The sequence below is a fragment of the Sciurus carolinensis genome, chromosome 7 (assembly GCF_902686445.1).
Source record: "Sciurus carolinensis chromosome 7, mSciCar1.2, whole genome shotgun sequence".
NCBI classification, from domain to species: domain Eukaryota; kingdom Metazoa; phylum Chordata; class Mammalia; order Rodentia; family Sciuridae; genus Sciurus; species Sciurus carolinensis.
The window spans coordinates 24,638,861-24,710,949 of NC_062219.1; the positions used below are offsets into that span (position 1 = coordinate 24,638,861).

Consider the following 72,089-nt stretch of genomic DNA (forward strand, 5'->3'; position numbering starts at 1 on the left):
AAATTATAATCTATATAATATAAAATATATGCTCAATATAAAAATAAAATTAAAATTATAGCCATATGAATAAATACATTAATTTAAAACATCAAGAGGTTTTGAATAAGTATATTTTATAACTGACAATATTTGAACAATTAGCGCAGGGGTTTAATGTAACACAGACTGACTCATAGTCAGTTCTATTATTATTTTTAGTTTCCCCCCTTAAATAAGTCTTCATTATTTCCTGCAAAACCATAGAATTTCTCCAGGGTCCTGCTCCTTCATCAGTTATTTGATACTAATCAGGACAATTTGTGTCTTTATAAAGCTGTTTTAGTCAGCTTTTTCACTGCTGTAACAAAAAGACCTAGCAATAACAATTTTAGAGGAGTAAAAATTTGTTTGGCGCCCATTGTTTCAGAGGTATCAGTCCATGGAGGGTCCAGTCCATTGCTCTGGGCCAAGGTAAAGCAGAATATCATGATGGAAAGACATGAGGAAGAAAACAGCTCAGGACATGACAATTGGGAAGGAAGCAGAGAGAAAGTTCTCTACAAAATTTAAACCCCAAAGTCATGCCCCCAATGACTCATATAATCTTGCCATCCCTACCTGCCTAGAGTTAACACCCTGTTAATCCCTATCAGCAAATTAATGCATGGATTAAGTGAAGCTTCTCATAATTATTTCACCTTTAAACTTTCTTGCATTGTTTAACACATGAGTTTTTAGGGGACACCTCATATCTAAACCAAAATAAGCTATGATATGGTCTATAGTTAACTTCACTGCACTTTAGTGCAGACTAAATTTTAGTAAATAATGTTTACAATAACATTTGAATTTAAAGTAAATAAGTGAAAGTAAGTTTTATGATTTTTGGAAATTTTTAAGTTTAAAAGCATCCCCTTGTTAAAAAGTAGAAAATTCATGTTCTAAATGAGTATTATTTTTAATAAGCAAAAGCTCATTGAAATGAATGAGACCTTTGCACCATTTTACCCAAAGCAATTTTGTGTAATAAGAAAAATTCCTTTGAGGTAGGCTGTTATGGAATTTAACTTCAGTTCAGCAAATTGTTTCTCTGTTTCTTTTGAAATGAGAATTTAAAGACAGTGAATACAAATGAAGATAATAATGAATAGAAAATGTGAACCTGTTGTTAATGATGAGTCATTTTTTGAAATGTAGGAAAAATGTAGTTATATTATCATATAAAATCAGTTGCTAAGATGCTTTATCAAATTCCCTATGACTAAATTATTTGAAAGCTACTGCTAACTTTTATTTTGAATAAAATTCCAATAATTAAAAAGTACATTGTTGGAGTAAGTAACAAACGATTTTTCCATCTTCAACTTTCATGACTCCTATTATGTGCCCAGCCCTAAACTTATGTTCCATCTTCTCCAGACTCTAATATTCTCAAAGATGCTACCTCTTTGTGTTAATTCATTCCCTTTCCTGTAGCTATGCTCTTCCCTCTCATTAAGTTTACTGTTAAATTTCTACCTTCCTTTCAAAGACTACATGGAATCTTTGAATAGTCTCTTTTAAGTGGAATTCATTACTCTCGTCTCTGATAGGAAAAGCATATAGTTTCTCTTTTCACACTGCATTTTATTATTAGTATATATTAAGTATTTTGCATGGAAATAAAGATAAACTTGAAATTTAAATCTTGTCTTGGTTCTAAGTTATGCAATAACCATCCAGGTATGTTAACAGATCCATAATAGGAACTAGAACAAAATGTAAGCACCTGTGTCACCCATGAATAAGTGCTGTGCATGAGCATGGGAACTCTTTCTTCCTTGCAAAAACAAGAGTGATCATGGTATCTCCCCTGGCCAAGCCCAAAAAACCAAAGGCCAAATGTTTTCTCTGAGAAGTGCATAACAATATATAACAATAGGGGTGGTGGGGGGGAGAGAAGAATGAAGGAACTTTGAATGGTGTAGGAGAAAAGGGGGTGGGAGGGGGTAGGGATGGAAAAACAGTAGACTGAAACAGACATATTACCCTATATCTATGTATGATTACATGAATGGTGTGAATATACATTGTGTACAGCCATAGAAATGAAAAGTTGTACCCCATTTGTGTACAATGAATCAAAATGTGTCTGTAAAAATAAAAAAAAATTTAATAATTTTTTTTTTTAAAAAGTGATGATTCTGATGCAATTGTATCACAGTTTCTCTTCTGTGTAAGTTTTGATTTCATTATGCAATTTGTCAGTGTCCTGAGGGGTTCAATGTGTCTGTTGCATGATTGTGTCTGTGTGTGTGTGTGTGTGATGTTTTCATCATTGCTGTTGTTTTAGATGCAAGTGTTGCTTATCAGTCAAACAACAGTAATGGGAAAATTTATCTCTCCACATCTTTGGGGAATTTTGGAAATAAACAAGACTCCGAATATCAAAGCACACATTGGATTTGTTTAGAACAAACAACACATAGTTAAACTTATCATACAAGAAGGCCTGTTATCTCAAAGAATTTCAAGTGTGGAAGTGATGTGACATGGATCTACTGTGGGCTGTATTTGAGAAGCAAAATAAAGAGAAATTGTGAGGTGGATGACTCATGAAAACATGATAAAACTTCCATGTCCCCATCCAAAATGTGTTAGAGGAATCTGTGTCTTGGATTTGTTGAGTACGTAAAAGTTCATGTTGAACTAAGTAAAGAAGAATGAGCAGAGCAAGATAACTTCATTTTCCAGCTTTTAACACAATGTTTGACTTAGCTGGTGTTATGTGTTAGAAAAATGAGAGGAAGGAGCAAGCAGGAAGGAAGGAACAACAGAAGAAAACCATCTCAAGACCATTCAATTATTTAGGCATTATTTTGAAGTCTACTGCAGTGGGATTTAGTCTGAATTAAATGTAGAAAGTATAATCTGACTTTGTATAACTCCCTTATATAAACACAGCATGCAGTATTAATAAGGGTAGGGTCAAAGGGAACAAAGAAACACAATTCTGGTTTTTTTGACTAAAGGGCCTATTCCATTTGCTTTCCTCTGGAGTTTTTTCCACATTTCCATGTAGGTCACTAGGGATGTATACTACTTACTATCCTGTTTATATTTTGATTGAACTCAGTTAAATGGTTCTGCTTGCATTTTCTTTCTTTATTTTAACATATCATGAAAGTAGCAGATTCTAAAAAGAAATGTGTTTCTCTTTACCTTTTCATGTCATTCTACATTTTCTATCTAGATGTAGCCATTGAAATATTCCAAGTAAATTTCAGTCACTTGCCAAAAAACAAAAGAACTGTTAAGAATGGTATGGATACAGTTTATTCTCTGCACTTTAACAGATAAGCAAGTTTGGTGTTTTTATTTTTTTTTTCCATCTAAATGTTGTTTTGCTATTTTAGATTTCCCTAGTACCTGTTTTCACAACACTTACAGGTGATTGTTAATATTTCATTTTTGAAATTTGATTGACTATTGGCAGCATCGTCAATCCTTTTAAAGATGGCTAAATTTTCTCCTGATACTTGAAAGCAGATGTAGTTACAATTGGCCCTCCACATCCATGGATTCTGCATCTGTAGATTCAACCAACAACAGGTCAAAACATTTAGAAATACAAAAATTAAGTTGTTACTGATATGTTGTAAGGTCTCAAATGGAAGCATCTGTTTTTTATTTTTTCTCATAATGATTCCTTCCACAGCAGAGCATAACAACTTTTATACAGCACTTACATTTTATTATGTATTATAAGTAATCTAGAAATGATTTAAAGTATATGGGAGGATGTATATGGGTTCTGTGCAAAGATCATGCTATTTTATATCAAGGACTTTGCTATGGTTTGGATGTGAGTTGTCCCCCAAAAGCTCACAGGTGAGACAATGCAGGAAGGTTCAGAGGAGAGATGATTGGGTTGTAAGAGTCTTAACCCAATCAGTGAATTAATCCCTGGTGGGATTAATTGAAGTGGTAGGGTGTGGCTGGAGGAGATTGGAACTGGGGCGTGGCTTTGGGGTATGTATTTTTGTATCTGGAGAGTGGAGACTCTCTCTCTCTGCTTCCTGATGATGTGAGCTGCTTCCCTCTGCCATGCTCTTTCACCATAATGTTCTGCCTCAATTCCTTGAGCCCAGAGGAATGGAGCCGGCCTTCTATGGAATAAGACTTCTGAAACTCTGAGTCCTCAAAAAAAACTTTCCTCCTCTCTAGTTGTTCTTGTCAGATCATTTAGTCACAGCAGCGAAATAGCTGATTAAAACAGACTTGAAACTCTGCAGATTTTATATCTAGGGACTTTCAGGGACCAGTTCCTTATGGATAAAAACAATGATCCACATATTAAAACAGTGATGGGTTTCGTCATCTCCCACTGTTAATTATCACATTGGTTGGCTCTTCCAGCAATGCTGACTAACCCGTATCATTCTCTCTGACCCTGTTGAGTTGGACAGGGATTAGGAATCAGTCCTTTCTGTTCTTGAAGTTCAGAAAAAACACCATGACTCACATCAGAAGCTATGACTGCTCACCACTCTCTAGAAACTTCTTAGGCAATCACAGTTTGGGAAAGAGCCATAGTATCTGTTTGTCTAAGACATTTGTACTAAAAGACATTCATTTATTTACTATTAAAAATCAGTTTATATAAAGAATTTGTATTTTTCTGCAAGGTGGCACATGCCTGTAATCCCAGTGGCTCAGGAGGCTGAGGCAGGACAATCGAAGGTTCAAAGTTAGCTTCAGCATCTAAGTGAGGCCCTCAGCAACTTAGTGAGATCCTGTCTTTAAATGAAATTCACAAAAAGGGTTGGGGGTGTGACTCAGTGTTCTAATGCCTCAGAGTTCAATTCCCAGTACCAAAAAAAAAAAAAAAAAAAGTATTCATTAGAATCTGGGAGTTTTTCCTTGTATTATATTGAAATAATTAATGAGAGACTCTCTCTCTCTTTCAGAATTAGCTCTTGCTATGGTTTTGATATGGTTTAAGTGTGTCCCTAAGATTCTTTGGTTGGAAGCTTGGTCCTAACTGCAATATTGTTGGGAGGTGGTATCTTTAAGAGGTAGGACCTAGTAGAATGTACTCAGGTCAGTTGGGGTGCAACCTGGGAAGGAATTGCAGGACCCCGGTAACTCTCCAGTTCCCTTTTTTCTGTTGTAATTCCTTTCTGTTTCCTTCCCATCCACTCCTGCCATCTGCCTTGAGGTTCTTACCAGAACCCAACCATTTAGTCTCCATTTCTTTGAACATTCGGAACCATGAGTTAAGTAAAATCTTTTGCTTTATGCCCTGCTCAAGTATTTCATCATACTAATGGAAACAGACTAATACAGTTACCTTTCTTTTCATTTTATACAGAAATGGATTTTTTTTTTTAAATCTCTATATTGTCTCAATTTCCCAAATTCTAGCCATGGTATCTTCACCCAAATATTTCAGTCTTTCATATATGCTTTGGTTTCAATGGAGAATGTCATTTAAATTATATCTTCTCAGTCTATGCAGGCTAGAAATAACAATATTTGTCATGACAGTTAGTAAATTATATCCTGTAGGTATCTGTTTACTCCTCATGAAGTAGGAAGCCTGACAAGATTCAGGGAAAGAGCAATCTCTTGTCCCACACCCTTATTTTTGTTCTATAGTAGTTTATTTATATGCCAATTTAGTAGTTTGAAGACAAAAATAAGTAGTGTGTTGGCAAGAAAATAGCATTTTAAATTTTTAATTGCTACATAGAACTAGGGTTCAAAGAAATAACAAATTCAGCAATGTTGGGATGCACTAGTAAGGACAGAGGAGATAATACAAATAAATAATGATATGCCTGGATCATTTAGCAAATGTGCTTGAAAAATGTCTCCCTTCTGACAGAGGTATTGCATGCAAAAATTCTAAATCCATTTTTAAAAGTTGTTCTTTTTAATCTTCCTTTTAAATAAAAGTAGAGTTTTTAAAAAATAAGTTGAATTTCTTAGGAGACAAACTTCTATGGACATAATTATATTACTAGTGTAATGTATTTGGGTTTCTGTTTGAAAAAACTTGAATAATTTATAAGTCTGAATATGTTCTAGAATTAAAATAAAAGAGAAATCAAAAGGGTAAATTTAATTTACCTTTGTATCATTAAAAATCATGTGCTCCTTCTTCAATTCATTTCTATAATATCAGTTTCCTTTACATACTCATTAATATCCAGAGCATTCATGCAACTAATTGATCTACTGAGTTTCCCATAGAGAATCCACAGTCTCTGATGAGAAATAAGGTCAGAAATAGATTACTTATTATACAGAAAATGGTCACTTTTTAGATACTAAACTAATAAACTTGCATAATGAAATGTGGTTATTTAATGCAATTTACTGATAATTAGAAACTTCATATTATTGAAATAGTTTTCTAATTTCCTACAATTTAACCTTTTATATCTACAAATTTTTATCAACTACCAAGCAAAATCTTCATTTTAAGGAAATCATTGAAATGTTTATTCTTTTCCAAATAATTATCTAATAAATTTTAAAAAGCTTAATCTAGAAAAAGCACTAACTTTAATCTTTCTGATTAGTGTTGTGAATTTTATACAGAACATTTCACCTCAGAAAGATACCAATTCTCATCTCAGTGGATATACACACTCTGTAATTCAGATGTTAATTAAAGTCAGTTAAAAACACATAAACACAATTACCAACTACAAAGTTAGATTTAAAATGTCATGCCATTAAACAAAAACAATTGAGCACAATTTTTGTATACATAAGTTACATGTCTAGACATTACCATTTTTAAAGAATTTTGTTAGGATAAAAGTGTTATAATTTTCTACTTTGTGGCTTTAATTACAATTTCCAAATAATAAAAATACGCATCAATAAATATTCTGAAATTTTAAGAGCTTCTATTATTTTTTGAATATTAATTTCTTGTGTTTATGTGTAACTAACTCTAATATCTACTTTAAAATAACTTAAAAGTAGCATGATAGAAAACAATGTGAAAAATTCAGAAAATTGTTGCAATTTTAAAGTATTGTCAGTAATTTTTAAAACCCTTTGTTAAATTTTATACTTATTTGGAAAATAATCACTGATATATCTTGGTACAACTATAATCAATGATATGACTGAAATCATTTTGTTTCATGTTCTGAGAGCTGATTTGCTGACACTTAACTATGCTTTAGTTTTTAGTACTATGTCTTTCTGTTATGTTAGTGTTTGTGGGTGTGGGTGTCTGTGTGTGCATTATTCTGAACCACTTTATTTGAAACCATGCGTCAAAGAAGACATTTACTATTTACATATTTTAGGGTATTTTAATGAAGTAAAGATCCACTTACCTGTCATGTTACTTGGGAAATAGAACCTACCCATTCATTTCATTCCTTGTGTGCCCCCTTCCCACCAGAAATTACCACAGTCTTAATTTTATCTTATTAATTGCTTTCCTGATGGTTTTATCTCATGAGTGTCTATTCCTAAACAATATATTTCTTAGTGTCACCTGCTTTAAACTTCATAAAAAATGTCTCTTAATATGTTTTCTTCTGAAAAAAACTTATGCTCAAAATTACTTCTTTATCAACATATGTTGATATCTGTACTTAGTTCATTTTCATTGCTTTTAATATTATATTACATAATCCCTCAAAATTCGTCAATGCATTTTATAACCGATGTACATTTAAGTTGATCGTCTCCTTCTTCTGGTTACTTCTATTCTAAGTTCACCATGAATATTTTTGCCATTTTTCCATAAGTTTTATATAGATATACACAAAGTGCTAAAGGTAGGTTCTAAGATAGTGTATCTAGTCTTCAATTTGCCACACAATGACAATTATTTTCTAATGTGACTTAACTCATTTATAGTTCTAACTGTAGTTCATGAAATGTTCTTTATTCTTCCCAACTCTTAATATTGCCAGACTTTATTTGTGCAAGTCACATAAGTTAACTTCATTGTATACTAATGAGAATGAATGATTTTTAAATTATTTACATGAGTGTAACATTTATATTTTATGTAGTACTGTTTTCTTTACTTTTTTTTCACTGAAATTTTATGTGAATATATTCTCCATTCTATTTTTTGCTGTATGAAAGGAAAATATTTGCTATATGACTATATTTTGGCTTTCCACTCTCCTCATGATATCTTTCTTAAAACGTTTTTTTAGTACTTCATGGATCTTTATTTTATTTTTTTATTTTTTTATTTATATGTGGTGCTGCGAATGGAACCCAGTGCCTCACTTATGCTAGGCAAGCACTCTTCTCCTGAGCCTGTATCTCCATCCTTTTCATGATATATTTTGATAAAAAGACATTCTTAATTTTAACTTTGTGACATTTAATCAGCCTTATTACATGCGATAGTTTTTTAATTTGCTTTAGAATAGTTTGCTGTATAGGTTTAACTCTGGCTTCTACCAGAATGACTAATATGTGTGTTAATACCTGTTCACCTACATAAAAAATATACATAAAACATAAAAGTGGAAGTGGATGAGGAATACTAAATCATTTTAAATAGAGAAATAAACCATATTTTTTAATGTTGGCTCTGGTTAAGTAAATCAATGAAGTGATCAATTTTTTCCTATTCTGAATGGAAAAACAGCTTAATTTTTCATCAGCACAAATTTATTTGACTTTCAGGATTAAAAAATGGACTTTCAAATGATAAATATAATTTTGTAGACTTGATAACAGAAAATATGTTTATATTATAATCAACATGGAAAATAATTTTTGAAGAAATAGGTAGAGTGTCATAAATATTGGAAATTCATAAGCAAATAATTACTCTATCCTTCTGTCTAGGGCTTCTAAGTTTTTCAAGTAATTTCCTCTGTGTCATCCCTGAGGTAGTTACACATCTGTATATTTACCAGATTGCCCCTTAGAATTCTTAATTACAAATGTAGATCACCCACTGGCCACAATGACAAGAGGACTAGATATTACAGCTGAAAAATGTCCAGAAATTTTTGGTTTGGTTAAAAATATAAAAATGGTGATAGACTAGAAATCAAGGTTATTTAACTTAAATTTTTATGTCCTTTCCATATCATTGTGAAACTATGTAAATTGGACTCTTGTTGACCACTGAAATTTATAATCCTGTTTCTTATAAGAAAATGACCAAAGAGTGAGCAACTTCCTTGAATAAATAGGATTCCATATGTGAACCACTGAGCTCTTGTAGAGACAGCTAATCCAGTTACTACCTTTATCAGTGCCTACCAGAAACAGAGAAACCTCATAACTAGCCAGTTGTTTGGATTACATGAATAGAACAGGTAGTGCCCTTATATGTGGCTATGGACTGTAGAATATTTCCACCAAATGCTAGGACCTGAAAACATGATGAATCCATTAAGTTAAGCTCAAGAGAAAGGGTCATTATGTTTTATTTTGGTGGTTACTAATTCTAGTTGGGATTTCAAGATAGAAAACTCTATAATTATGGAAAGAGAAGATGTCACCAGATGAAGTCATCAACTCAAAAGTGCTCTTGATAATGATTGTTCTTTTACTTATATAATCACCCTCAGCAGATATAATCTTGGAAGTAAAATATTATTTTAAAATGGTAGTGTTGTAGATGTTATAACCATATCAATATAAGCAGCAAAAATAAGTTGTCATGACAGCGTTTTGGAGAACAGAAGATTAGAACTCACTAAAAGGAAATTGTTCTTTAGTAAATATTAAAGAAGTGCTTTACATTTTTCAATACAATAAGGTTAAATGTTTCCCCTGCAATTTGATTCTGTTAACAAGCTCACTGAATATCCAAAGAAATTGGATAATAAATTAATTTGAAAAACCAATTCTAGGTACTTTCCCATTCTAGTTCCACTTATACTGAAGGATTTCATAGTGTCATTAAAAAAAAAAAAAAAACTCTATTCCAACTTAATAATCATTGTTCTATAGGAAGTTAGAATTGTGTTTTTAAAATTAGATCTTGCACAACTTCAGTATCACCAAACCCGAATTTCTTGGTAACTCATCAGAGAAAATTTCTTAGACAGACGATGACTGAGGACAATACTGGAATAGATTCTACAAGGTCTCCTTTATGACTAAGCCTGAAACCTTCTTTCTCCAAAGAAATAAAAAAAATGTCACTTAGTTTTTGCTTTGTACAAGGAGTGCTTTTACGTAAATGGAAAGTATCTCTCAAGCTCTGTCAAGCTTATAATACTAGAAACCCTCAAGAGTAGAAATTGTGGGAGTAAAATAAAGTAGGTTCAGCCAAAAAAAATGGGTTATAGAAATCAATGATGTTGAGCCATGGAGACTGACTCACTGCATGGGGTACACATGGGCAGGGAAGTTGAAGCTGAAAAGCAAGGCTTGATGCCATTAAGAAAGGCAGAGCAGACATTTTAAATCTAAGTACCTGATACAGCTGGAAGTCACTAGGTTATACAACTATTAAAGGTAACCAAATACTTGCATGAAAAATGGTTTTCTCTGGCAGAATGATGAATAGTTCTAAGAATATTTACATTTGAAGCCCTCACCTAAATCAGGATTAATACCTGAACTCTTCATTTTGCAAACATAATGTGGAGAATTATTATTTATTTTACACTTCCATTTTCTCTTCCTTTTGCTCAGAATACTTTCCCCATTGATCTCATGGGGTTTCCTTCTTGTCCTTGAGGTCAACTTGAGAACCAATTCTTTAGGAAGATCTTTAGGAATCTTTTCTATTCTCTAGCTGAAGCTGCTTTCCATTCCCTATGCTTTGCAACTCATTGTCTCATTTATATTTGTCATAGTATGCTGCATATGAAATGACCAATTGAATGGTTTCTTTGGCTTTTCAGTCTCCTTTAAATTCATTAAAGAAAAGTTTACTGTCTGCCTGATTTGTCCAAGAACAGTGCCTCCCTTGCCAATGTTGATACTTAGGGTATTGGTTAACAGTATACTGCCCTTATCTTTGCATTCAATCCAGAAAGACACATATCCTTTGAATTTAAAAAGACTTGCCAACCAGGAATATCAGCATCGTTGTCTCTGAGAATAATTCATCTTTAATGACACAATTTTGTTTTTGTTTCTTTGCTTGTATCTGAAGACAATCTCAATTTTACCTGTTTCTGAAAAAGACATTATGACAAATATGAATTATAATTGTTATTAATTTTTGACTACTAAGCAGTGCTTTTGTTAAGAAATAATCATTTCAATAGTATTTCTTTAAAACCATAACATGCTAGCATTTTGGGTATTGCTTGGTGGTACAGTACTTGTCTAGCATGTAGGAGTGTTTTTGTCAACTTTTTTGCTACTGTGACTAGAAGACCAGACAGGAACAATTTTAGAAGAGGGAAAGTTTATTTGTAGCTCATGATTTCAGAAGTCTCAGTCCATGGATGGACAATCCCATTATTCTGTGCCTGAGGTGAGATAGAAAATCATGGTAGAAGGTTGTGGAAGAGGAAAGCAGGTGAAAACATGACAATCAAGAAGCAGAGAGAGATTAAATTTAACTCACCAGGGACAAAGTACACACCCCAAAAGCATGACCCCAGTGACCCACCTCCCTCAGCCACTGTTATTGCTTGCAGTTATCACCCAGTTAATCTGTTCAAGTAGATTACTGCACTGATTGGGTTAAGGATCTCATAACCCAATAATTTCATCTCTAAACTTTCTTGCATTTTCTCTCACATGAGCTGTTGGGGGGCAACTCATATCTAAACCATAACAGGAAGGATCTGGGTTCAATGCCTATCACAAACAAAAATAACAGAAAATGTCACCAATGGACTTCTCTTTACCTCATATTCTAAGGCTACAGTACTTCGAAGCCATTGTTTTTATCTTTTAAAACTCAATTGGTATAACAACTGTTTATTGCAGAAATCAATTCTGAGATATTTGCAATAGTACTTCAATTTTCATTCTTACTTCATTCTTACTTTAAGAGGGTACAGTCATCATTATGTTATTCAATTTTATTGAATAATGCTCAAGTATACACAGTATACAGGCAGTAAACAATTTTGAACTGAAATTTATATGAGAAATATCCCTCAAGCCAAAAGCTCTGGCAAAAAATATTTATTTTGATTTATTTTGTCAATATTATAGCTGTCAACACATATATTTCTGTTTAAATAAACTGTTTGCTTACAGACATTAAATCATGAGATTTTATCTCATCTAAAAATGTTTCCTTTCCAAACTAATTTGAAGTATTTTCATGTGTGAAGACTAGTACTACACCATCACCATATTAACAATGACACTAACTAGTGGTACATGCATCCAAGGGGGAAAAATGGAGTACTCTACAGAGACTTCTCTTCCAAATCCTTTTAAGTGGTATGTGATTTTATCAATAAAATTTTATTAATTGGGCGAATTATTTTTTAAAATTTAGGGTCTGTAAAACATGCTGTTATTATTAATTATTGTGATAATAATTTTTTCATTTAAATGCATCCAGAAAAGTGCAGGGATTGAAAATAGACTCCAACTTGGACCAAATGTAGCCTAGAGCTATTGTTCCAAACCCTCTGCAAAGAAGCAATCTGTGAATTGTGCAGTGTTTTCATTTGCATTGCCATACCTGCCAATCATCCTAAACTGTTGAATGCTCCTGTGAAAACGGAACAATAATATTAAGGCTTCATTTTTAAGAAGGCAGTATGCAATATAGGGCACTCTGTGTTAATGGTGGGAGTGTCAGAGTTGAAGTAGAAGTTAAAGCTGTTTTAATTCTCTATCTTTCATTATTTCATTTTGCATAACACATTTATTATGTATAGAAAATTAGTGTTTGGGGCATCTAAATAAACATTATTTCAATTATTTTTCCTATTTTTCTTTTATATCCAAAACCATTTAGGCTGTGACCTAGATGCAAATTCAGTGGCACTAATCACCAATATTTAATAGGAAAAATTAAAATATGTAGTATGCTAATATATTAGTTCTCTGAATATTCTGCCCCTGAGGATTATTTGTTTTTCATTTTCCTCACTGTATAACAGCACTGCTAGGAGATAATCAACAAATAGTTATTAAATAAAGATAACATTTTCTAAGGAATAAGTAATGTAGGAAGATAATTTTCACATCCAAGAATTCAGTCAAATGTGTGTTCCAAAGGATATTTTATTTTTAAGCAAAAAAGATTTAATTTGAAAAAAGAATATAACAGTTATAGGCTATTACTCTAAAACAACTAAATAAAATAAAATATTGGCTGATTTAAGTACATAATGAAGGTTTTATTGTGTATATCAGAGACTCATTGACTTAAATCATTTAAAATATTTTCTTACATTTAAATATTTCTTTTAGGATGTGACTTGTAAATAATTTAATTATCAACTAGACAAAAGTATAGCACTACAAATGTAGAATAGCAAGCTTTTGATCTATTTTATCACAGCATCATATGCTTAATCTGATTATTTTAAGTAGATCAAAGTAAGTATAAATATTTTATGATAACACCCAAAAGTACTGAAGATATCACTCATAAATACAATTTATAAAATTTACATGTTTTTAATTTTTTTTTTAGTTTTAAATGGTCACAATGTCTCTTTTAAATGTATTTATTTTTATGTGGTGCTAAGGATTGAACCCAAAGTCTCACACATGAGAGGCAAGCACTCTAGCACTGAGCTACGGCTCCAACCCTATATTTTTTTTTTCTTAAACATTCTTCACACAATAAAAAGGACAAGAGTTTGCATTTGCTTCATTAATTTTGGAATAAAACATACTATTACGCATAAAAATTGAAATGAATTTATAAGATTGTCCAAATTATTTTAAAACCTGTAGTCAGTTCAGAGTAAGCATGCTAACAAAAAAAATCCCAAACTTATTTCGACTCCTGAAAGATTAACACAGACCCCTACCTACAATGAAGACTGGCAGGGAAAACAGGCATGTTTCCAGGCATAAAATCTCAGTTTCAAATGTTCCACTCGAGATATCAGGCTGTCAACTGAATATTAGGAGACTTAGGGAAAGGGAAGAACTAATACTGCGAAGAATAAAAAAAAAAAAACTGTCACAGGCTTCATATGTGACACAAATCGTGGAAGAATCAGGGAGAAAACGTAAAGTAAATGTTTCTTTGTGAAAGAGTCTAGTGCAAAAGACGAAAACTATGAACAAACAGAGGATGCTTTCTACTGTGTGGTAACTAAGAAAAAATTAAATGAAAATCCTAGAAGTCAAAACACAGGAATAGAGATGGTCACTGGCTTTTCGGAGTTCATTAATAGATTTGCTGCAACCCAGGGGAGAGGCAGTGAACTTGAAGTAATAAAGATTGCTGCAAATAAAATGAAAGAGAGAAGGAAAAAGGCCAAAAAAATTTAAAAATCAAAGAAAAAGCCATAGGACAATATCATATATCCCAACTTACACTTAGTGGACTCTCAAAATAGAAAAAAATTTGGAAAGGGTTAAATATTTTTAATATCTAATGATTATGCAAAATTAGGTTCAGATACCAAACTGCAGATACAAGACACTAAGAACACCAAGAAGAACAAAAATCAAACAGAAAAAGAAAACAAAAAAACTTTTGAAGGTTTATCTTGTTGACATTTCTGAATGTCAAGGGCAAACTGCACATCTCGTAGGCAACCCAAATGATATATCATTTAGTGAAGACCAACTGAAGAACCATAACAAATTTCTCAAAGAACCCATAAGCAAATTGTTAATGGAAGGTCCATTTTAAAGTGCTGAATGAAATACACATACACACACAGACACACACACACACACACAACTTAAATTCTGTATACCAAAAAATTTATGCTATTTTAAAAACAGGAGAAAAGTAAAGGCTTTCAGCTTCTCCACTAAGTTACTTATTAGCTACTGTGGAGGTTTTGAAATATTGACAAATTCTTTCACACTGTCCCTTCATGAGGTTAGTTTAATTCCCCCCTTTGAGTATGAGCTGGACTTACTTCCAGCACAATACAGTAAGCAACAAAAAAGATCAACTTTACAGCAGAAAAGAGAAACCTAATGAATTATACCTTAGCTAAGGGATCAAAGCCAACATCACTGTGGTAAGACAGGTGTGCCAAGTATTCCTTGAGGCAAAACAAGAAGGGAGCTCCACCCGTGTGCCATGCTTCCGCAAATGCACACCATCTATCTAATCTAAGCGAATATCAGCTGAATATCAAAATTGAAGGATATTTTAATAGGTGACTTATGGTTCTTTCCAAAAACTCAATTAATGAAAAGCAAAGATGGAGAAATGGTCACAAATTATTTTATCTTGAAACATAAAAATAGAAGCACATATGTAGGAAAACTAGGCAAAAAGAGAATAAGATTTGAATGTCAGTTTCTAAGATTTTGTTTTTTGCACCATGTGTACATAAAATGTTAGTATTATATACAATGTCACTGAGTGAAGGATATGTGGCACTGTCATTACAATCTGTGTCGTGTTCTATGAGTCGAAGTTTATTTAAGTTTAAAGAAATTATACATGAGAGATTTTCAGAATTATGCTATAGGAAAAAAATATGTGTGTGTGTGTGTGTGTGTGTGTGTGTATAACAGGAGAATTGATGCTTTAGACATACCTATTTAATTCATTAAATGAAGCATTTAATGAAAGTACATGCAAGATATATTTCACATATATTTTATTGCATTTTTTAATCCTTAGGAAATTGATTACAGTAAGCAAATTAAACAGAAAAAAAAACAATAAGGAAAGAAAATGAAATTCCAAAATGAGTGTTTTCACAATTTAATTTTTCAAATAAATCTTCTAACTATATATAAGAAATACATCATTAAACTCATTGCATTTTGAAGAAGATAAACTTATTAGCTTGCATTTTCAAAACTCAAATGACTGTGTGGGTCCCTAATTACCAAGTAGAAATAAAGCACTAACCTTTCCCAACAACATTCAGTTTCTCTGCAGTGCCTGTCCTAAAAATAGATAGATGCAACACTGTTAGTGCAAGTATGTGCAATTTTTGTTTGCCTGGTATGTAGAGTGTGAAAAGTAAGACAAATCATGAATGTATTTTTCTGGGTTTTGTGTCAATTTCTGAAGAAGTCGTGATACATTAGTTTTTAAAAAGTCTGTCCTTTTTTTCAACAATGTCAAGAAATGCAGTAGGCAGGCACATATATATTATATATCTATATTTTTAAGGTTAGAAATGTACTTAAATTTGATAGCTTAAGCCTTCATTATATTTCTGACTCTACAGTATATAGATACAGAATTTATGGAACACAGAGTATCATTTCCCCATGGCAGTCAATCATATAATTCCAAAATATTAATTGAATTGCAGTTGAATGTTACAATAAATATTTCAAATATTTATTTTATTATGCTTTAATTCATTGATCAAAATTATTGGTTACAGTTATTTGCAACCTTGAGAGAGATACTGACATCCTGTACATTTCAGTCAAATTGAAGACATGATGTGATATACATTTATACATCACAAGTCCTTGTTTCAAGACCACCTAGAGGAAAACATATCTCAGAGGAAAACCATTTCTATTGAATTCCTATAAAGCAGCACTTCTTACATTTCACTCTGAATGCAAATACAGTGGAGGATCTTGGTTTAAATGCAGTTTCTCATTTAGTAATTTTATCATGGAACTTCTGCTTTGGCATTTCAAAAAAAAAAAAAAAAAATTGGTGCCAAGGCAGGTGGTCTGCAGGGCACAGTTTGGATAGTCAAGCTATAGCATATATAAGTTTAGAAATGCCCCAGATCAGCTCCCAGAAAACTGACAAAAAATACCCTAATTTGCCATTCAATGACAACAGAAATGCATAAAGAGCATAGATATCTGTTCTAGAGTCCACAACCTACAAAGGCAGGTTTCCTCGTCTCTATTTATTCTGCTTCAATTATGGTGCAAGACAGTGACTACAATATGATAGACATTCAATAATTAATTATTCAGTCAATGGGTAACTAGTGAAATGTTTTATTAAATAGAAGTTAGAAAGTAGTTTCTTGTGTAATAATTGTATATTTTTATGCTTCATAATTACAAAAGTCAACTATTAATTAGAGTTCATAGGAAGTTGAATAAAGAATAAAGAATGTTTTAATACTATATGAAAGGAAATTAATTAGTAATCAAACAGGGCTTCTGAATTTATGAAGATTTTTAACATAAGGGTATTGGCGTGATCTTAAAGATCAAATGGAATAATTTAGTTATTCCAATGTAGTGAAATCTATGTTATGGTTTGGATCTCCAATGTTTCCTGGAAGTTATGTGCTTGGTTATGTGATGGTGCTATTGGGAGTTGGTAGAAGCATTAGCAGGTGGGTGGTGACTTGCTCAAGGGGGCATGCCTTTGAAGGGTTAATTTGTCCCCAGCCCTTGCCATGAAGTGAGCAGCTTTGTTCCACCTTACCCTCTGTATCATGATGCTTTGCTTCCCCACAGGCCCAGAAACTGTGACTATGAACTGAAACTCTGAAACTGTGAGCCAAAAGAAATCTTTCCTTCTTTGAAGTTATTTACATCAGGTATTTTGTCACAATGATGAAAAGTTAACACAAGCAATTAGTAAAATGCCTGGCACATAACATGTTCAAAAATTACTGTTATCAAGAGCTATAATATATAATAATTCACTGCATAGTTCAGTTGTTATCTATGAGGGGTGATGAAGAGTATGGGATTTGGAAAAAGAACATTGTGAGTAGGCTTCTTTGCTAATGGATTGTGTGACCTTGAGCAACCCCAAGGGTTGGTGTACTTATTAAATTAAATAAGAAGGGAAAAAGGTTTCATAAACTCTGCAGTACTGAACAGATATGAGGCTGATAGGTCTTGAAAAATAGAGAGTGTTTCTTAATCTTTTAAATTTCATGACATTCATGTCAGTCTGTAAAGATTTACTGAAAACCATAATGAGTCGAAAATGTATTATGCTAAAACCTATGTTCAGGCTTAACAGGTTCAGCATGTCACCCCAAACAGTCTTAAGGCTAGAAAAAGTCTAAAGAAAATTCACTAATAAATGTGAAACTGCACAGAGGGCACATGAAGGAGTGTAGGTTCCACTTATGTGTGTGGTTTTATTAAGGTATAAATCTTCTGTTATTTTGCCAGCTAAAGGACAGATGGCTGCCTTAAAATGGAATCTGGATGCAGCATCCACATACTGAATGTCATTATACACAGCAACAGCTGTGTTTAGCATATCCTTCATTTGAATTCTAGTTCAGGGGAAAGACAGAAAATCATAGCCTGTCTATTATCACCAGGCTCTGTGTCCAAATAATAAACACAGAAGGATTTTCTAAGGAACTGAAATTTAAGGGGAATACAGTTAGAGTACTATGAAATTCAAGGTTAGGAAAATGAATAATTCTGGACCTGTTGAATGTGCTTTGGTAAATTTTTCTTGGAAATTAATACATCCAGAGCAAGGGAATATAAGAGCAGGCATGAAAATTGAGTAGCTAAAGAAAGCTTTAGCATAAACTGAAAAAAAGACCAAAGTACTTTCTTTGTGAAATTTTTGAGTCTTTTTCATTTCCTTTTATACAAACATAGTTGATGCTTCTGAGAATGAGTGTTAAGCTTTATATTGACCAGTCCTGGCTGCCATGGGAAAATACCATAGACTGGTTGCTTTAAATAGCAGAAATGCATTTTCTCACAGTTCAGGGGACTACCAGTACCACTTGAAACTCTGGAGGGGCCTTGTTTCCAGTAGGGTGCTCCTCAGATCATTCAGATAATCTCTTTTGTAGTCACAGGGTGGGGAGGGGGTGGCATTTGTGAGAGGCAAAGAGAGAGACACAAAGCTCTCTGGTGTCTCTTGTTGCATGGACACTGATCTTACAGACTCAAAGCCCCAAATTCATGACCTCGTTTACCTTCAATACCTATTAAAAGACCTGTTTCCAAATTCAGTCACATTGGGATTTCAGCTTCAACATGTGAATTTTAAGGTGCACAATTCTCTCCATAGAAATCTCCTAAATTAAAAATATTGTTATATATGTTATAGATAGATATGGAATGACTGTGCTATGCTGTGGGCAACGTGGTGGACATGGGATCTGACCACTGCCAAGTATTGCCAAGTAATTCTAGCTAGCTCCTGCTTCCTAAACCCTGTGACCTTAGGTCAGTTACTTTACCTCCCTTAAAGTCTCTTTTATATTTGCAAAGTGAAGATACTAATAGCTATACTAAAAATTTTCTCATACAAATGTCAAATAAGCATCTTATAAAAATAAAATTAGCATTTATAAAATGACATTTCCCTTAAAATACTAAGAAGTATTTTTCTTTAAATGACAGCTTTTTGATCAGTAATTTCCCCAAATTTTTGCAAATACTGGTTTTTTTGTATGTTTGTTTGTTTTCAAATTTTCAATTTCTGGAAAACATTTAAAAATATGTCTCCTTGTTGGTAATAATGGTTAATAAATATTTATAGGAGGATGAAATTGTGTGTAACCAAAACAAGGAAAGATTTTTTTTTATGTGATGTGGCTTAAATGAATTATGAATAGTGAAACATGATGACCCTACTGCATGCAAAAAATAATAATTACTGACTTTTTAAAAATTGTTTTATTCATAAATTTGGCTTCATAAATATGCATAATAAGAGCAATATTTAAGAGTTTATCATTCAGTAAGCTATACAGGCAGGATTAGAACCCAGGAGATATGGCCCCAGTGCCTGCATAGCAAATCATTGTGATTGGTCATTTGGAAGGTTAAACAGGGGACGCTGGCATAACTTCACCGATGGAAGAGTTTTATTGAGATTTCCTTGGCAGTGTCAGAATTGTCAGTGTGGTTCCTCAAGTACACCAAGCAATCCTTTTTCTTTAAAGAACAATTTTGATTTATTCATTGTGATAAAAAGTAACTGTGAAGGGAACTTAAATTCCTATTAGCTGATCAATAAATTCTCTATTCTCTATTATAATTTGTTGGTGGATATTGAAATTTAAAATTTAGAAATATGGTTTCTATTTTAAGGCTATACCTATGCAGTAGGCATTTTCCTCACTTTGACTTTTTAGGATTCTTTCCAATCTTCTCAGTGTGGCATGAACATGGATCCATGCCCTTTTTTTAATGATTGAATACAGCTCACCTCCTCCCAGTTGGTGAGCATATGTTTCCTTCAAACATAATAACTCTATATTTTGCTAGAGTTCAGTCTTCATAATTATAATTACAATAAAATTATATGTTTTTTGTGCTCAAAATCATCTTTACTTGTCATGAGGGCTCCATAAATTTCTTAGACACTTCTTTATGGATAAATTATTGAATTTTTATCTATTATCATTCTCATCAATTATTTAAAAATTTTGTAAGTTTCTTGATCAGAAGGAAATGAAACATTGTCTGAAGACTGTTCAATTTGTCTAGGGAAGACTAAATGAGTTCTGAACAACATATATTGCCAAGGTTGTTAAAGAGTGACTATTAAAATGAATGTGCTATTAAAAAACAATAAATTTTGAGTTTTGTTAGTGATGTGATTTAAATTTTTCAAAATACATGAATATATTAGAGTGACTGTATTAGGATTCTCTAATGTAATAATAACAAAAAAGGATATTAAATAAACTCATCAAGATGTTCCTTTGAAAATAATCATGCATACTTTTTGATTCATTTTCCCTATTTAATCAAAGCACTGATTGAATAGTAAAAGTTCCAGATGTTGTGGTAAGCCTTGATGTAATAATAATAAAGATGTGGTTTCTATCCTCCTGAAGAACTCATTCTAAGTGGAACAATAGGATAATAAAGACTAAGTCCTGATCCTAGAACTTGACTTGTTCATTCACCTCTCTGCTAGATGGGTATTCTTGGAATATTTTTAGGCTTACAGAAAGACAAGTGAAGGCCAGGGAAACCTAGGAGATAAGTGTGGCTTAAGGTCTAATGAAATGAGATAAACCTTTTTAAGGTTTCAGATTTGCTAATTTTTTTAGGAGGAGGGAGCCTCAAAAATGTCAAACATACCCAAAGGAAAAAAACACAGTGCTCACACCTGCTCACACAGGAAGATTGGAGTACTTTTTGTTGGCTTCCTTATATTTTGATGTAACATTGTGTCCAAGCTCATCTTTGCTACTCTCTTACTCAGAACTGGAATCTCCTCTATCTCCAAAAAAGCATGAGATTCTACTGTTAACAGAAGTGCATTATTTCTTCTGTGCTCTTGATAGCTGCTTGTCTTTTCCCCATTTCTTGACTTTTTCAGTTGTTATAGCTAGAAAATTATGATCCATACTGATATTTAAAATTCATACATCACTGATCCATACTGATATTTAAAATTCAAATGTAACATTTTAGAATATTAGCTGAATTCATTCCTATTTCTTTTTTTTTCTTTTGTTGAAAATCATTCTTAATGACTTTACATAATTCTTTGGTTTCTCTGTTATATGCATAAAAACGTTTCCAAATAACTATACCAATATTATTACCAAAAAATGTGCTTAAGGAGCATACCTCTAGAGGTTTTTGTGCAGTTCTGAGTGTGTGTGTGTGTGTGTGTGTGTGTGTGCGTGCGCCCGCGCACACACACAAGCAAACTTGTGTGTGTGTTGTTTGTTTACATACCCCTCTGGGTTCTACAGTCAATTTACTATGTTTTTCACTTGGAATCATTTCTTTCTCTTAAAGCCATAAATTCAATGTAAACTTAAGTTCAATTACTTTTATGTCTTTTTATGCTGATTTAAATTTGCTTTATAGTTATGCAAAATATTTACAAAGAACTACTATGAAATCTAAACAATAAGGTCTAGGGAAAAGAGGGCTAGTTGCAATCCACAACTCCTTAATCCTCTACTTTCTTTCCCCAACATATATCATAATATCTTTCATTTCTTGTTTAAGATAGATTTTCCCAAAACTAAGAAAATACATATATATTTAACCACTCACCACATTCTTAGATAAATGTTAACCAAACTATACATTTTCTCTTCATTTGTCACATATTTTTCTATGCTGATAGTAGCCTATACCTATTCAGTATTCTGTATTATAGCTGCATAATTCTCCATCATGTGAGTGAGCAATAGTTTATTCATCCAGTGCCTATTGATGGACATTTGCTCTTCTTTTCTCCCCCAGTCTCAGTTAATTTCTACATGAAGAGACTGACCACTGACCACTGTGTTCATCTTGGCTTGAAGGGAATTTCATTTGGTTAATGGCAGTTCATGGCTCCAGAACATCTCGGCAACATCAACTTACTCACACTCCTTTGCCCTCTTTTCTTGCACTCAACTTCAAGGTGAATCTGCAAAATGTCATTTCAACTGATTCTAAGATTGGCTTATTAAATAATCCACTGAATACCCATGAGTGGTTCATGAGTTTACTTAAGACGCTAGAAACTCCTTTATCTTCCCTCTACTTTTTCCTGCAGAGAGGCGGATATCACAAAGGTCTTGGTGATACTGGTTTTTTGTTTGTTTGTTTGTTTCCCATTGTCTTATGCTTTATGTTTCATACTTTATTGCTGTTGTGGATATTTTGGTTTAATTACTAGGATTTTTTAGTATTATATGGGAAACTTTGTAGAGATACAAAAGTATCACCATCTCTCCAAATTTCTACATTCTATACAAAGACGATAGTACATTTTATGTCATTTGATAATTACCCCAGATATTAAATTGTATAGGAAACTTCAGAAAATAATTTTGACCTCATCTCAAGGATCAACATGATTTTTAAAATGCTCTTCATGCTAAAGTTTTGCGTAGTCTAAATTAAAATCTTCTAATTTTAGTATATCATTTATTCCTTATGAAATGAATGATTAAAATGACAAAATATGATTTTGAATAATTTGCTTTTTATTTAAATGCTGCCATGCCAAAATATGATTATGATAGAAAATTAAATAAGGTTACTCAATAAATACAAAAAAAACTGAAAAGCTTCTGTGTGTTTAAAATCTTATTTAATTTTTTTAAAATACAGTGCAGGTTTTTGCATTTTACAAACCAGACTAGAATTTAGGCATAAAATTGTACTAGACATATCAGAATTATAAAGAAAATCTGGTTAATAAGAATTCATATGCTGAGAATTTATGTTCAGGGCAAGAACATTTTCTTTTATTCCCAGGTGATAGCTCCCTTGTCATATAGATCTTAACATAAATCCATCTCTTACAGTCTGGAATTCAATTTAATTGACTGAGTGACAAATTGGTTTAGTCTGAAGTTATTAAGTAGTATTTAATAAGTCCCATTGTGTAGATGACACATATGCTAAACATTCCAAATGTGTTTTCTGTATAAGCATTTCTTACCACTTTAGTTCCTTTGAAACTCTTTATAAGAATTCCTGTACAATTTTTTTAAGGTAATATTAGGTAAAAGTGTTAGGCAAGGAAAAGAAAGAGTATAAAACCACTCTAAAAGGCTCATTTATACTCAAGACGAGCTAGCAAGATATTTGCACACTAATTATCTGCAGTATAACAAAATCTATGGTCCCCCAAATATCTCAATAAAAACATCTAGAAATCATGAGTGCAATTCAATAAATAACCTTTTGAATGCATGGGAAAATCCCTCGGGGTCTAAATCAAAGAGGAAGCACAAAATAAAAATGAGAATCGGACTTTCTTGCCAATACTGAAATCAAAAGATTTGACTATCAATAGGTCTATAGAAAGAGACCACCAACCAGGCAAACTATAGAGCTGCAACTGAGGATCCTGCATAAAATAGTCACAAAATGCTACTCCCTTAATTCTGTGGTGGAATAGGGAAAGAAGGAAGTCAAAGTAAGAGAACATGGCATTATCAGCAATGTCTGAATTCAGAGCAGGGTAAAAATAGTCATATCCTACATTTTTCACCAAAATCTGGAATTTGAATTTACATGAGTTCCTAGGAAATTCTAAACCAATTAATAAATACTTAAAAATCCACATCAAGACAAATCTTAATAACATTTCAAAAATCACAAGGTCAAAATCAATACTTGAACATAATCAGAAAATCACCACCCTGAGCAGTTTTTTTTTTTTGACATACAACATACACAAGAACAACACTATATATAAAATTTTACACTGAAAGTGATGACACATAAGTATCTGTCAACATAAAATTTTTGCATGCGTGTATAAAAGAATTTTAAAATATAGACGAAACAAAAATGTTTTTAGGCAAGCAAATAAAAATAGAGATTCATTGCTAAAAGACATCATGATTAAACTACCAAAGAATATTCTTTGAATGGAGGATATTAAATTCAAAAAGAAAGAAGAAAAATTAAGATGCAATAGCATCAGATAACTAAAAACAAAACTGGCAAACTGAGGTTAAAACTAAGCAAAGATTGACCCAGTAAAATCAAAATCAAAATCACCAGTTTTATAGATAAAAATAAGGTAGAACTAAAATATTGGCTTATACAATCATGGAAGTTCAATAAGAGTAAATGGAAGTTAAAGATTTTTAATGATCTAACATTGTTCAACAGAAAAATGGAAATATGTTAACTGTAAACTTTACTGAAATAATAAAGACTTTGTATTGACAATCAAAAGTAAATAATCAAATATGAAGTATGATGTCCAAAGCAGTAGAGAGAGAATGAACAGTCACAAAAGTGAAGAAATGTAATGAGGTAAAAAAGAAAACATTAGGAAAAAGTGCAGAGCAAATAGTAAGGATGAAACAAGGCATTAATATAAATCCAAATATATCAAGAGTTGTAGGAATTACCAATGATCTTTTAAACGAAAGAAAAAATTTAGACAGAATTCTAAAATTCTAATTATATGCTGTTTACTCAAAAATTGCATAAAGCATATGGGCACAAACATTTTAAGGTATAGAGGAAGAAAATATCCTATGAGATTTTGTAGATGATTTTCATTAAAAATATAAGAAAAAAGTCTGTTCATTTCCTTAGCCCATTTGTTGATTGGATTATTTGTATTCTTGGTGTAGTGTTTTTTGAGTTCTTTATATATTCTGAAAATTAGTGCTCAATCTGAAGTATGAGTGCCAAAGATTTTCTCCCACTCTGTAGGCTCTCTCTTCACATAACTGATAGTTTCCTTTGCTGAGAGAAAGCTTTTTAGTTTGAATCTATCCCAGTTATTGATTTTTGCTTTTATTTCTTGTGCTATGGGAGTCCTGTTAAGGAAGTCTGATCTTAAGCTGACATGTTAAAGGTTTGGACCTATTTTTTCTTCTATAAGATGAAGGGTCTCTGGTCTGATTCTGAGGTCCTTGATCCATTTTGAGTTGAGTTTTGTGCAGGATGAGAGATAGGGGTTTAGTTTCATTCTGTTGCATATGGATTTCCAGTTTTCCCAGCACCATTTGTTGAAGAGGCTATCTTTTCTCCATTGCATATTTTTGGTACCTTTGTCTAGTATGAGAAAATTGTACTTATTTGGGTTTGTGTCCGTGTCCTCTATTCTGTACCATTGATCTACCTGTCTATTTTGGTAACAATACCATGCCATTTTTGTTACTATCGCTTTGTAGTAGAGTTGAAGATCTGGTATTGTGATACCCCTGCTTCACTCTTCCTGGTAAGGATTGCTTTAGCTATTCTGGGTTTCTTATTCTTCCAGATGAATTTCATGATTGCTTGCTCTATTTCTGTAAGGTACGTCATTGGGATTTTCATTGGAATTGCATTGAATCTGTATAGCACTTTTGGTAGTATGACCATTTTGACAATATTAATTCTGCCTATCTAAGAACATGGGAGAACTTTCCATCTTCTAAGGTTTTCTTTAATTTTTTTCTTTAGTGTTTTGCAGTTCTCATTGTAAAGGTCTTTCACCTCAATAAATATATGAAAAAATGTTCAACATCTCTAGTAATAAGAGAAATGCAAATCAAACTACCCTAAGATTCCATCTCACCCCAATTAGAATGGTGATTATCAAGAACAAAAGCAACAATAGTTGTTGGTGAGGATGTGGGGGAAAAGGTACACTCATACATTGCTGGTGGGGTTGCAAATTAGTGCAGCCACTCTGGAAAGCAGTGTGGAGATTCCTCAGAAAGCTTGGAATGGAACCACCATTTGACCCAGCTATCCCACTCCTTGGCCTATACCCAAAGGACTTAAAATCAGCATACTACAGAGATATAGTCACATCAATGTTCATAGCTGCTCAATTCACAGTAGCCAGATTGTGGAACCAACCTTGATGTCCTTCAATTGATGAATGGATAGAGAAACTGTGGTATATATATATACAATGGAATATTACTCAGCCACAAAGAATGATAAAATTATGGCATTTGCAGGCAAATGGATGCAATTGGAGAATATCATGCTAAGTGAGATAAGCCAATCTCAAAAAACCAAAGGAGGAATGATCTCACTGATAAGCACATGGTGACACATAATGGGGGGTGGGAGGGGGGCAAGAATGGAGGAAGCAAGGAACTGTATAGAGGGAAAAGAGGGGTGGGGGGTGGGGGGGAAGGAAAAAAATAACAGAATGAATCAAACAACATTACCCTATGTAAATTTATGATTACACAAATGGTATGCCTTTACTCCATGTACAAACAGAGAAACAACATATATCCCATTTGTTTACAATAAAAAAAGAAACTTAAAGCAAAAAATATATATATAAGAAAAAAATGGAGCCAATTTTAAATAATTCTGAAATAGGAAGTAGGAAAATGGAAACTTGAAGGTTTATTTTGCTCATTAACATTGGATGCAATGCAGAAATTTTAAACAAAATATAGCAAAGCAAATTCAGCAAAGTGTAAACAACAGTTGTTTTAGCCAGTTTTTTTGCTGCTCTGACTGAAAGATCTGACCAGAACAATTTTAGGAGGAAAAGTATTTGAGGGCTCACAATTTCAGAGATCTTAGTCCATAGAAGGCCAACTCCATTCTTTGGGGCTTGAAGTGCAGCTGAATATCATGATGTGTGTGGAAGAGGGAAGAAGTTCACATGAGATCAGGATTAGAGAGAGAGAGAGAGACAGAAAGAGAGAGAGAGAGAGAGAGAGAGAGAGAGAGAGAGAGAGAGAGAGAGAGAGACTCCGCTCTCCAAATACAAAATATATACACCATAACCATGTCCCCTATGAACCATTCCTTCCAGCCACACCCTACCTGCATCCAGTTACCACTCAAGTAATCCCATCAGAGATCAATTCACTGATTAGGTTAAGACTCTTAAAAACCAATCATTTTTCCTGTGAATATTCTTCCATTGTCTCACACATGAGCTTTTGGGGGACACCTCACATCCAAACCATAACAAGCATAAAAAGGAAGGATTTCTACACTTAGAAATATGGACTGATATACAGATGAATTTATAAGATTGATCAATTAAGGAACAGATACACAGTTCTCTCAATAGATTCAAAAAAATATTTAATGAAATTCAAAACCAAAATAACTTTAAAAAACAGAAAACTTAACAGGCTAATAATAGATTTAAAATTCCTACCTTGGTTAAGGAAATGAGCAAGAACTTATTTTGAGCATTTTGATAAAATTGAAATGTCAAAAAAATTGTCTTAGCTTTTCATCACTGTGATCAAAATACCTGACAGTAATACTACAAAGAAAAAAAATTTTATTTTGTGGTCATGGTTCAGTTCAAGGTTGGTCAGTTTCATTGCTATGAACCCAGGATGAGGCAGAAGTACAGTGGTTGAGAAAAGTTGTTCACCTCAAAGTGGTCAGGAGGGAGTTAGAGAGAGACAGACAGAAAGAGGGAAGATACACTGGAACAATATATAATCATCAAGGGCACAACCTCTGTGACCCACATCTTCTCAGCATGTTCCACCTGCCTAGAGTGACACCCCCTGTTAAACCTTTCAAATTATTAACCCATCAAATGGATTAATCCAATGAATAATTAACAGTTATCATAATCTAATTATTTTGCCTCTGATTTTTCTGGCATCAACACAGTAACATTAGGAGAGCATCTCATATCCAAAACATTCCTACCATAGTTCCAAAAAGCTCTTATCCATCTTACAATCAAAATTCATTTAAACCATCTCCAATAGTCTCCATATTTTTAGTTTCATCATTGCCCAAAAGTCCAAGTATGAAGTTGCTGAGACTCAAACTCTTGACCAGGAGATATAGTAAAAATCAAAAGCAAATTATATTTATTCAATGTAGAATGGCATAGAGTAAATATTCTCATTCTAAAAGGGAGAATTAGGGGCTAAAAAGAAGAAATGGGACCAAAACAAGACTCAGCAAGGCAAACAAGTTCATTAGCTACGTATCCAGCATCTAGGGCACCAGATGATAAGATGTGATCTCCAAAGGGCTTGGATAGTCTTATACATTTGGCCTTGCCAGTTTTAGAACTCTGGCATCTCTTGTAGCCTGACTTTTTCCACAGTCATCAGCTTTTCTCAGCAGATAATCCATGTAACTAACATGTCTTAGTTCCTGAGGTCTCCATTCAAGCATTGAGATCACCTTCAGAACTTCAGGTATTGCCCTCTCAGAAATACTCTAGAGGGATTCTAAATCTGCTACATCTAGTACTTTTTGCCTGGCCTTTCAGGTCTTTCTTTGAATTGTATTGGAAGTCTCCATGACCCCTTAATTCTAGCATTCTGCATTCCTAAAGAACCAGCACCATATGAACAATATCAAGGACTGCTTCCATCTTTCACAGTAGTTAAAGTCCACTGGGATCCTGGATGCCATGACTTCTGAATGTGTGACTGGCATGGGTGAAACAAATTACTAAGGCTCTCTGTGTGTTGAGGATGCCCCCACAGTGTCTTCTCAAAGTCATTTTTACTTATCCTTGAGTCTGCAATGTGTACAGTCTTGTCAACTTCTGAGATGCCCTCAAAGAAACTCTCTTATTGTGTCTGTGCAAAGTACTTAGCATCTCTTTTGATTATAATCTCTTTATCGATCACACCTTCCTTGATTTGAGTATTGCATGCACTTGCTAAACTGAAAATTTTTAAAATACTTCTTTTTCTGTTGTCTGCTTCCTATTTTCACAATAAACCAGATTAAAACCTACCATAACCATCTACCCCCAAATGCCATGCTGCCTTGAAACTTCCTCTTTGAGATTAATGAGTTCATAATCTTTAAATTTAACCACACAAAGTATCAGAAAATGTGCAAAATTAAAAAAAGAAATTCTTTGCTAGACCATAGCACATGTGGCTGCTAGTTTAATTCTCAATGGAATACTCATGCCCTTTTGAAACCCTGTGAGCATAGTTTCACTTAATACATTTCATTCAGCATCCTGTCTTCTGCACTTAACACCAAAATTATCCAGTTATCTCTGCTTCCAATATTCTAAGCTTTCTCCATTCTACATATTCAAACTTTTCCAAACTTCACCCTAAATACCAGTTGCAAAGGCCTCTGAATGACATGATCAGGTTAGTCAAGCAACAATCCACTCCTTGTACCAATTTCTGTATTAGTCAGCTCTTTGTCACTGTGAAGAAAACGCCTGACAACAGTTTAGAGGAAGAAAAGTTTACTTTGGACTTAAGTTTTCACAGATTCAGTCCATAGTTGACCAACTATTGCTCTGGATCCAAGTAAGGCAGAACACCATGGCAGAAGGATGGCAGCAGAGGAAAGCTGCTCACTTCTTGCAGGCCTCAAATGGATTAACCCACTGATTAATTCAAACCTCTCAAAATCTAATAATTTCAACTTTGATTGTTTTTGCATGAACACAAGATATTTAGGGGGACCCCTCATATACAAACCATAACAAACATTTCCTTAAAAAACAAGATTCAGACAAACATAACTAATCCCAAGTGATCTATTCATTCTTATACTAGATATTCTGGTACCCTGTACAATAGGATAAATACACCACCAGTAGATTTTGTATCTTTATTTTACACACTACATCTTTCTTCATAGTTAACCAGAGATCACATATAGTTGCCAGAATCAGTGAAGGAACTAAGCAATATTTCTGTGTTAGATCACAATACTAATGTTAATTTAATTTTTCATAACTCAGCAATGAACAGATGATATATTTTATAACTTTAACATATAATAATAATTATGTATACAAGGTATCCAGAAATTCTTTATGTGAAGTATATGATGGGATTCCTTTATAATGACAATTAAAAAACTTTTGTTGAAGACTTCAGAGAAGACTGAAAAAAAGCAAAGATACACCATGTTTATGGATAAAAGAAGTCACATATTGAAGTCATTAGTATTTATCAAATTGATCACAATGTAGGAATGTGGCCAATCATGAATTTGGTGAATTTTCTAAAAGTTTTATGGGAAAGTTACAGATTTTGAATTGTCAGGAATGATTTGAAGGAAAGAAGATATGCAACATAATTACTATTAGATATCAAGATGCTAAAAATTTATGTAACCAAGACATTATGTAGTTGACTGGAGGATAGATGAAGAAGCCAGATCCTATATGAAACTATGACATGAATAAGGAGTGAGACCTAAAACAATTGACTCCATGTGAAAACCTAAAATTTAATTAAATTGGTGATTTACACATAAACACCAAAGGGTAAGTATAGGAGAAGTTTCTTAAGTCAATGAGTAGAGAAAGTTTTATTAAGAAAACAAAAATTGATTGATTGATTACATTGAAACTTAAAATGTTTATGCAAAAAAAGAAGGAAATACAACAGGAGTTTCAATGTGGGATCAGCTATTTCCGATGTAGCTAACTGTAACAAGTAGTATAGATTATATCAGAAATATTTAAAATCATTAAGAAACTATCAATCTTTTAAATAAGAATTATATTGAGACAATTCCAAATAAAACCTGAATGATCACAAAAAAATAAAATTTCACTAATAATCAAACAGTTCAAACAATAACAGTGAGGTATATTTCATGTCTCTGAAATAAACAGACTAGTTTTACTGAAAATTCATTTTTAAAATTTTTAAAAATTTTTAACTTGTTTTTATAGTTATTCATGGCAGTAGAATATATTTTCACATGCCATATATATATGGAATATAACTTACCATTTTTGTGGTTGTACATGATATGAAGTTACAGTGGTCGGGTATTCACATATGAATATAGGAAAGTTATGTCAGATTCATTCTACTATCTTTCTAATCCCCATCCCTGTTCCTTTCCCTACACTCCCTTCTGTTCAATCCTATGAACCTCCACTCTTCTACCTACCACCCTGCTTATTGTGAGTCAGCATCCACATATCAGAAACAGCATTCAGTCTTTGGTTTCTGGAGATTGACTTAAATCACTTAGCATGATAGTCTAGTTCAATCCATTTATCAGCAAATGCCAAAATTTCATTCTTCTTTATGAATTATTAATATTCCATTGTGGACCACATTTTCTTTATCCATTCATGTGTTGAAGGGCACCTAGGTTGGTTCTATAGCTTAGCTATTGGGAATTGAACTGCTATGGACATTGATGTGGCCACATCACTACAGTATGCTTATTTAAGTCTTTTGGGCATATACCAAGGACCAGAATAAATGGGTCAAATGGTGGTTCCATTCCAAGTTTTCTGAGGAACTTCCATACTGCTTTCCAGAGTGGTTGCACCAGTTTATAGTCCCACCAGCAATGTATGAGTGTACCTTTTCTCCCACATCTTCACCAACATTTATTGTTACTTGTATTCTTAATAATTGCCATTTTGACTGGAGTGAAGTTGAATGTCAATGTAGTCTTAATTCACGTCTCTAATTGCTAGAGATGTTGATAATTTTTTCAAATATTTGTTAACTAATCATATTTCTTCTTCTTTGAAATGTCCACTTCCTTTGCATATTTATTGATTGGATTTTTTTGGTATTAACTTTTTTGAGTTCCTTCCTTTTTGAGTATATACTGAAGATTATGCTCTGAGGTACAGGTGGAAAGATTTTCTCTCATTCTGTAGGCTCTTTCTTCACATTCTTTTATATATATATATATATATATATATATATATATATATATATATATTTAGATGTTGACAAACCTTTATTTTAGTTATTTCTTTATATGTGGTGCTGAGATTTAAACCCAGTGCCTCACACATGCTAGGCAGATGCTCTACCACTGAGCCACCACCCCAGCCCTTTCTTCACATTCTTGATGGTTTCCTTTGCTATGAGAAGCTTTTTAGTTTGATTCCAGCCCGCTTATTTATTCTTGATTTTACTTCTTGGGTTTTAGGGGTGTTGTTGAGGAATTCAGTTCCTAAGGGGACATTATGGAGATTTGCTTTTAGTAAGCACAGAGTCTCTGATATAATGCCTAGGTTCTTGATCCACTTTGAGTTTTGTGCAGAGTGGGAGATAGGGGTTTAATTTCACTTTGCTACAAAAGGATTTCCAGTTTTCTCAGCACCATTTGTTAAAGAGAGTATCTTTTCTCCAATGTGTGTTTATGGTGCCTCTGTTAGTATGAGATAACTGTATGCATATGGGTTTGTCTCTGTGTCTTCTATTCTGTACCATCAGTCATCTTGTCTGTTTGAATGTCAATACCATGTCATTTCTGTTACTATAGCTTTGTAGTATAATTTAAATGTCTGGTATTGTGATGCTTCTTGAGCACTTTTCTCAGCACTTTTTGCTTTGACTATTCTGGGTCTCTTATTTTTCCAAATGAATTTCATGACTGCTTTTTATATTTTATGAAACTTAATAGAAATTACATTAAATCTGAATAGTGCTTTTGATAGTATGGACATTTTGACAATACTAATTCTGCCTATACGAAAATATGGGAGATCTTTACAACTTCTAAAGTCTTCTTCAATTTCTTTCTTTAAAGTTCTGTAGTTTTCATTGTAGAGGTGTTTCACCACTTTTGTTAGGTTAATTCCCAAATACTTTATTTTATTTTATGGAGGCTATTGTGAATGGGATAGTTTTCCTAATTTCTCTTTCAGTTAATTCATCACTGATATATAGGAACATGCTTTATTTATGGGTGTTAATTTTGTATCCTGCTACATTGCTTAATTCATTTTTGAGTTCTGGAAGTTTTCTGGTGGAGGTTTTTGGGTCTTCTAAATATAAAATCATGTCATCAGCAAATAGTGATAGTTTGAGTTCTTCTTTTCTATATGTGTTCCTTTAATTTCCTTCTTCTGTGTAATTGCTCTGGCTAGAATTTCACTGACTATGTTGAATGGAAGAGGTGAAAGAGGGCATCTCTGTCTTGTTCCAGTTTTTAGATGGAATGCTTTAAGTTTTTCTCCATTTAGCATGATGTTGGTCTTGGGCTTAGTGTATATAGCTTTTACAATGTTTAGGTATGTTCCAACTAACCTTATTTTTTTTTAATTTTTTTAATTTTTTTTTTAGTGTTTGAACATGAAGGGGTACTGAATTTTGTCAAATACTTTTTCTGCATCTATTGACATAATCATGTGATTCTTAATTTCTGTATGTTGAGCTAACCTTTCATCCCTGGATGAACCCCACTTGATCATGTTACATTAACTTTTTAATATGTATTTGTATGGAATTTGCTCAGATTTTACTAAGACTTTTTGCATCTACGTTCATCAGGGATATTGGTCTGATGTTTTCTTACCTGGATGTGTCTTTGTCTGTTTTTGTGTCTAGCTTCATAGAATAAGCTTGAAAGGTTTCCCTCCTTTTCTACTTCATGAAATAATTTGAGGAGGATTGTTGTTAGTTCTTCTTTGACAGTCTGGTAGAAATAAGCTGAGAATCTGTCTGGTCCTGGGTTTTTCTTTCTTGGTAGGCTTTTGATGGAATCTTTAATTTCATTGCTTGAAACTGATCCTTTTAAATTTTCCACATCCACCCGATTGAGTTAGGGCAGATCATATGTCCCTAAATATTTGTTGAATTCTTTTAATTTTTGTTCATCATGGAAGGTTTTTATTTCATTATCTGTTCTATAGCTTAATTTTACTTGATATAGTATTCTTGGCTGGTATCTAGTTTTTTTTCAAAGCTTGGTATATATTATTTTAAGACCTCCTAGCTTTGAGTGTCTGGTGTGAGAAATCAGCTGAAATCTGGATTGGTTTCCCTCTAAATGTCCCCTGTTGTTTTTCTCTGGTAGTCTTTAAAAATTCTACCCTTTTTCTATGTTAGGCAATTTCATATAAATGTGAGTGGTCTGGGTCTGGTGTAATTTGAGGTCATGTGATCCTGCTAGATTTGATTTTCAGGTCATTCTTTAAGTTTGGGAAATTTTCTGATACTGTTTCATTGAAAAGATTGTGTAGTCCTCTTGTTTGTATCTCTGAGCCTTTATCTATCCCAATAAATCTTAAATTTGCTGTTTTCATGTTATCTCATATTTTTTGGAAATACTGTACATGGCCTCTTAACATCTTTTCTCCATGGTCAACTTTATTTTCAAGATTATATATATTGTCTTCATTGCCTGAAACTGTCTCCCAAGTGATCCAGTCTCTTGATGATATTTTCAATTGAATTTTCAACTTGGTTTACTGATTACTTCATTTTGAGGATCTCTGCTTTTTTTTTTTTTCTTCAGAATCTCTGTCTCTTTATTGATTTTTCACTTCCTGTATTTTCCCTCTCATTTCTCTCCTTATGCCATTCTTTACTTTGCAGATCAGTTTAACTATGTGCATTCTAAACTACTGCTCTGACATTTCTTCCATGGTGGTGTTGATGGATTCTGTTACTGGAGTGTCTTGGTTAGTTTGGGGCAATTTGTTCCCTTGCTTTTTCAAATTGTTTGTGTGTTTACCCATTTAACACTATGAATCTGAGGCAGTAGAGTTTCTATCCCGTGGACTTATATGGTTCCTGAAAGTTTTCATTACCTCACCATTTAGGGTTAGAAACATAACAACACCAACCAATGCAAACAATATAGAGTGCTAATCCACATAGTTATTGCTATGATGTCTAAAATGTTATCAAAAATGGAAATGATATGCTCAGTTACTGCCTACAATAAAAACAGCGAGTTTGAAAAAAAGGTTTACAATTTCAAATGGGGAACAGAAGAGGAGAGAAGATAGAAGTAAAAATTTAAAGGAAGAGTGAAAGTGAGAACAATAGAGATTGGCTGTTAGCAGAAGAAAAGTGAGAAAGAGAATCAAGGGAAACAGATAACTGAAATATATGTCAACCAAAAAGCCTCTTCTCAGGAGAAGAAACAATCGATAATGTGAAGAGAGAGCCTACAGATTGGGAGAAAATCTTTACCATATGAACCCCAGATAAAGCATTAATCTCTAGGATATATAAAGAACTCACAAAACTTAACACCAAAAAAACAAATAACCAATCAATGATTGGGCTAAGGAACTGAACAGATATTTCACAGACGAAGATAAACAATCAACAAATACATGAAAAAATGTTCAACATCTCTAGCAATCAGAGAAATGCAACTCAGAACTACTCAAAGATTTCATCTCACTCCAATCAGAATGGTAATTATCAAGAATACAAGCAACAATAAATGTTGGGAAGGATGTTGGGAAAAAGGTGCACTCCTATATTGCTGGTGGGATGCAAAATGGTGCAACCCTTATGGAAAGCAGCATGCAGATTTCTCAGAAAATTTGGAATGGAACCACCATTTGACCCAGCTACCCCATTCCTCAGTTTCTACCCAAAGGATTTAAAAGCAGCATATTAGAGTGATGCAGTCACCTCAATGTCCATAGCAGTTCAATTCACAATAGCTAAACTATGGAACCAACCTAGGTACCCTTTAACAGATGAATGAATAAATAAAATGTGGCATATATATATATATATATATATATATATATATATATATATATATGTGATGGAATATTACTCAGCTTTAAAGAACAATGAAATTATGACATTTGCAGGCAACTGGATGGAGTCAGCAAGTATCATGCTAAGCAAAGTAAGCTAAACCCCCAAAACCAAACACTGAATGTTTTCTCTGATATGCAGATGTTAATTCACAATAAGGGGAGGGAGGCTATGGAAGTTACTTTATATTAGTTAGAGGGGAGTGAAGAAAGGGGAAGGAGTATGGGAATAGGAAGGACAGTAGCATGAAGCAGACAGTATTATATCATGTATATATACAACTGCATGACCGATGTGATCCTACAATACGTATAATCAGAAAATTGAGAAATTATACTCCATTTATGTATGATTTATCAAAATGTATAAATGCATTCTACTGTTATGTAGAACTAATTAAAACAAGTAAAAAAATTATTATAACAATTAAAAATAAGAAAATAAAATTAAAATAAAAGAATACAATACAAAACTGATAAGTACTAATCAAATATCCTAATCCTCAAAAACCTAATCGATGAAAAATAACTGGCATCAAAAATGCTAGACATGAGAAAATGAAAACAAATATGAATATGTACAAATGTTCATGAACCATTAGGGTCACAATTAAACAGACAAAAGGAAAACACACACACATACACAAACACACACACACACACACACACACACACACACATCTTTCCATTGCTTTAAAAAAATCTCAACTTCCTTCCTCAACTGTTTTAGGTGGGGTCTTCTGAATTGTGATGCTTGCTCCACCCTCAGTGTGGGGTTGTTAGAACGAGAGAGGTAATCCTGTAGGCAGAACTCCCGGAGGCAGAGTTTAGGCTTAGGTATGCTACAGGTTCTTTGGTGAATGCCAATTGGTCTAGAGATTTTAAATCAGCACACCTGCAGTACCCAGCAATTGCTGGTCCATGCTGGAAGACTGCACCCTGGGGATCTACCCTGGGTTCCCCTCTGTGGTGGAGGAGTCAATCCTTAGTTCACTCTGTCTATGGCCCCATATTTCCTTGTCCTGGATTTTGTCTCCAAACTCAGTCTGTCCTGCCCTGACCCTTTGAAATTCTCAGTCAGAGTAGTATCTCCCATCTGGTCTACCAAGCAACTGGATTGAAGGGGGAGAGGGAGAGCCAGGTGGTTTTACGGACCAATAATCCCACATGTAAACCTCTCTCCACATTTGCTTTCCTCCTGGTCTCTTAGGCACACCCTATGCTGTGCTGTGTGGGGTTGCCAGGCCTGTATTTTGGGCCAAACTCAGGTTTGCCAGGGACTCAGCTTCCTCATCTGCTGGCTCCTGCAGCTGCCTGCCCCCATGCCACAGCTGCAAAAGAGTTCCTTCCCCTGTCCTCTGCATGTAGCTAGGAGCAATGGCAGCTTCTTTCCTGTATGAGGATATTGTGCAGTGAGCCTTTCAGTTTAGTCAGGAAGTGTCTTTAATCTCTAAACTCTCCCTCCGCTGACATGCCTCAGGCCTTCTAAAAACGTGGGTTCCTTTAATTGCCTTATCCCTGAACTTTGCTCACAGATGAACTGCTTTGACAGAGACCTCCGGCCACAGCAGTGGTTGTAGTGCTGGGGATTTCTCCCTTATTTTATTATATTTAACCTCATAAGTCCCCATTCTGCTTTGAATGTCCATTTTTAAATTCCAGTATAGTTCCCTCCTGCCTTTTGTGTTCACACACCTTGCTGAGTAGCTGCCTTTCTGCTTTCTTGGTTTCACTCCTTGGACCAGCCAATAAAGTGACCTCCTCCATTCTGCCATCTTGAAAACCCCATAATTCTTTCTAAAACAAGGGAAAATTAATTGCAACAATCACTTGGAAAAATAAATTTAGGAAATAGTGCATCAGAAGATGGTAATACTCCCTTCATTTCAATCATATAGATCCTAGAGCTCATGCATATTGAAATGTATAAAATATTTAAAGCAGCAATATACAGCAAAATATCAGGAGAGATAAAAATGTTCACTGAAGAAGAAAGACTTTTATATCCACAAATACTATACAACAAAGCAATGAATAAGCTGCAGTGACCTGTCTCCACATGGATAATCTCAAAAGCACACATTTGAAAAAAAGTGGAATTATATAGAGAGTATAGCGTGCTTTTCATGAAGATTAAAGTTATACAATCTGACTAAACATTACTGTGTCTTGCTTGTGCAAACAGATAACTGCAGCAAGGCAAAAATATATACATAGAAATTATAAATAGAAAATTCAATGTAGTGGTTACCTTGTGAAGGGGAACTAGGCTGATGGAGGGGCTGACATTGTGGTTTTCAGAAACATTTGTATGTTTCATTTCATTGGTTGGAGGAGATCGTTGCACAGATATTGATTTTTATTCTGTGTGACTTTGGATATATTTAATGTAGTTTATATTTTATTATATGATTAGCTTTAAATTTTCCAATTTTGGTAACAAAAGGAAAATTCTTGCCACTTTCATAAACCCTAAGCTTGTATCATTGAATTTTTTTTTTTAATGTCTTACTGTGGTTCAGCTGAATTCTCTCTGTAGTAATTAAATGTCATAACAGAAAACTCAAAGAAGTATAATAGAGTGAGACAAGGACTCATAGCAGACAACAGAAAGAAATGGCATAATATAAGATAATTGGGCTAAAAACATTTATTTTATTCTAGAACACCATAATACCTCTAAAATGTCCTTCTCTCTGTAACTGCTGCCATACTTCTGTCAGCTATGAGTATTCTCAAAGTCCAGACCTAGGACCACAAAGTTCCTAGATACAGATATTTGTCAAGCTCTGAAGGCATGCATCTTTTCAATAAATGACATCAGAAAGGCTTCTCAGGGATGCTAACCTTCACTTCAGAACATATCTAAATGGCACTTATCAAGTCTAACAACTTTGTTAGAATATATGTATGTGTGTGTGTGTGTGTGTGTGTGTGTGTGTGCGTGTGCGTGCATGTGTGTGCTTTTCCTATTATTTAGCTTCACAAGAAAGATGACATTAATAAGCAGCTTTAGCACCTGCTCAGAGGTCTCTACTGGGCACCAAAGAGAAATGTTGGGCTCTCCATTTTGTCCAAAACATTTTATTTTTTTCTGTCACAAGTCAATATTATTTGGTGTATTGGTCACATCTGGGAGATAGTTCTGATTTCACTTACTATCTGTGAAAGCTTGAAAACAACTCTGAACTATTTGACATGATTTTTGTACTTGTGAGATTAGAAGCTAATGAAGACTATTAGATTAGAGGGGAAAAAGAAAAAAGGAAGTCATGAATTGAGCCACTCCCAGTCCCTACTCAAGTAACTCCTTTTACTCTGTCAAGGAAGAAGGAATTTAGACATGATGCAGTATTTAGCACTATCTCCTTATTCTCTGCAGATTTCTTTCTTAAAATTTAATTTAGTTAAGAGTAAGCTTAAACATAATGGGAAAAGAGGCAAGAACATGTTTTTGAGATCTTGGAACACATATTAAAATTTATAAAAATCTTTCTGTGAACACCATGGGCTTATTGTTCAATAGTATATGCAAAATAACTAATTAAATAGAGAGCACAGGCAATACATCTTAAGTAAGTATGTAGTAGACTGTGAGCTAAGCCCTTTAAAAGATAATGCCTGTTAAGTTACAACTTAGCTTTGGGTTGTGTAGCAAGTGTCATCATTAACCATGATTTACAGATGAGTAAATTAAGGCATTTATATTTTGTATATGTAAGCAATTTAGTGGCTCAGTTATTATTTGAAACCAGCTCTTCCACTACTGAGCCCACAACCTTACACTTGAAACTCAGACACCTGGGCTATTTTCCACTGACGGTGAAAGGGATATAACTTTCCATTCGAAGAATATTCTGTAATGACAAACGATAGGGAGTCAGTCTGGCCCTCAGGTCTCCAAGCTGCAGCAATAGCTATCAATCACACAGCAGATAAATAGATTTCAGAAGTTTTGTGTACAATATGTTCTTGAATTTGGGCTTAAGCTCAGACTGACATATAGTATTTCATTGCTAATGTGATCTCTTTCTAGCAGAAGGAACATTCTTTTTTTAAATTGTATTGCATAACTTGTTTGCTTCCTAGCAAAACAATTTTTGAATTTCCGTGTAATTTCTGTTAAATCTATTTTTAAAGTTGAAGCTTAGGTCAAATGCAAATACGAATATAGATTTATCCAGCATGCATAATTTGTAGTCTGTGTGGAACTGACTCATCTGTCTTCAGTATCTGGCAGTCACATGACAAGCTCTCCTGCTAAGAGTGACCTATTCATCCTTCAAATAAACATCCACAAGAGGAAGAAAAACAATATGTACAGTTCCAAAGAAGGAACAACATATTGTGCATGAGCCCATATACTTGAATCAGTTCTGCCAACAATCTTTCGAATTAAGAGTTTCTCATTGAGAAAGTATTTGGAAAAGCTGAGAAATTCTGCATGTAAGCAATCTACAAACATTAGGATTATATTCCTTTTTAAAATATGAGAATGACCAAATTAGAAATCAAGTTTCTTGAACATCTGCAGGATTATTTTGGAACATGAACCACTTGAATAAATATAAAATTCAAATAAGTTTAGATTATATAGAGAGCCTTTTTTTCTTCATTTTCCCTAGTTTAATCTTGAAAAATATATTTACTTCTCTGTTGTTATTTATATCCTTGGCAACCATATTTGTAGTTGAGAAGACACATTATCTATCTATAAATTAGCAAGCTAAAATGTTTTAGTTGTTCTGCCTTTGTTTCTAAGAAAAAAATATCCTGCTATGTTCACACCAATAGATTTTTAAATGAATGTTATTTTTAGCATTTAAAAAAAGTAGAGTAAGGTTGATTATAGACTAACACTGATCCTCTGGGAGAGTTTTGCACTTTTTTTCATAGACTGATTTCAATGAGTGGGATGATCTTATCTTCAGAAATATATATTTATGTTTCAAATGACATGTTCATTATCTTCCTTTCAAATTGTATTTATGATTATTTTAGGATAGGATTTGAAGGAATAGTTCAAAAACTTTAGGGAGCATGATTATTTATGTTAAAACCTCTTCCATGTAATCTGACATGGTTTCTCATGTTTTTGTGGATTTTCATAGATAAACTGGAAGATTTCATTCCTGTTGGAAAAGTGTAAAGAAAATGCATTGGATAGAAGAATCTTAGAGTAATACATAGGACTTAAAATAATAGGACTACAACTAAATAATTTAATAGTTTGCACTGATTAAAAAATTATTCCTAAAGTTTCTTCATGGAAATTGTATGCTCTTATTTTAAGGTCATCCCAACCTGCTAATATAAAAAAAAAAAAAAACAAAAAAAACTAAAGAATTGAAAAATGGAATATCATAGCAAAATTATGATCCAGTGTTTTTGAAATAATGTCCTAGGTTTTTTCAAACTTTGACTTTTTGAAATGGCTGACACTGTTGATAATAGTTGGCTTTACAGAATTATTGACAATTTCCTAAGGGACAATGATGGAATTTTGGTTTTGGAGAAGATTGTCCTTGTTTCTTAGAGATGAATGCTGAGTGTTCATCTTGTTTGCTACTTTTATATATATAGGAAAATGGTGCATATGTGTATTTTTGGAGAAATAGAAGACAAGTAGGTAAAAATCTCCAAAATTGTTAATAGTTGAAGATATCTGGGCATTAACTCTTCTATATTTTTGGCTTCTTTATATTAATTTTTTTTTAAAACCAGTAATTGGAAGGAAAAATAAATAGAATCAGTCTCCTTTTTCTAATATTGTATTCCTATTGTCTTTTCTGCTTAATTTTCCTCATAAGAAGTTTATACTATATTTGCTATCATTGTTTCTTTAATGTTTACAGTAAATGACTTTTTTTGTTGTTCTTTCTCTAGTTGATACTTTTGCAAAATACCACAAGATGAAACAAAAATAAACAAAAAGGCATACAAAATTCAAGGGCTTCCTTTTCTTCCTTCCTATTGGAAGCTATCAGAATGATCTAAGTTCTGGAGTATGGGGTTTTAAAACCATGTTGTAGCAGTAGAAGTGGTAAGAAGTGGATTCTCTATCTATTTTATAGATAAATATGGTTGAACTTGAGGATGCATTGGTGGTAGGATTTAATATAGAAAAGAGTAAAGAATGACTTCACATTTTTTTCCTGCAATCTGATTATCTAGAAGGTTGCAGTTGTAATTAACTGAGGAATAAAAAAGTAGGAGCAGGATAAAGATAAATTAGAAGCAAGATAGGCAAGATTTATCTCTTAAATTTTACGATAGAAATATCTTTGATGAAATAAAAAGTTCCTGGAAAAAATCATATTCAGGAATTTTCATGAACTTTGCTAACAAAGCACCAACTATGCAAAATAAAATCTGTTCAAATGTATGAAGAATATGTCAGAAGTACATTGTTTAAATGTTTTAACACTCATAATTGTTTATGAAAGTGAGATAAGTAGTTTAAAGTATGATCATGGGTAAAAAAATATACAAAATATATACAATATATGTAATATATGTATATTTTTTTCCCTAAAAACATGAATTAATGTATTGTTATGTAGGATAGTCTTCTAGATGCAGGAAATTCAAAGGAAAAAATTCACGCCTTCCAGTTAATCCTTGTGAGCATTCTGATGAGGAATATGGATGATGGAGCTAAAAAAGGTCAAGTCAAACACCTCCTTTATTAGCTGGGTATCTTTATTCAAGAATCCTAAGTTTTCTTTTCTTCTCTTTCCTCATATGAAAACTAGGTTTGAATGATGCCTGGTTCTATGGACTGGACTGGCCATGCAGTGCCCAAGCCTGGTAAAACTTGTCTTTGCAGCAGTTCTAGAAGGAATTAGCATTTGAATGGATGGACTGAGTAAAGTCCATGGCCCTCCCCGATGTGAGCAGGCTTCATCCATCTTTTGAGGACAAACAAAAGAGTGAGTTCTCTTCCCTGGCCTAAGTGCTTGAGAAAAGATACTGGTCTTGACTTACACAGGAAGAACTCCTGGTTCTCAGGCTTTCAAACACAGACTGAAATTTATGTCACTAGCTTTCCCAGACCTCTAAATTGCAGAGGGCAGACTGTGGGACTTCTCAGCCTCCCTAATTACAAGAACCAATTTCTTGTAATTAATCTCATTATAGACATATATCTATATCCATATCTATCTCTATATTTGTCCTGTTAATACTCTGGGGAGAACCCTAGCTGAATCAATTATTCCGAGGATTAGGATTGTGTTAACAATTGAACGTGTCAATATGTGTAAAGCACTTAGAACAAAGTCTGACACACAGCAAATCCTGCACAATGGTGAATATGAACATTATTACTTCTCCTTTTCACTCATAATATTTCTGTAAGTTTTCCACATGCTAGGCCATCAAAAGAACCTCAATATTCCTATAACAAAGAAACACATAATTTATATTTTGTTACAATCTAATTTATCTAGAAACAAAAGAACTTGAAAGATCTTTGTAATTGCCACTGATTAGGGATTTTAAGATATTTCTCTTTCAAGTATTTTAATTTGTTTCTCAGAGGCACCTGCAGTGTTTAGTACAGGTTTCTCTTCTTTGTCCACCAGAATTATCTTTGAATTATTTTATTATTTTAATATTTGTCTAATTTTTTTCTGCTTCAAACCACTTATGAGATTTTTGGCAATGTCCATATTTTAATTTGCTGTTTTGCACAGGCAATTTCAATAAGATATTGCATTTTAAATTCCTCGCAATCTTTCTATAAACTCCGTATTCTGTTCTCTTTCAATGATCTTTTCTCCTTTTATGTTTGCATCTTATTTATGATGCTAGTCCATTAATCCATCACATTTATTTGTGATCTTAAAAAAAAAAAGAAACTAACCTAAGGAACTATTTATCTTCTTCTGAATCTTCAAGATGATTTTGTTTTCTTACTTCTTTGGCCACATTTTTAATTAGGATGCTGTTGCTTACATATTCTTGGATTAGTTTGCTACCCAGGCACTACTTTAACTTGAGGTTCTTGAGTTTGGTAGCACAATAATCATTTTTATCCAAATGACACCATGCCTACAAGATGGGTTAAAGTTGGAGAAAAGACCCTGCCGTAACAATTTTCTTTCTCAGGATGGTCCCAATGTTTTATTTTTCTTCAGACTACTATGAAATCATCTATATTGCATTAGATGAGAAAATCCAGATAAATGGGCATTACATTCTGTAGACACTCCATTACAATAGTGACTAATAATTTGAGGACCCTAGTGATGCTAACAGTTGACTTATTCAATGAATGCCTGTGGTACAGTAAATGGTTTTTAGGAATTCCCTTCATTCACAGAGAAACCAAAAAGGTTAACTTGGAGCAAAATATATGTCATCTTTTTGGAGGGGTGGGTACCAGAGATTGAACTCTGGGGCACTCAACCACTGAGCCACATCCCTTATTTAGAAATATGGTCTCACTGAGTTGCTTAGTGCCTTGCTTTTGCTGAGACTGGCTTTGAACTCCTGATCCTCCTGCCTCAGCCTCCCAAGCTGTTGGGATTATAGGTGTGCACCAGTGCACCCAGCTAAAATATATATCTTCAGCAAATATTTTAATCTCTTCTAGAGAAGTTATCTAACTTATAACAACCTAATCTATACCAGTAACCATTTAATATAATTTATCACCAAGTATACTGTTAATTGCCATCAAGTAAGATTTATTATCCACAACTTGCCTGTGATGAAATTGAGAATCAAACTTGTAAATTAATTAGTTTGAGATAGATCATATAGCAAAAAACAGAGATGGCACATCAATGCCTGCAATCTGGTTCAGATTCTGTGCTCTTAAACCATTCTTCTAGAAGGCTGTTATGAAATATGTCAACCATGTCAGAGAGGAAAACAACCCCAGCCCATGCAGACTTACCTAGTAAGTACAGACTCTCACATTGAGATCCCAATTTCCTAAAAACAGTGTTTTGTACATTCTTCAAGTGTGTTCATTTGTCATTTAAAGTCCATTCTAGGACCTACAACAATGATAGTAGTGAACATCATTAATGTAGACTACAAATACAATTTCATCACATAAGAATCCCAAAAATCTTAGTATATTTGGAGCATTTAACAAAGCCTTAGTGTATCATTAAATTTGATCACTCCTTTAAACACTTTGAACCTTAAATAAACAGAGGATTTCTTATAGAAATTATGTTGGTTTCTGTCCATTCATCATTATATATAACAATGATTCTACTATCTATTGAATATCTATTTTTATAAAACTAACCACACTAATAATGTTTACTACTTTGTGCTCTTCTAGCTTTGAGTATTGGCTGCAATAATGACCCCCCAAATACAGTGTGTGTGTGTGTGTGTGTGTGTGCCCGCATGCACATATATATTACTATTTGGCTAATCTTACTTCAAATTTTAAACAGAATATATTCAAATAGACATTTCATCAGGGGCTACATATGCCAACTATGTGCCTGAATATTAAGAGCACATATTGTGAATATATTTTTTAGTAGATTAGTTACCATAGAAAAAAGAGAAGCTAATAAATATCATAAGCTTAAAATCACAGGAAAACTATGCTTTTATCACTTTTTCCCCCAATCATCAACAGTATTTTCTAGGTAACACTCAATAGTATTCACTGATATGAATTCATTTCAATTTGTGACCAAATGCTTTACTGTATATTATATCAACTATTTTTATCATGAAGCAGCACCATGTGTTTCCCCAATGTTATATGTCTGTCTATTTTTAGAGAGGGCAAAAATGCAAAAGAGAGCTTTAAATACATTATATACAATAACATTTGCAAAACATTACATTATTGTTAGATTGTATTTGTTTTTATTTTCATTTATTGATTTTTATTTATTTACTTTGGATCTTGGGATTGAGTCAAGAGTACTATACATGCAAAGCATGTGCTCTATCCCCAAACTGTACTCCAGCCCATTAGACTTTTTAATACAATGTTAATTGCATAATACATAACATTTTGACATATTAACAATTTTAAGTGCACAGTTTGGTAACATTAAGTGCATCTACATGGTTTTTCATCTAGTCTTCAGAACTTTTCCTCTTGTAAAATTGCAAATCTGTGTACACTATAAACTATAACCCACTAGTGTCTTCCCCCCGATACTCTTTCCATGAAACTCCACTCATATAAGGGAAATCATCTCTTGGTGTTTGCATGTGCCAAACTTCGCAAGGCTGAATGAAGTATGTTCATTGTATCTCAATACCACATTTTGCTTATCCATTCAGCTATCAAGACACATTTGGACTGTTTCCACTTCTGAGTTATTGTGAATAATACTGCTATGAACCTATATGTAAAACTTCTCCAATTTTCAATTTTCTGGAGTATATCCCCAGAAGTGGAATTGCTGGGTCATATGGTAATTCTGCATTTATTTTTTGAGAAATTGCCATACTGTTTTCCATAGCACCTGTACCATTTATATTTCTATCCATGATGAGCAAGTGTTCCAATTTCTTCACTTCTGTGTGATGCCTTTGTTTGTGTGTGTGTGTGTGTGTGTGTGTATGTGTGTATTCAAGTATATGGCATAGGTTCTCCTAATGAGTGTGAAGTGCTATCTCACTGTAGGTTTTATTTGCATTTTCCTAAAGTTTGCGAATATAGAGCATCTTCCATGTTCTTTTTGGGCATTTGGATATTATATTTGGAAAACTGCCTCTTTGAGTCCTGACTCATTTTAAGTCATTTTTTTAACCATTAGGTTTTAAACAACAGGAAAAATTACAGAGATTGGATTTTTATAGCATTTAAGTTTTACTTAAATTATTTTACAAGTTGTGATGATTATATACTTCAAAGACCAAAATACTTGTAGGGCAATACTCTGTTATTATCAAAATATAGTCATGTTATCAAATTATCTGGTTAGCAATTTTGAAGTGTGGTTTGATTTATAGACAGAATCTTATTGTAATATCATCATTTCTACCAACAACGTAGCTGACAATAAGGTAAGTCAGGAGAAGACTGGTCACGGGCCATCATGTAGTTCGTTTGGAATTCAAGGATTGATATCAGCTTTGTCTATTATTTCACTTTAAGAATCTTTTTGAAAACTTTCCCCTTTTTTCCAAGTTAAAGTCAGATATTAATTACATTTAATTGTATCACTTCTTGTATGATTTTGAGAGCTGCTTTGACTTTCAACCCTTCAAAGACAAGAATTGTTTTACAACGTCCTTAACATTAGGATGTTTAGGATTAGAAATATTAATGTGTTTGCTAGATTAAAACCTCTGTAGTGTAAGTGTTATATTAATTTTGACTTTGAATTCCTACTATTTAGCAACTTTTCAATTTCATTTACTTCTTGGAATATTTCTCAGCACCACCATGAATCTACTTGAGTAAATGAGGATATTCTTTCAAGCAACACAAATCCCCCATACTAGTGAAACCTAGGGATGGTGGGTTTTGATCCAAGACTTAGAGTAGCTGTTCTTCATCTGATGTTTACTTTATTTTTATTTAACTTTTCTGTGTTTGACCTGAGAGCAATACAATCTCATGGGAGGTGTAGAACCAGGGAAAAGGCAAAATAGGCTCATGCAGTCTCCTTCAAGTTCAAGTCCAAAAGATTTATAGTGTTTCTTATTCATACTTAATCTAGCCCAGTGTTTCTCAAAGTGTGTTCCAGATCAGAAAAGCACTATCACCAGTCTCCTACAAATTTTCAGGCTCCCTCCCACCTGAAAGTGGGAGTCATAATCTGTGTTTGAACAGGCCTATGGGAAAAATCTGATGAACCAATAAATCTGAGAACCAGTAGAGAGTTCAAATCACCAAGGTACTATCATAGGCATTTTAGTTTATACAAGTAGACTAATGGAAGGTGTTTGTTTTCCTGAATTGTTACTGTTGGAATAATTACTTAGTTATAAATCTTTGGTAGTAGATTTATAGTGTTATAGAATTAGTTTGAATTCAAATAGTTGGAGGTTTAAAAGGATGGAATATTTTTCTATCTCCCTTTCACATGCAGTGTATTCTCAATATTTGTGAATTCTCTACTTGTGGAGTTATCTACTTGGTAAAATTTTCGTAACCCCCAAATCAGTTTCATGTACATTAGCAAACATAAAGAGTAGTAAAAACTTTTAATGGTTTAAAATGAACATTCCCAGCAGAAGTTAAACAGCTTGATTCAAATAACCAAGGTACTGCCTTCTTATTTCAGCTCATGTTCTGTAAATAAGTGCTATTTCATGATCTACTTATTTCGCATCTTTTATATTTTTATAGTTTTTATTGTTAATTTCTCTGCTTAAGGACAGTGCTAAAGTATGATGCTTTGTTCCCAAGCAGAAGAACTCTAAAAGAGTGTGTCTTGTGGAGAAAGCCTGTGTGTTAGATGAGGTTGATTCTGGCATGGGTGTTAGATTCTGGTTTCCATGCTAATGACTCAATACTACATGTTTATTCTTTAAGCAGAAACACACACACCACACACATACACACACACACACACACACACACACACACACAGACTCACACAATAACAACAAGTATTGTATTAATTTGTTGGCAAAAGTAGTGTAACCAGAAACTTGAGGAACCTTAACTCTCTATTATTTCCACAGGAGAGCTGGTTCAGTATTTGCTAATTTAGCATTCATAGCAAATTTATAAAACACACTACCGCAAATAATGAGAATCAAACATATGTGATTTTAGTTTGTCAGACCTCTATCAACTTGAAAATATAACAACTCTATCTAATGCTATACAAAGAATATTTTTCTATTGACCCAATCTTGTATTTCTCAAGTCATTTTAAGATTGATTTAATGTTTGACTTTCAAACCCTTCCGGGACAATCCTTAATGGCTTTTTCAAACTGCTTTCTGTTTTCCTGTAGCAAATGTATATGTCTTGACAAATTTCATGTTAAGGAAATATTTGACTTTAGAAACATCCAGACACATTTCTATTATTTGACAAAGGGGAATGTATTCTAATTCTGATGCTTGAGGCACATGGAACAGTGCAATCTACTCTATTTAATGCTTTAGCTATATTGGAAATCAAGTAGATAAATAAGTTAAGGAAACAGATTGCCAGGAAAGTAGATTCTATGAAATGATCTAAACATAGGAAATGTAAGTATTTTTTGCATCTGAAAATTTGTAATTTCCACCGACTCTTTTAACACCTGTAGGCCTACCTGTTTATCACTGTTTATTTCTATTAGGTAATCTAAAATATAAAATAGTACAAAACAGAATATATTACAGAATTCCACAAATTTTAAATACATTTGAAATATTCTTTACTTGTTATCTGTTAAAATACAAATATATTTTACAGTTTATTGCTTGGGTACTTTTTTCTTGTTTATCTATTTATCTTTTCATTTGGATTTGTCCTTTTAAGCATTGGGAAGGATTTACAAGGGATAGATACAGAGGAGGGGAGCAGAACTTAAATAGCCAAGGTTTATTCAATCAAAATTATGAATTGTGAATTTACAGAAGCAAATTGTAGAAATAATAGATGCTGTTTCTTCCACTTATTTATATTGCTGTAGCATAGGAAAAACTTATGTTAAACATCAGTTTTATCATGATAATCAAGTTTTCATGTAAGAAGTCCAAGGATGAATATAATACTGCCAACGTCTTTCTTTCTCACAAGTATCCTAAGGGAAGCAAAGCAGATTAGATAGCCCATCAACCAAATTGCAGTATTTTCATTTCAATTTATTTAGACATGAACTTCCCTGTGAATCCTAAGTAAAATAATTACAATAGTTAAATGATTTTGGCTATTTTAAGTAGTGCATAGATAAAATTCTATTAGATTTTTGAGAATGTATTTTAATTTCAGAATTTTCATTGCTTTTTGTAAATTTATGAATCAAATTTTACATATTTCAATTATTTGTGATGGTTTATTAGAATAAATATGTTTAATTGGAAAAAATGAGAAATTATACTCCATTTTTGTATGATTTATCAAAATGCATAAGTTCATTCTACTGTCATGTATAATGAATTAGAACCAATAAAAAAATTAAAAAATAAAAAAAATTTAAAAAAATCATTAAAAGTGACTAAATACCATAGAGCAGAGTTAAAATTATAAAACTTTTGTAAATGGTAGTTTTGTATTATTACATCAGCATTAAAGTCTACTATCTTCTTTTAAAATAGAATGAAATCTGATCATGAAATCTATAAAATAGGAATGGCATATATTTGTTTTTCTATTGTAATAAATATTTAATAAACAATTAGTTTTATTCTTGAAACAAGAACTCAAAAAGTAAATTCACAACCTAAAATACAAAGACTCCTAATATTATAAACATATATTTTACTTGATTAATCTATTTAAATGTGAGTAAACAATAAATATATGGACAATAAAATAATTATGACCTTTAGCCACCCACTGATTTTTCAAATATATACAAACAAATTCTGGCAAATTCAGAGAAGTGGGGGTTTCTTTAAAATGGTTTTCATATATCTACATGAGAACTATAGTAAAATATAACCCCTTAGCTTCCTCTGGACCATTTTTGTACCTTATGGAACCCTATGGAATGTGTACAGTCAAATATCCACCATCTTGTGTAAAAAGTCAATGTTCAGGCTCTGCAGGACAAGGACAAAGGATGGATCTTCCCTTTAATAACAGTGTTGACTGCTGAATCCACCAGTGCTGGAGACTGCTCAAACAGTAGATATTGTAAAACAAACACAAAAGAGCTTTTTATCATGTAGGTATTTAGTAGAACTTTGCAACTTTAATCAAAAGTCATCCTAATAATTTTTAAAAATCAAAGTATTAATTTTCAATGACTAATGTCTTCACTTCAACACAATCATGTTTTAGAAATATTTTAGTCCTCAGAGTGCCATTGTATATTGCATATTTTCTCTTTGTGTACAATGAATCAAAATGCAGTCTGTAAAACATTAAAAGCTAAATAAAAATAATAATAATAAAGAAAACACAAGCAAAAACAATGTACTTCCACCCCAAATGTAAAAATGTTTTCCAGGAAAAACTATTTTATTTCCATCAACAAGGTTAATGGTTAAATATTAATATTTTCTCTCAAAAGTTCTCAGGTATTTCATACTTAACACTTAGTTCTTTTGTGCTGCAATGCTTAATTTTTTTGTTTGTTTTGTGATGCTGTGGATTGAAATTAGAGCCTCAGGTAAGCATCTAATGCTCAGCCCCAGCCCCAACCCAAGTAACATGTTCTTGTGTCTCCAAATATGGTTCAGATAGAAACCACAATGTTAAGAATTTATATAGCCCTGTTCTTAGCTTATTGGTCCTGTGATTTATACCTCAAGCAATACAGATATGGCTAGATTAGGACTTTTGGACTTGGGACCAAGTAGATCACATCTGACTTTACTTTGACGGTAAATATTTTTGTGATGCCCTGGTGGGAAGTTGCTCAGTGGAAAGTTTTTTCTGGTCATAAAGTCAATGATCAGAGAGAAGCAGAGATAAGAGATGGACAGATTTGAGGTGATTTGAATATAAAGTCCTAGTGGGCAACAATATTATTGATATAGATATACTCTTTCACAAGCAAATCTTTTTACCATCTTTCTATAAGTTTCTTACTCTCTACAAATCACCTTTTAAAATAGATTAAATGTTGATGATAGTCAAAGCAAATTCTTCTCTCTACCCCTTTTCCATATCTCAAAAAACTTTGGGCTATCTCGTGGGAAAGGAATTGGGAATCCAGAATGGGAAGTTTAGCTGTTGCAGCAATAATATTACCATATGATTGGGAAGAGGGGAAGAAACTATCTCTTATTTTCACTAAGTTTCCAGCTTGCAGAAAGCTCATGCTGGGGAGGCAAAATGAAGATTTAATTAACAAAAAGGAATTTTCTTTTTATGCATTCTGTCATTGTATGTCTTTAAATTGCATAATTTAATTATTTACATGTAGAGTATTATTTATAATTTTTAATATGCAATTTTGTTACTCCTCTGGTGTTTTGATAGTTCCTCTTTTTCTCTTATAGTTTTCCTTTGTGATTGATTTTCTCTGTCTTGATTCATTACTTATTATTGTTGGTGGTTCTGCCTGTTGGTTACCATGAAACTTACAGAAAAAAATTTTGATTATAACAAGTTACTTTAAAATGACAGCAAATTAAGATTGATCTTAACAATAGGAAAACAAATACAGAAGAAATAAACACTAAAAAACTTGTGGTTCATTCCTCCATGCATTTTGAATTGTTGATGCCCCAATTTGCTTCTTTTCATCTTGCTTACTACTTAATGTTATTATTATAATTTTGCATTTGTTTTTAGTCTTCATACTAAAGCCTTGAATGTTTTATACATCATGTCTAAAGTATCAGAATATTATGGGATTTTCTGTATGGTTACTCTTAACTGATCAGTTTTATGCCTTGTGTTTATTTCTTGCTCATTAGAATCTTTTTCTTTCAGTTTGAAAAACTCTCTCAGCATTTCTTGTAAGATAGGTTAAGTAGTACTAAACCCTCTCAGCTTTTGTTTATCTGGGAGTGTGTTTATCTCTCATTTCTAAAGGATAGCTTTGTTAAGTCTGATTATAGTACTCTTAACTGGCAGTTGTTTTGTTTTGTTTTGTTTTTATTTTTTCTCCTTCAGTGCTCCTAATATATAGTCTCACTATCTTCTGGCCATTAAGGTTTCTGTTGAGCAGTCTGCTGGAAGTTAAAGTAAAACACCTCAGGTTTTTTTTTTTTTTTCTTCTTTCTCTTGTAGGTTTCAGAATCCTCTTTGTCTTTAAACTCTAAGAACTTTGTTATGTCTTGGGGTAAACTTGGTTGAATTAGCTCCTGACTCTTGACCTTTGACCTCCCTGTACTCTTGTATGTGATCCTGCCCTTTTGTAATTCTCAGGTATTTTCTGAACCCCAGTAACAGGAGTATTTGCATTTTAAAATGCTGTTTCATAGTTTCTCTAAGCATTTCTTCATTCTCATCATTCTTCCTTGTTTTTCTTTCTGCCAACTGTATTTTCAAATAGCCTGTCTTTGGGCTCACTGAATCTTTCTTCTGCGTGATTGATTAGGCTACTGAAGCCTTCTATCATGATTTTTATTTTGTTTAATGTACTTCTCAGCTCCAGGATTTGTGTGATTTTTTTAAATTATTTATATTCTCTGTTAATTTTCTCTGGTAAATTACTGAATTGTTCTCTTGGAGGTTATTGCGTTGGGGTTTATTGCGTTTTCTTAAAAGAGCTCTCTTTGATTTCTTTATTCAAAAATTCACATATATTGGTTAATTTATGACTGGTTTCTGGTGTCTGACTTTATCTGTTAGGTAAGGGCTTGGTTCCTTTAAAGTTCTTGATGCATGTTGAGAGATGATGACATCTTCTCATTGAAAATTTAGGTGTTTATAATTCATAATTTGGTTTTGTTTGTGCCTGTTCTTTCAGAACACCTATGTAGAGTACTTGTTCTTTCTCTGAGCCTATGGTCAATGCCACTAATTCAGCAAGTCTAATAACTATACTTGATTCTCTTTCCCTCTCCAAAATGAGAGGAAACTTTCTCTACATTATACTTCTTGTTTTGAGGAAGGGGTGTTGTGAAAACCTCTTACCTTTGTGCCATTTTCAATGTTCCTTTTTTTTTATTATGCTAAAACCTGGTATTGTGATCTCTCACCTATTTTTTTTTTTAACTCTTCTAAAGATCCTGCATGAATAGCTGTTCAAATTGATGTGCCTAGGGGAAGGGAGTGGTGAAGGATCTTGGCCTGCTGCTATATTTCTCTGCTAAAAAGTGGAAATTTTCCTAAGATAAAGGTGACTATTAGATTTAATGTCACAAAATGACCAGAAAGTGTTATGAAGACTAAGATTTTTCCCAGAGAAAAGAGAAAAGAAGAAACATAGTTGATTTCCAGGCAATCATAAAAAATGATTTTTATGATTGCCTACTAATTAGATTGTTCAATCTAAGAGTTATAGTTTTACAATGTGGATATATTTATTATAATCTTTACCCCACACATCATAATATCAAAGGTACTTAACAAGTCATAAGATACAAAAATTTTTGTATATGTAACTGATGACAACAAAATACTTTTGAGTCAAGCAAGGTGTCACATGCCTATAATCCCAATTACCAGGAGGCTGAGGCAGGAGGATCACAAGTTAGACACAGTTTCAGCAACTTAGTGAGACTCTGTCTCAAAATATAAAGGACTGGGGATGTAACTCAGTGGTAGAGAACCCTTGTGTTAAATCCCCAGAACCACAGGGGAAAAAAGAAAAGGAAAATAATGTTGTAAAAAAATAATAAATAGCAAGGCAATTTCAAATAATAATAACAAGAAGAAGAAGAAGAAGTTTATGTCAACAGAGAATAAAATTTTTCATTATATACTGGAAAATTAAAGAATTTAAAAACTTTTTCATTATCGCTACAGCAATGAATACACATTAATTGTATAAATGAGTTTCCCTGTGACTTCTCAATAGGTACATATATCATGCCTTGTTCATGTCCATCTTTCCTTTTGCCTTTCTTGTTCTTTCCATTCTTCTCCTTCCCTGCCTCCCAGCCTCTTCCTCTTCCTTTGAAGTTCCTCTTCCACTTTCTGGTCATTTTTGTTTGTCTGGCTTATTTCACTTAGGATAGTATCCTCCAGTTCAAGCCATCGTTTCTCCAAAAGAGATGCTTCCATTCTTCTATATGACTGAATAATACTCAGTTGTGCATATACACCATACTGTCTTCACCCACTGGATTGCTGATGGGTACCTCAGCCAGTTTCATATCTCAGCTATTTTGAATAACACCACAATAAATAAGGACACATAAGTATATATTTGGTATGCTGACTTAATTTCCTTTGGATATACAACCAGAAAAGGAATAGCTGGATTATATGGTAGGGCCAATATTTTCTCACAGCAGAAATGTTTAATCCTAATTCATCTCTTAAAGATTCCTAATATATATTATTTTAATTAAAGTCTTCATTTGTGATAAATCACAAAGTTAGTAAAATTCTAATAATGCCAGCATGTAAAATTATAGTTAGGAAATTTCTAAGACAAGATGCTGGAAACATTCCACTTTCAAGGAGTATGATCATTAAGGTATTGATGATATGTCAAAAAATGTTGAAGAGATTTTGTGTAATAAACTGAAAAACTAGAGCTTCACTATCTAAGTTGATGACTCAACATGTTTCACCAATAAATGTCATTTTGTAGCATTTGCAATATTTTATAAAGGATGATGCAATTCAAAGTAAATTTTCCTGTACTAAGAGTGGTATCAAACAAGCAAAGGACTAGCTCTATTTAATGTTTCATCCTCATATCAAAACAGAAGTTTCATCTTGCAGGAATTGCATTAGCATCTGCCCTGAACTATTCCACCAACAGTTGGCTTATTGAGGATTTCTCCATTTTTTATAAAATCAAAGTCCAAAAATTATCATAAATCAGTGGTTTGTTCAGACAAGACACTGATGTTAGGAAAACCATGGAGATGAAATTTTGAGAAGTACAGAATAATGCTATAAAATAATCAATGATATAAAGTCAAGACATACTCAAGAATCCTTTAAAAATGTATAAAAGCCTAGGTGATTTACAAATACACACACACACACACACACACACACACACACAGCTCACGCTCAACAATGGAATCCAGTGGTTTAACAGAGAAAAGAGTTCCCAGTAGGATTTTTTTTTTTTTAATCTGAACAGTAATTATAGCATCACATTCAGGAAAATGATGAGGCAGATTTCATGGAGTGCTTTGAGAATGAAAAATGGCAACAGAAACTAGTCTAACTGGTAAATGTTTTCATCATATTACACAGGATCAGTTTTCTGGAGAATATTTTTGTTTCTCTGACAAGATTTTTGTATCTAAAATGAAAACAAAAATCATCTATCTGTAAATATCATTTGTATTTTTAAAATAATGTTGCAAAAGAAATCTTGAAATATTTCCACTGTTGTTGGGGCTTGGATGGAGGAAGGAAATGGGCAAGACCCAACCCTTATTGAAAACCACTGGAGAATACAGAACAAATTGGAATAGTGCATTTCTGCCCCTTCAAATCAAGTATATAAGAGTAAGGGAGTTCCTTCCTCTGTAATTACTTTTCAACCTACAAACTTGACTTTAAAAGAAGAACTTTGTGACCTATGGTTTGATTAGCATTATTACTTGGCCTCTAGACAATTTCTACATTTCTGTGGAAAAAGTGTAACCCTCCAATCAGAAGAAAGCCCTGAAAGTTTTGATGTAGTTTTAAACTTTCTACCTGTTCTTAAGGCTGTCTACTGGTTTTATAGGCTTTGAAGCCAAGGACAGAAGTTGTCTCATGTTAGTTAAAAACAAAAAATCACGTGTGTTTTCTAAAAGTGCACTAGCATTGAGTAATTGTTTGAACACACACACATACACAAACAAAAATGACAAGCCCGAACTTCATATTAGGTAGACCAACTTTGTTCTTTATATTTGATTTCAAAATAACTTTCAGTTATATGTAGCCATGAAAAAGATCATGCAACTAACATACATATATTGGTACTATAATTGACATGGAATTTGATCATATTAGAAAAATTTTTATAAAGTCATAGTAAGCTAGATCTTAAGTTGTAATTTTAATCAAATGTGTTTTGTTTATGGTTTTAGTAGTTTTACCATTCAAATGTCAATACATCAAATAATATCAAATTTGAACCATTATTTAAATATTTGCTTTATGATTTCTAAAATATTTAGAAGGAAAGAAAAATCAATGTCAAGAAATGTGAATTAAGCTTAGTAGCTTTTGGTTCAAGAAAATCTGGCTGAAAAGTTGTATCTACTTTTATAGTAAAGATGCCTAATAGAATTCTAAGCATTAGAAGTGATTTTAAATCTTTTAGCAGAACTCAGATTTATTTAATGAAATAAGGTTAACTTATTTTTTAAAAAAGTAAAAATTAATGGAGCTGTTTTCTATCTAGTCTTAAGTTACTTTAGAAGCAGGTAGAGAAAAATATTCAAAACTAATGATATTAAACCATTGAAACAAATCATACAATGTATTATTCTGTATTGAAAATTGAAAGTCCAGTTATTACTGTATTAGAAAACCTGCAATTTATTAATCCTTTTATATTACACTTGTAGGTATAATAATTTTTATTCAGGGATTTCTCAAAACATGTAAACTTTTTCAAGGTTTTATCCAATATAAAGAAAGTTGAGAATGATCGCTGTAATAGAAATAAATGCAAGCATATTATAATAAACTAAGTCACATTAAGTGAAAATAAAACAAAATAAGCTTTAAAAATTGAAGAAGTTCAGACTAATATAAATACATAATTTATGTGTATGCTATTTTAAGGAGGGAATCCTAAATGTAATGAAATGGAAAATTAAACTTAAAAGGTTAGAAAGATATACATCAACCATAAACTAAGCAAAAGGGGCTGTTTTCATTAAATCACTATTATATTAAAAAACGCACAAGTAAAATTATGACAACGATAGATATACAGATCACTACCTAATGATTAAAATTTTATTTCAACTGCATTTAATGACTTTAAATTGATTGTAACTATGTGACAATTTTAATATATTTAAAGTCGCATTTGCCCTATAGTCAGGCAAGTGTGATTGAATCTACAAATTTAGTGGGTATTTTAAAATCTATATCCTAGAGATAAATGGAATAGAAAAAGAATCAGAAATAATGCATGTAGATTTTAAGAACTCAATAAGAGCAAATTAAAGATATTCGCCAAGAGGGAACACACAAATTGAAGAACACTCAAGGAACATTTGGGAAATTGTTACTGTAACAGTCCATAAAGTTGGTATCCACAAATACCAAAGATGACATACAGCATATAATAACTGACCACAATAGATTCACTCTCATTTTGTGTTCCAACGAATTTCACAATTCTATTCCAAGTTCAAGTGAAATTCCACAGTTCCATTTCTGAGAGAAAAAAGTACATGTTTGCCAAAGACATAAATAATGCTAATCATAGAAACATTATTCCTAAGAGTCTAAAGAAAGAAGGAAGACTAGAATTCAAATCTTCATCAATAATAATAATAATCCTAAATCATGGTATCTTCAGAAAACAAGATTCTATCTAGCTAATAATGACTGCTACATGAACTATTATAGCTGAATCTCATACATGAAAGAATTAATGAAAAAAGATAAACCCAAAAGATTATGAGATGGTATGGGGAAAGGTTTAAAAATGAGACTGGGAAGAAGCATTAAGAAAACATGGAATATTGCAGAGTTTGTATATCGAATTGAATAGTAGTACAATGAATAGTAAACGTATAAATGATCAACAATTTATACACTTAAAATTTAAGCACTTTAGAAATGCTACATGGTAATAAAATAAACTAATGAACCAAAGAAGAAATACTAAAAATTGAAATAATAAAAAAACTAAAATAACAAAAATTGAAATATATTGAAAATTGAATAAAATAAAAATCCTAGGAAAATGTATAGAAAGCAGAAAACTTCAGAATTATTGATATAAGTAACAACATAATATACTAGAATAACTCTAATTAGGACACAATAAAGATAAGAGCAAATAATAGCATAATAAGATAAAAAGATACATATATATGTATCTTAAGGGAGTATCAGTAGGTGCATACATATGTACACAGAAATTTAGAACTTTAAAACTGAAGAATCTCATCTTTTTGAAATATCTTTCAAAAATTGAAATTGCCAGATTTATTTTAGACAGTATTTTTCTTTTATTTCTTGATTTCTTTTTCTACTTTCTATAGAGTTTTCTTACCTGATTTGTGAGGCGATCAACATGGAATTTTGTTCAATTATACTTTAAATCAATATGATATTTATCTTGTGTTTGAAATTACAAAATCCATTGACCTTTACTGTGAGAATGATTGTGTCTGAGTTTATATTTAACATCCTTTTAATGTTTAACTTTTGTCTCATATGTTTGCTTCTTTATTTTTTCAGCATTTGAAATAACCAACAACAGTTACTATTACTCAGTGTTCCTTCTCCATTAGTTTTTCAATTATACATGGTTTTACTATTGCTATGCAGTTTATCCTCAATATGACAGTGCTCCTCTTAACATTAACATAAAAAAAAAAATAGTACCTGAACCACTTTCTGGAAAATGTAAGCATCCAATTCACTAAGCTGGGTGTATCCTCCTTCCACCTAGTGATTTTATTGCCATGCATTTTATTACACTGTATTTTATAGATTCATCATCATACATATTAATGTGTATTTACATTTATAATTATCTTTTCCTGTTGCTCTCGTTCCTTTCTTGATTCCTGTTCTTCATTATGGGATCATTTTATTTCTTCCTGAGGAGATCCTTTAGAATCAGGATGCTCTAGGGCATAGAGAATGTGAACAAGGAAGGACATAAAAACTTTAGATAAGGTTCCTATTCATACAAAGGTAAGACGTTATGGCCAAGGGTGAGAACAGATATATTTCCCATGGCAAAGAAAGATGGGTCAGAGTGAGTCTGCCTGATGTTGGAAAACCTTTCTGGAAGAGCACGGCTATCATCGTCACACAGGGTGACTGCTGGGTGGTGGGAAAACTTGAGGGCTGGCCTCAGCTTGTCTTCATAGATGGTTGGCCAGTGCCACCCGGCTTCACATGCTTCTGTATTGGCTGTCATGTTGAGAAACAGCACACCAGATACAGGAAGGAAGAGCCTTCCTACTTCCCTGGTTTTAGAGTCTTTGAAGCTGGATGGCAAAGGAGGAAGACATATCGGGTCAAGTTCTAGTGCCCTAAGGAAGATAAAGAAGAGTGAGTTATGATAAGAGGTATTTTCCATAACAAGGACAGTTAACCTATTAGCACTTCAGCTTCCAAACACACCTTTCCTACCTGAGCCTCCATAAAACAAAACACGACTCTACAATTCCATCTAATAAAATGTTGTATCCTTCACATATGTGAGGTCCTTTCCCTCTCGCCAAGACCATGAGACCCACAATCCCATAGCCATCACTGTTTGTATTTATCACAAATCAAATTCAGTCAAAATTTCACCTAGTATTCTGCTGTGTAAAGACTAAATTATAAAATTAGCCACCAATATATTGTATTTTAAATTTAAAAAGAGAAAAAAAAAGAGAATATACTAAATTTAAACTCATACACACATACATATATAAAAAGCCAAAGGAAACTATATAAAAATAACTTTAGATTACATTTGAATATTAGCCTTACCTGCTGTTAATATTTATGATTTCTTTCTTCTATAAGTTCTCTCATATCCTCTTTCTTGCAGAAAAACATTTCAGCTGGCCATCACTTCCCTAGGCAGTATGACTCAAATCCTCCTTTTGAAAAGGATGAGCCTTTAAAAGTCCTGTCCTTTGTTTCATATTTGCTTATTCTGTCAATAATCCTTACTATTGCATAAAGAGGTACAAAGAGCAACCCCCAGAGACTCCTGTGGGTCTCATATGTATTCTTCTTTATATTCAATGCAAAGTTGGAAGTTTATGTCACCTTTGTAATCATGATCAGTCACTCAAATAAGAACAACCCATTTCAATTTGCTGAGTTAGTGTCATAAGGAACAAAAAGAAAATGGGCATGTGGCATTTTCTCTTAATTCCCTGGAATCAATATTTTGTACCTGAGAGTTAGCATTCTTCCTTTAGGGAAAAACAAATCTCACTGCAGTAAAAGTAGAAGTTCTTGACACAAGAAACAAATATTTTGCAAATGGATTATGAGGCACAACAGTGAAGAGTTTCTTCTACTTCCTTTCTTTGTATTCTGAAAATGTAGAGACTACAATATAATTTTTTTGATAAACTTAAAGGTTACCTTCCAACTGGCACTGCAATTAAATCTTCAGGGAGCCATTTTATCTTTCTATTAAAATAATCCCTTCTACGTGATGTGCTAATACAAATAAATTATATGATCACGAGCCAATTTCTTCAGGTTCTCTTATGGGAGATGCATTCTTTCATGAGAAGCAATGGCATGTGTCATACAATGATGGTTTATAGGTATTCTGTGAGTCTACCAATGATTGTGCTGGTGGAGGCAGTCTTGGGAGATAAGGAAAATATATGGAGATTACTATATACCCACGGGAAGAAAAATCTCTGTTGCCTTTGCAAAGAGAAAGTTCAATGAAATCTATCTGCCACCAAGTGTCTGACTTGTATCTTGTGGAATGATGTTGTAATTGGGGCTTAGTACTGATTTTTCCTATTAGCATTAGGCTATTAACATTAGTGTTAACAAGGTCAACCTTGATAAGAAGAACATATTTTTTAATCCATGAATATCTTCTATTCCTGATACTATATCTTTCTTTTTTTTTTTTTTTTTTTGCTGTACTGGGGATCACACTCAGGGCTTTGTGCTTGCGAGGCAAGCACTCTACCAGTTGAGCTATCTCCCCAGCCCTGATACCATACCTTTTGTTTACAGTGCCCTCGAGCAAGTACTTTAGTGGTCTGAGAGAGAAGCTAACTGATAGCCACAGTGAATGTCATTGTGTCCACTTGATTATTGAGAACCTTCTCTGCAATGCATTTTCTTTGCTGATTATTCATATGAGACATAAACATATTTATATTTTTAAAAGAAGAATCATACCCCTTCCCAAGACTTCCAATTTTCCAACTTTATTCTTTCCAAGTCCCTGACCTTTCATTCAAACTATTAACAGCTGCTTATGAATCAGAGTACATTTGTATTCCTGGCCAAACTAAATGGCCGATGAAAGTGGAAACAAATTGTACTGCTCAAAATTCTTCCCACTGGGAAGATTTTCCTTTCTTACTCTACTTCAGAATCATCCCTGAGTAGACTTACAATGACACAATCATTCACTTTAGAATGGCACCAGTGTAAAATACAGGCTCATATTTTAAACAGGCCCAAAATCAAATTCTTAGTCAATTAAATATAATGAACACAGGCAATGGTTGGGGGAGAGAAGATAATATACAGAAGCCAGTGACAAGGAAGTGCAAGAAGTATAATCCACTTGCTCAATTTGTTTGAACCTTTCAGGCATGACTCATATCTTCCTTTTACTTAATATATTTCTGCTGTTCATGCACAACTTCGTGACTTTGGATTAGACGACAGTTTATGATAGATTTGTAGGTTGAATGATCATCTGATGTTATGACTTAAAAATAGGAGGTGTCCCCCAAACCTTCTGTGTCAATCAATACAGAAATATTCAGAGGTGAAATGATTAGATTGTGAGAGCCATGACCTAATCCATCCATCCTACTTTGAATTAATTAAGTGGGCCACAACTCGAGGCAAATGAGGCCTGGCTGAAGGAGGTGGGGTTATAACCTGGGAGGGTTCGTCTTCCCTGTAGGCCCTTTCCTTTTCTCACTCTCTGCTTCCTGGCTGCTGTGAATGAGGCTGTACTCCACCATCCCCTGCTGCTACATTGTTCTGCCTCACTTGGGCTCAGAGCAATATAGTCAGTCCACCATGGACTGAACCACTGATCCAGTGAGCCTGAATAATCTTTTCCTCCTCTAAGTTGATCTTGTCAGTCACAGCAATGAAAGACTGCTAATAACATCATTAGGTTATTTTGTTTACTCTAAGACCTAGTAGTAAACATGAAGTTATTTCTGAATTTTGTATCTCTATAATTTTCATTTGATTTTTTACATGCAATTGGTCAACTTGTTCTCTATATTCTTAAATATTTTAATCATATACACTTTAATGTTTGTGTCTCTTATGCACTTTTTGAACATGCATAATTTGAGGGCCATGGAATATTAACATGCAAATATTCCAGGTCCAGGAGCAGAGCAAGATGGCAGCTGAGAAAGACCCTTCAGCAATTATTTCCGCACAGTCATATCAATTTGAAAAATTCTTCATACAGTAAACTATCTTCACAAGAGCGAAGAAAGCCAGATAAGGGACGACAATGCCTGGATCAGCACAGCAGTAAGAGAAGATGCACTAAAGAAGGCAGGAAGGAAACAGTTACCCACTTTTCACCTCCTCAAGCTCCAAGCATGGTGGATGGAAAGAGATGTTTTCTTCTTTGAGGAGGAAGGAGGAATTAAGTTCAGACCTCGAATTTGAAACCCAGTTCCAGGCCTACCTGGTGAAAACCCGTGCTGGACAAAGCCACTGAGACTCCATACCCAGGTTAGTACCTATAGACTCAGCCATTAGTACTGAGTTAACTTGGCAACTTATGGCACCACCAACCCTTCCCTAGACTTGGACATCAAAGGGTGGAGCCAGGTTCCACTCACTGTGGATAAAGCACAGAAGGAAAGTTATCATAATATTTTTCATTGGATTTCAGTGCTTTGCCCCTGTTTGGTGAGACCCAATAGTAGGCAGAAAACAAAGACCACCATACCCAGGCTACTATTCACAGGTGGAGTCTCTAGACCTGCTCCAGCCAAAGGCTTCTCTCCGGTATCATTGCTGGCCTTGGAGTAGGCCTGTCTCCCTACTCCCAGACTATCTATGTGTGCATCTGAGAGGTAGAGGGACTCAGCATCAGCCTTGCTGGCCAATGGACTGACCACCTAGCCCCCAAACTCAGGCAACACAGTTATCCTCAGACCGGAGCACAGAGCTTTCTCTAAACCTGTTCCAGCAATATCTGTACTCCAGTGGGACTGGCTCTCATTTCTTCCTGCATCAACGCTAACTATAACATGAGTCTGGCTGCGCTCCTGAAATTGTACAGGTCCGTGAAGCTGAGACTCCGTCAGGACATAGCTTAGAAAAGCTTTGGTGGCTGAGAAATCACTTATGTTACCCTAATCATGGGCAGCATAATATAGAGCAAGATTCCATTTGCTGAGAGGTGGGCAGGGCCACATGAATAGAACTGTGCCTTGGGTCTAGGTACCAGAATGGTGAATCTAACAGTAGAGAGATCCTAATAGTCCCATCTCCTGGACGACCTGTGGAGAGAGCGTCTGAAAGAGACCTGGTGTCGAGTGTACACACATGGTCCCAGTTAATCAATCTTTTGTTCTGGTCACCATCTTCTATATCTGGCTGCAGCGGTCTTGTTCCACAAGTCCATCTCAGCAGTGGGAAGACCATCCTAGTGTGAGCCTTGCTCCTATCCTACTGCTGTGCTGGTCTTGGAGCTGTGGGCTCAGGCTGTGACACTGTGTGTGGCATTGGTGGCCACAGGCATGGCATAGGAGTCTGAGACTGGCCCTTCCAGAGTGATTCTGCTTGGAACTGGGCAGAATCTCACAGTGCCTGATGAAAGGTTGTGATTTTGAGGGAGGTACCGTCTGCAGGGGCATATTACCCTGTTTAGGTGTTCCTCCAATTCATGGTAAGTCACACACAGACTGTGGGTGGGAAGTGTGGGCTCATGTCATCTGTTGGTGATGAAAGAGTGACAACAACACACCAACAGTCAACTCATGACCTATCTGAACTCAGGGCATCCTCTAGTAATGAAATATTGGACGTGAATACAGGTTTGGAAAAAAATAAGCCGATTTCTTGGAATTTCTAAAAAGATGGGCACAAACAAAGCCAGATTATAAGGAATGGAAGAGATAGATAATTTGTCAGTACCCCAAAACTGTCACATCCCAAAAAGCATGAAGAACTTGCGGGGAATCAGGACCTCACACAGCAGTCAAAATAAGGTACTGGAAACCAGCCATATAGTAAGGAGTATGACCAACAGATGGGGAATTTAAACAGCTGTTTAGGGGAAACTCAAGGAGCTTCAAGAAAACACAGAAAATGGTTCTATCAGACACTTAACAGAGAAATGGAAGCAATTTTTAAAAATCAATTATCCTTGAGCTGAAAATAAATTAAGAAAATCAAAAATATCAAAGTAATCGGCTTAAAGACAGGCTATGTAAAAATACATCATTATAAGAGAAATAAAGAAATAGAGAAGAATAAAAAACATTGAAAGGTATTTTGGGACAGCATTAAAAGAACAAATATTTGGGTAATTGTTATTCTAAAAGGATTTGAGCACTCCAAAGATGCAGGAAGTTCATTCAAAGAAGTAACACAAATCCTTTTATCCTTCTCAAACCTAGAGAAGAACAGAAACAGCCAGGTGTGAGAAAGGCAAAGGTCACCAGCCAGATCTCACTCAACCAAGTCTGACTCAAAAAATAGTAGCAAAATCTCAAAGACAGAAGATGAAGATTCTCAAGGCAGTAAGAGAAAAGAACTAGTGTGTAGGGGTGTCCTAATGGTCCAGGGCAAACATCTCAGCAGAAACCTTACAGGTCATGAGGGCATGGGACAATATTACCACCAAGCTGAATGAAAATGAAACACAGCAAAACAAAACTGTCAACCAAGAACACCCAGAAAAGCTACCCGTTAGAAATGAAAGAGAGATTAAGAGATTACCAGTTGAATAAAAGCTCAGAGATAGGTCTCCCCCAGACCTGGCCTACAGGAGGTGCTAAAGGGAGCTCTCCAAGGGAAAGGAAGAAATGTTAATGTGTAAGAAGCAAACATTGGAATGTATAAAAATCACTGGTAAGAGTAATTATATGGACAAATCCTGAACACTCTACTGTGGCAAACACAATGCATTAAACCATTAATGTGTTCTAGATGAAGACAAAAATCAAAACACTTAAAAATCCATATTCTCTTAATATGTTAAGAGAACTACATTACAGAAAAAGAAGAATGAAACATCAAAAATTCAAAAAGTGGGGAGGAATCAACTCCAAATGCAGAGTATTTTATTTGTGTATTTCTTTTTTATTTATTTATTTTTAAAATTTTCTTTGTGATCAGGTTATCCTATTTTCATTTCAACAAAATGGCTTATTATAATCCATGGATGTCTTTTTGTAAACCTCATGGTAACCATGAAGCAAATTCTGTAAGAGAGAAATTGAAAATAATAAGCAGGGAGTCAAAACGCTTTACTAGAGTAAATGATTTAACCACAAAGGAAGCTGTAAGAGAAGGAAAAAGAAACAGAGGTTTCAGGGAAATTGGATACACGTCTTTTGTTTTGCAAATAGAAATGTATAAAAGCTCTAGATTATCAAACTATCTACATGAGCATGGCACCTGAGGTCATGGGGAAAAAAATGAGATCACCTAGGAAAAGGACATGGAATTAAAAAAAAAAATAGCCTACGGTATAATTTTCAGAAACAACAGCATTTATGTGAGGGAGAAAAGTCTTAAAACAACAATCAAGAAAGCAAAAGTAAACTGAACAGAATGAAAGTTCATCAAAATTTAGGGAATTGGATACTTTTTGATGACAAAAATATTCAATGTATGTAAGATTGGGAAAGAAGTTACAGAATTCTTGTATTTCCTTTGGTGGCTGTAACTTCATGGTTAGAAGTGTGATTTCAGTGTCTAATTGAAGGTATTCACATCTTGTCTCTACCACTAATAACTGTGTGACCTGCTTAAGCTCTATGTGGTCAGCCTCGACTTTCCTCTCACAGAGCGGTCTTCAGTATTAATACATGTGACTACTTAGAACCATACCTGGTACATATGAGAAGTGCTCATAAACACATTCCCGTTATTGTCATCACTATTATCATCATCATCATCACTTTTACTACTCGTATTACTTTATCGAGCAAAAGTGACACACTCTAGAGTGATAATGGGTAGGACAGGCAGTGGGTTGAGGAATTAATGCAAGCTTGGTCAGATGAAATAGAAAGAGTAGGTGATAGTCTGCATGATCTATTACATGTTTGACTTTGGATGGTGAGAGATAAATTGGTAAGGGAGTTAAAGGAATATATTTCCTTGTGTTTAATTTTGGGGAAAAGGGTATATTTCTTGTTGAAGGGAAATTATCAATGTCAGAAACACTGAGACTAGAGAAGAACAATGTTTGTGAGAATGTAGAAAGACACTAAACCTAAGATGTAGGTGAAGAGATTTGTTTAGGTATGAAGAATGAAACCTCTTTATTGAAGCTACAGATATGCAAGCTGAAATATTGGAAAGTTTATACACAAATGGATTATTAGTAACAAATGGGTATAATTGAACATACTTTTACACCATTTATTCTAATAATATATATTTCATTTTTCTTTAGCTTATCAATTTATTTATTTACTTATGTATTGCTTCATTAATACACTCATTTGGCAAATGTTTCTTGGGTACTTACTAAGTCCACCAGTGTTCACAAATGGAAATATAAAAAATTACAGCTACAGTCTGTGAATTTTTTAAGAGGCTCAACCAGCTGGTAAGGAGCCTATGAACCTAAAGCACAAGAAGTTAAATCAAGAATCAATAAATGGGATTGATTCAAACTAGTTTTTCTCAGCAAAGGAAACAATAATGTGAACAAAGAACCTAGAGAGTGGGAGAAAATCTTTACCACATGCACCATCAAAAAAACAAATAACCCAATCAATAAATGGGCTAAGGAACTGACCAGACACTTCACAAAAGAAGATATACAGTCGATCAACAAATATATGAAAAAATGTTAAACATCTCTAACAATTTAAGAGAAATGCAAATCAAAACTACTTAAGATTTCATCTCACTCTAGTCAGAATGCAATTATCAAAAATATAAGTAATAATAAGTGTTGGAGAGGATGTGGGGAAATAGGCACACTCATACTTTGCTGGTGGGACAGCAAATTGATACAACCACTATGGAAAGTAGTATGGAAAGTCCTCAGAAAACTTGGAATGGAGCTATCCCACTCCTCAGTTTATACTCAAAGGACTTAAAATCAGCATACTAGAATGACGCACCCACATCAATGTTTATAGCTGCTAAGTTCACAATAGGTAAACTCTGGAACCACCCTAGATGCCCTTCAAAAGATGAATGGATAAAGAAACTGTGGTATATATACACAATGGAATATTACTCAGCCTTAAAGAAGAATGAAATGGAATTTGCAGGTAAATGGATGGAGAATATACTGCTAAGTGAAATAAGCCAATCCTAAAACACCGAAGGCCAAATGTTTTCTCTGATATGTGGATGCTGATCCATAATCTGGGGGCTGGGGGGGGTTGGCAAGAGTAGGGAAAAATGGAGGAACTTTGGATAGGGTAAAGGGGAGTGATGGGAGGGGAGAATGTGTGGGGGTGGGAAGGAGGTGGAATGAGACAGACATTATCACCCTATGTGCATGTATGATTACAGCAACGATGTGACTCTGCATAAGGTACAGTCAAGGAAAAAAGAGAAGTTGTTCTCCGTTTCTGTATAATGTGTCAAAATGCATTCTACTGTCATATATAACTAATTAGAAAAAATAAAATATATCCGAATAAACCTCAATCAAAAGGAGTTTATTCCACAAGTCTCAGACTTATATTGAGAACATCAGCCTATCAGAGAGTAGACTACCAGGAAAGTCAGCCTATCAAGGAACAGTCTCCAGGCAGATACCAGGATTGCCTCAAGTACAACAGCCAACCAGAGTTACTTCCTAAAACTTGAATATGAGTGCAGCTATGTCTGGCAAGCTGCCAGGCGCCATCTTAGAGATCAGGCCACGGTGCGGCTCTGGGGCCCTCAGAGCCCGCCCCTGACATATGATTACAGCGACGATGTGACTCTGCATAATGTACAGTCAAGGAAAAAAGAGAAGTTGTTCTCTGTTTCTGTATAATGTGTCAAAATGCATTCTACTGTCATATATAACTAATTAGAAAAAATAAAATATATCTGAATAAACCTCAATTACATCATATCCTTCCAAATAATAAAATGTATGTAGAACATTCAAAAAAATTTAAAAAGAAGCCTATGAAGAGTAGAATCTAAAATACAATGAGAGTAGAGAGAGAATGTTGTATAATTCTAGAATAGGCTTGAGGGGTTGCTGTGTAGGTTGATGGACAGGAGTGGAAAATAAAGCTTCTTTTCTGTTTTAAAAACCAAGAAAATGCAAAGTGCTCTTAGGTTTGGCACTTGACTTTGATTTTCCAGTGAGGTTTTATGGAACCTCGGGTCAATTTTATATCCTTACAAGTTGCTACAGAGAAAACTAAAAAACTATGTATCAGAGCACAGTTTTCTGAGCCATTCGGGGCAACTTTACAATGATCCTTTTCATAAATGAGATCCTGGGTTTGCTATTTAAATAAAAACATATAGAGTTCTTCTGCCTTAATTTGTAAGAAAGACAATATGATGTAGAAACTTACTTAAAATATTTCAGAGATAAATTAAAGAAATTAAATTATTCCTTCTTTCAAAAAAAATCCATATAAGTAATTTCTATGGCACAGATAATCCAAATTTGTATTTCTTTGCTAGAATGTATATATTTTAGCAAAACTTAACTCAGTGGCACATAAAGCCTTTAATATATTTTATTATTTGATGATGTTGGCTACTTAAGAGAATTATGCATGCATGTGGAAAAAAAGTGAGAAAATAATTTCCTAAATATTTTAAAGATGTGAAATGTTTGAGAGTTTTATCAATCTTTCTAAAATGTTTTCTTTTTTAGCAAAGATACAAAATATCGCTGGAAAATTATTATACTGAAATGTTGTTTGCATGTTTTTAAAAGAGACAAAAATAAAATAAATATGCTAACCAGGGAAGAGTGCTAGCAACAACCCTAAGAAGAAAGAACGTGATATGTAGAAAAACGTGATAATTAGGATTGTGAGTCATTAGAATGTTAAAATTGAAAACTGAATCACATTAAAGTTATTAAAGTCAAAAGTTATGTTTCCTTAGTAACATTATCACAGTCACTTTACCCATATGTACTATTTTCTGTTCCTGTTTGGTTTATTTTGCCTCTGGTCTTCAGCCATTAAAGCAATATGAATTAAAATTATATTGTTCTGTTTTTCAAAGATTGCTTTTTTCCTCCTTATTAAAAAATAAGATTTAAAGAATCTGTCAGACAACCCATCTTACAGTTTCTCAAACACATGTGTTCTAGATACACCATATATACAAGAACTATATTCTGAAAGCAATTTATTTCAACAGATATCTCAGATTTTCATTTATACTTAGCATGTGTAAAGTTGCAGGAATGGTAGAAAGAGAAACAAGTGGCTAAAATAAGAAGGGTTTGATCATCCTTTCCACATTAGGGAAGATTCTGAAATTACTTTGTTTGGGCATTTTAACAGACAAGAAAGCAAACAAGGAAAAATGCAAACAACTTTCTTTAATTGCCCTCCCTGGACTCTTTCCCATTTTACCACAATACTATTTTTTGTTAATTTTTTTTTTAAGTAGGAAAATAACTATGATCTCAAATGCTCAGTGATACTTGTTTACTTCCTCAGTTGCTAACATCTTAGGATAGAAAGTGATATTTACAATACTTAGGAAATGAAATGATGCAACTAAAGTGTAGCTGTGCTGTCAGAGCAGGCAGGTGGGCACCTGTGCACACAGCCACAAACTTTTGGCATGGTCTTGCCATGCTTCTCCCAAGCTGCATGTCTTATCACCCAGTCTTATGGAAAATCAGGAGAGAGAAAAGGAAAGAAATGAATGGAATATAAGAAAAGAAAGATGGATTATGAAAGAAAAAGAAGGAGCTACTACTACTGCTCATTCCATTGGGGCTCCTGGTCCTTTAATTCCTCTTTCTATTTCTCATCGGTCTGACATCAAAGGCACAGGTTGTGTTGGCCCAGCTAAATTTATCTGATGACGTGATCAGTTCCAGCAAGTATCAGATACTTTCTGAAATTGACCAGTCAATCCATTTAAAATGGTCCATTGAGTAGTCAGGTGTCATGATAACCACACAGGAAACAAAATGAAGAAGAGCAATTGGCCAGTGATTTTATATGAATGATGACAATCATTCAAGTTGAAGTTTTATTTGCTCTTCTCTTTCCTGTACAACTTGCTAGACCTGGCTGGTTATTTTCTTAACAGATAGACATTGAGGTAGTCCCCTACCAAACCTGCTTGAGGATCGAGTTTCAAATACTTATGAGTCAAGCAAGACCTGTTCACTGAGCACCCATGAGAGTATGACAGGAACCATGGATTTCAGGAAATATGATTTTCAATGAATTAGACATAGCCATGTTCTTTGGTTACTATCCCCAAAGGGTATATAAGATAAAGAAAATGCATATAAATAATTATCAAGAACAGGAAAGGAAGGAATCATAATAGAGGACAATTTAGTTGGAATGTTAGTGGTCTTTGTAATCAATTTGCAGCTAAATTCAGGAATATCGCCTAAAATAACCTATACAGATATACACCGAGGATATGCTTGGATATTTGTAAATCAAGGCATTCAGAGAAATTAATTAGGTAGGTAAGGATAAAATGTCATGGATTTGAAATACATTTTGCCATTTACAAAATCCTTGGCCAAGTGCAAAATACATGTAATTTTTTTTATTATCCAAATAAGATGAAAACTGAGTGATGTCAGAAAAATATTAATTGTTGAAGAAATATTTTTAGGATAAATAATGGAAGAGTTGACTAAATTATGAACATGCGATTATACTAACTGGCTCCCAGAAATTTGACTATTCAATTAATTAATCATTGGAAGACTTTCTTTATGTCAAAGTACTATCAGGTGATTGTGATTCATTTTTGCTGCATCTGTCTGCTTATCAGGTACATACTTCTTCCAGGGATGATCCTTCTTTCTTAAGCTGAAAGCTTCCTCTCTGTTACTTCTACTCCAAGGGCTCAGCTTTATTCCTAATGATCTGATGACAACTACCACATCTGTTTGCTCCACTCACATTGACATATAGAATCTTACCTGTAGTATAGAACATAAGTAATGGTTTCATGAAGTAGAAGCAAACAAAGTTAGCATTTTAGAAATTTATGAGAATATTTTTGGTTGTAAAAATATTTGGGAGATTACCAAACATTTTCTACCAGCGTGCCTGGATATTTGATGTTCATCAGCATATGCAACCACCATATAAAATGGAGAGAAGAATCTTTAGCCCCTCCCTACAAAGACTTTTATGTCTTTTTAGTGATTCAGGCAAAGTGGGATGAGGAGACAATTTATAATATTTGAATCTAGAAGCAAACTACCTTTTGCATGTGGACACAAATTGCTTTTGTACTTTTTAAGTTTACATGGAATTTTCCAGAAAAACAACTACAAGGTAAATTTAGAAGAGAATATACTTTGTTGTTTGGAGTTTTGCAAAAGAAAAAATCACATCATGAACAGCAATGACACTTCAAGACAGTTTCTAAGTCCACCTA

At 33.5% G+C, this 72,089-nt stretch overlaps 1 long non-coding RNA gene across 2 annotated transcripts; it reads right to left on the reverse strand.

Moving 5' to 3' along the window:
* Positions 1-3,300: 3,300 nt before the first annotated feature.
* LOC124989742 (uncharacterized) lies at positions 3,301-58,727 on the reverse strand. Of its 2 annotated transcripts, XR_007109609.1 has the most exons (6): positions 58,678-58,727; positions 44,709-44,811; positions 39,588-39,660; positions 37,499-37,600; positions 6,097-6,233; positions 3,301-3,551 (listed from the first exon to the last, which is right to left on the reverse strand). It is a non-coding gene; the product is annotated as an uncharacterized LOC124989742 (long non-coding RNA). The 2 variants fall into 2 exon arrangements; XR_007109610.1 differs by lacking the exon at positions 39,588-39,660.
* Between the last annotated feature and the right edge of the window lie 13,362 nt (positions 58,728-72,089).